Source organism: Leopardus geoffroyi, chromosome D1 (assembly GCF_018350155.1).
Source record: "Leopardus geoffroyi isolate Oge1 chromosome D1, O.geoffroyi_Oge1_pat1.0, whole genome shotgun sequence".
NCBI lineage: Eukaryota > Metazoa > Chordata > Mammalia > Carnivora > Felidae > Leopardus > Leopardus geoffroyi.
Genome location: NC_059329.1, coordinates 77,920,436 through 77,972,961, shown reverse-complemented (window position 1 = coordinate 77,972,961; position 52,526 = coordinate 77,920,436). Strand labels below are relative to the sequence as shown.

At 38.0% G+C, this 52,526-nt stretch overlaps 1 protein-coding gene across 2 annotated transcripts; it reads right to left on the bottom strand.

Moving 5' to 3' along the window:
- Nucleotides 1-8,966: 8,966 nt before the first annotated feature.
- Nucleotides 8,967-50,924, bottom strand: SLC17A6 (solute carrier family 17 member 6). 2 transcript variants are annotated; one of them, XM_045484790.1, is made up of 12 exons: nucleotides 49,714-50,924; nucleotides 46,647-46,899; nucleotides 45,000-45,118; nucleotides 28,180-28,294; nucleotides 27,145-27,232; nucleotides 26,515-26,601; nucleotides 23,396-23,538; nucleotides 19,601-19,750; nucleotides 12,907-13,039; nucleotides 12,393-12,503; nucleotides 11,754-11,881; nucleotides 8,967-11,029 (listed from the first exon to the last, which is right to left on the bottom strand). In XM_045484790.1, the coding sequence occupies exons 1-12, from the start codon at nucleotides 49,797-49,799 to the stop codon at nucleotides 10,694-10,696; spliced, it is 1,749 nt and encodes a 582-aa protein (XP_045340746.1). In that variant the 5' UTR covers nucleotides 49,800-50,924; the 3' UTR covers nucleotides 8,967-10,693. The 2 variants fall into 2 exon arrangements, with proteins under 2 accessions (XP_045340746.1, XP_045340747.1); XM_045484791.1 differs by lacking the exon at nucleotides 49,714-50,924 and adding an exon at nucleotides 47,298-47,405.
- Nucleotides 50,925-52,526: the final 1,602 nt, after the last annotated feature.

The following is a 52,526-nucleotide window of genomic DNA, read 5'->3' as shown; positions in this document are numbered from 1 at the left end:
AATAATAATAAAGGTTACCTGAAAATAAAAGTAACTTGTCAGTGAGCAAAACAAAACATGGCATACCAGCCTTCCTTTCCTTTTCTATGCCCCTTTCTCCTCATCCCACACAGGATCTTCATGGGGTCACGTGGCTGCTCCTGCCCACCCCCATCCAAGAATGTCCCTATTGAACCTACTCTGCCTAGAGAGCAGCGCTTCCCAGGATTCACTTTACTTGGGCCTATCCCACCCAGAAACGGGTGCCATGATATATCTGACTTAGTACTAGTCCTGGGTTCTAGCCCAACATTCAACAAATCAAAGACTACCTCTGAGTCTTAATTTTTTGTTATTTGAAAAACATGAAAAAAATGACCCTTCTCCTAGCACTGGAGTGAGAATCAAATTTAGGGAGAATGACTAAAGGTATTTAAAAAAAATTTTTTTTAATGTTTATTTATTATTGAGAAACAGAGACAGAGCATGAGTAGGGGAGGGGCAGAGAGAAGGGGAGACACAGAATCTGAAGCAGGCTCCAGGCTCTGAACTGTCAGCACAAAGCCTGATGCAGGGCTTGAACTCACAAACCACGAGATCATGACCTGAGCTGAAGTCAGATACTTAACCGACTGAGCCACACAGGTGCCCCAACTAAAGGCATTTTGAAAACCTATAATATATCATAAAATATTCAGAGTTGCTAATATGTTTACATGCAGTTAAATACTTCCCTTTTACTGTGAGCCTTTTGCATAGCTGCCACCTTCCCTGAAATGGAGAAACTTGAAATCCTTTAATTTGCTTAGCACTTTATTAAGATTTACAAACTCCACAAATCAAATCATCTGATTAAATTTATGCCACAATTTGGGGTGCCTGATTGGCTCAGTTGGTTGACTGTCAGACCTTTGGTTTCAACTCAGGGCATGATCTCACGGTTCATGGGTTTGAGCCCCACATTGGGCTCTGTGCTATTAGCACGGAGTCTGCTTGTGATTCTCTGTCTCCCTCTCTCCCTGTCCCTGACATACTTATGCTCTCTCTCTCTCTCTCTCTTTCTCTCTCTGTCTCTCTCAAAAATAAATAAATAAACATTTTAAAATATTACCACAATTTAGTGAGCTCTGCATTTTTATGCCCATTTTGAAGATAAGGATACTGAGCTCAGAGAAACGAAATGGTTTTCTCCTAAGTGGTTGGAGGTGTGGTGTGAAGCCAACTCCAGCATTGCTTTTGGCAACTCCTAGTAAGGGTGATATTTTGGATCACCCATTCCTTTCTATGTTTTCAAAAATAAATTCTTAAGGCAGGCAACTATAATGTCCACGATTACTGATGAAGAACTAGGATTTTGACCTTAAAAGCCCTCTGGTTACACTTCCAGTTTTTATTTATGTTTCCAGACATATCATAAAATAACCATGCTCTATCAAGAAAAAAAATTAAGGAATACAATGATAAAAACGCACCAAAAATGATGGAGTATGGTCAAAGATTAACTAGAATCTACCATTTGGATGAGCCTGTTGCTCCTTGAGTTGAGTGCATTCATTTCCTTGAAAAAAGAGACCAACTTGGGGTTACTTCTGAAACAAATATGCTCCTAGATATGAGAGAGAAGACAAAGTAAAATTGGAGACACTTTGTCTTGTCCTTGTGTATAACCTTGAGATCCAGACAGGATTTTTAAAGGGAAGAAAGAAAAAGAGAGAAGTATTATTTCATAAATAATGTGCCTGGTTCTTTCTGTCTAGAGTTGTGAAAGCCAGGGACAAGTGGATCACTCTGCCTTGGACTCATTATGCAAGGTGCGGAAAGCATGAATCATGTATTTGTCGATATATTTTGATTATCCACATCCTGTTCTTGGGTTGTGAGTGGGTGTATATGCAATGAAGGAAACAAGCTTTTATCTTAACATCTGGAAAGACACTACAATCCCCAGAGTACATCATCTTCCCCCACACCATGTCTGCCTTGGCACCCTTGTACTAGCCCCTCCTCTCTCCCATGCAACATCCTGTAAGACAGAAATGCTCATCTCAGGCTCCACTAAAAATTCTTTCAAATATAAAATAGCATCTGAACAATATAGTCTAGCACCAAAGACACTGCACAACCAGCCTAATCATCCTATCTAGTCTCATATCTCTTCCTAAGCACACTTGATATTATATTCTCACCACCTTCTGGCTCTTTCAAACACACCACAGTAGTAACACCTGCCAGTGATGGGTCCTCTGCTGCTATGCCTTTCCTCCACTTAGAACATGGGCAAACATCTATTCTGCTTTCAAAGTCTAGTTCAATATCTTCTCTCTGTCTCAGACTTCCCTTCTGAAAAGAAGAATTGATTTAATGAGGAGGATAATATTCTGCTTGCATTTCAACTATGACCATGCATTCTCCCATTGATTATTTGTTGAGTTCCTAATGTGTATGTTAGGCCTTGGATATAGTATGGAGAGCAAAAGATATGCCTCATAGCATTCACAGTTTAGTGGGAAAAATATGTTAATGTTATAGTTATAAACAAACAAATAAATGCTTAATTACAAATTGTGATAAATCATATGTAGAAGTGAAATTATACAGTGGTGTACCTATGTCAGGAATGATCGTGAATATTGACTGATATGCAGAATTTTCTACCCAAATGCGAGAGGTTCTACATACACAAAGTTCTTTCTTTTTTCTTTTTTCTTTTTTTTTTGCTCTGATAACATTCTTTCTACAGTTATTTCTATTTCTATTTGTCTTCTCTTCTAAACCATGAGCTTCTCAAGAGCAGACAATATGCCTAATTCATTTTTCTGTCTCCATAGTTTAGTAATAGGTCTGCACATAGCTTAATAGACGTTGAATGAAGTAATGAATGAGCATACTGTAACTCTTGAAAAAATGTTTTAGTATGATAGATTTAAGCTTAGCTGATTAATATTTCTTCTTTTTAAACGTTTAGTTAATTATTTTGAGAGAGAGAGAGAAAGAGAGAGAGCACACACACAAGCAGGGGAGGGGCAGAGAGATAGGAAAAGAGAGGATCCCAAGCAAATTCCACGCTGCCAGCACAGAGCCCAATGTGGGGCTCAAACCCATGAACCGTGAGATCAGGACCTGAGCTGAAGTCAAGAAGAGCTGGACATTTAACTGACTGAGCCATCCAGGTGCCCCACATTTCTATATATTAAATACATCTAACTTGTTCTGTGTGTATACTCACCGACATTTAGGAAGTTTGAGAAAATTTTCTTCCACCCATAGACTAGGTCAAGTCCTCCATTTGAACTTCTCAAAGCACCTATCCATCTCTTTCATAATATCTATCACAACCATAATTGATTTTTCTGTTCATTTCTTTATTATCTGTCACCTCCATGTATTAAGAGTTCCATGAAGGCAGGATCCTTTCAGCTATTTTCCCCACATATTTCTAGTACCTGCCACATAATACATTCTCAATAAATATTTATTGCTTGACACACTGCCTAACTTCCTGAGTGAAAGAGTCGTTCTTAATTAGCTCAAAAGCTCTGTTGTGAATGAATCCTAAGATGCAGGCTAACATTACCTTCTGTTAATGACTAGCTTAAATTAAATCCTAAGTTTTGTAAGAGTCAGGAAGAGAGTAGCATCACAGAAAGAAGCCCACCAGTATGAAGGGAACCTCCAGTAACCATCAGGATTTTAAAAATGTCAGATAAGAATATAGACAGAAAGAGAAACTTTAGTCTTACATGTAATGGGGTTCTGAGAACAATTACGCTTCTTTAAGTTGACTTGAGGAACTCAGCTATATGTCAGTGAGAATAAAGTCAGAAAACTTCAGAGCTTCAGAGCCAGGAGGATCTTTAGAAACCATCAAGGCTAACCAATTCCTTTATTTTGGCAGATTTAGGAGTTCAATCCAGATAATTCTCATTTTTATACTATCCCATTGCAACTGGAATTGAGAATTAATATTCCTTTAGATTAACGGTGATATACTAATTTCTACTCTGCATTCAAGGAGATAGGTACACCCCCCAAAGCCCTTTTTTAATCTTTGAGAAGCAGTCCAATAGACTCTGAGGAGATCTGTTAGAAAGAAGGCTTTCATCTGTGACATTTATTCTCATGCACACTTTTGTTGGCTTTGTACCCAAGAACTTCATTTGGATTCATAAACCTATTCACAAATGTGTATAATTCTACCTTTATCTTGACTTTATAAAATAAAATCATTCCCCGAAAGCTGTTGCATTAAATGCTATTTTGAAAGCTGTCAAATGCTCTGGAATATTATGACAATATCTTCACTGGCATCCCAGAGATTTAAAAACAAACAAACAAACAAACAAAAACCTGGAGAGAAATAAGACTTGTGTTCTCTTGGGAAAATATCTTTTCTGGTTTGCTTATTTTGTATTTTACAATGCAGAAAATTGTCTGAAAAATATAATAAAAAGTCATATATAAATTCCCAGAATAAACAAATATTGGAATTTTATTATATTCACTTCAGATCATCTTTCCAAGTTAAAAAATGACAATTTGAAATTTCTCTTATGTTTTTCCCAAATCTATTCTCCTCCTTCCTTTCCAGGTGTAACCACGATGAATACTTTTATGTGCTTCCTTTCTGTCCAAGTCTTTATCCTCTTACTACACAGTATATCATCTGATAACTGTATATTATAATTTACATAAATAGCATCCTACAGTGCCTATTATCTGCACTTGTTTTCTGTCACATAAAATCTATAAGCTAAAAATAGAAAAATAATTTAGGTAATCACCCTGAGCCATTTCGTTTTGGTAAAGATAAAAATATCTGAAGATAGTTTCCAAACTGAGGTCATACTTGAAGAATTAACACCTTGCATTTCCTTAGCACAGTGGAGAAAGGTGCAAACAAAATGACCCTTGTTAAAAACTAGAGTGCAAGATGCTGTGCTACACGCTTTATATGGTATTTTATGTCATCACAATCCCAGTTACAAGTTAGGGATTAGAGTGTCATATTATTGGTGAAAAAACAACAACAACTGAGCCTCAGAGAAATTAAGTCACTTCCCCAAATCATACAGCTATTTAGAAGCAATCAACTGTAACGATCATGAGTACAGGATCTAGAGCCAGATGGCTTGCTCTCATGTTGTTAACTTTGCTCCATTAGTTGTATGACCTTGGATAAGTTACTTCACTTCTCTGTGCCTACATCCTCTCATTTGCAAAACAGAGTTGACAACAATATCTACCACAAAGGGTTGTTTGGAAGATTAAATGAGTTATGTATGCATATATGAAACCCCAAGATAGTGTCTGGAATTTTATAAGCCCCATATAAATGATTCCTAGTATTAATACCATCATCATCATCATCATCATCATCAAATCCCTTACTCACATCCTCCTCTAAAATGTAATCAAAGGTAATAACACCTAAACAAACAAACAATGAAAAACAGAAACTAAATGAAAAGGAGGAATGAAGATAAAAACAGCACTGAGTCGAACAGCATGTCTCTCAGCTTCTGGAGAAGGAGACAAAGAAAAGGAGACATGGTGGAGCTCCATGTCTTTTCATTTCTAGTTGCCCACAGTGCACTAACGCATAGGGAAAGCATTCCTCAAACTCTTGGAAATGCAAGGATCTTCATCTAATGCATATTGAGCAAAGTAATAAAACGTGTCCTCCAATGTGATTTAACAAAACTGGAGGGGTTTCTTCATTTTGTTTGCTCTTGGTGAAATCTGAGGGTTTCATTCAACAAAAGTGGCTGACTTTGGACAAGGGACAGGGTAATAAGTCCAGATTATGCAGCTTTTAGCTGCCTGGCTATATTCATGGGAGAAGCTTGGAGAAGCTTGAGCATTCTAAGGGACTATATTGCAGAGAGCCACCTTCACAAATAAAGTGTTTCTGACAGCAGCTGAATGAAAACTCAGGTTTGAGGTCTTGCATGAGGACGGAGAGCAAAGGATAAAAAAACAACCCTGCTCATTATATCACCACAGTAAGAATGAAATCTCAATCGTCATTATTTGTCATTAGGACTGACAAGGCAGTATGTGGATGCAGGGGGAACAAATGGAAAGAGAAAATGTACAGGTCATTAGAAACCCAAGGGAGGAAAACAAAGAGAAAGAAATGTGAAGGAGAACAGGAAAATGAGCGTAAGAAGTTCAGCCCATCTGTCTCTTCTCCTGCAGAGACTCAGACCCTGGAGATGGTTGATGTGGATCTTCCTGCACAGCCTGGACCCCATGCAGCATGGAGATCTCTAAGGCTGAGAATAGCTTCCTCACCTGAAACTTAAAAAAAAAATTGACATGGTGCCAGGGTTGGTGGCTCAGTTGGTTAAGCGTCCAACTTTGGCTCAGGTCATGATCTCAGGGTTCACGGGTTCGAGCCCCATGTCAGACTCTGTGCAGACAGTTTAGAGCCTGGAGCCTGCTGCAGATTCTGTGTCTCCCCCTTGCGCTGCCCCTCCCCTGCTCTCATTCTCTCTCTCTCTCTGTCTCTCTCTCTGTCTCTCTCTCTCAAAAATAAATAAACATTTTTTAAAATGTTTAAAAAAATCGTCATCGGGAGTACCTTGAAGGCAGTCCACCTTTGGGAACTTGGGGGATTAAGAAAAATATTTTCTCAGCAAAGTCCTGATGTGCAAAAGCCTTTCCTCTCACCTCTGTGTGGCCTGTCTGGGCACCCGGGCGTGCTGCGGATACTTCAGTGAGGAGATTGGACTTATGGATCCATGAGAGCAGGGGCTGATTTCTCACCACGCTATGGACAGTGACTTGCACAGTGTAGGTGCTAATAAACCTTTGTTAAATGAATACGTAAATTAGTAAATGAGCCACAGAAAAGCCAATTGTCAGGAGCACTGTCTGTAAACAAGCACGGGAATAATAAGCTACAGATAGTAATTTAAATATCCATCACGGTTATAGAGGTTATAAGTGTGTATATGTGACTTTGCATTTCCCCAAATCATCCACACAAGCAGAAAGATAAAGGGAAAAAAAGATGCAAAATTAAAATTTTCATAAATAAGATACTAGTTATGTAGATTAAATATGGCTCATGTTATGTAACAGAATATTAGACTCTAGAACTCTGTTGTTCAAATAGGAGACTATGCATGCAATATTGTTCAGTGGAAAAATTGGTTTGCAACGATAGATCGAGTATGACTTCAAATTCGAAAATTGCAAAACCTTTTTGTCCATTTTTCTTATAAAGATTCCAGAAATGTTAACAGTGCTTATCTCTGGATAGTGAGATTATCAGTTATCTTCACTTTCATTGTTTTCAATACTGTCCTTTACCTAATGAAGCTCCCTTCCCTTATACTACATTTATAATCAGAAGATTAATAAAGTGATTTAAAGATAAAAATAAATCACTCTTTTGCTGTGGCCAAATAGTCTGTATCTCGTTCTAGGGAATCTTTAGGAAGTTAATTATGCTGTCTTACACCTGGTTCCCCTACTTGGAAAATACAAATACTAACACTGATATGTGGCCTTTCAATTTTACAAGGCAGATAGATGTGTGGATGAAATGGGGTAACACATAAGAAAGCATTTTGCAAATTACAACATACCTGAAACATATAACACTCCACATGGGGATAGCCATTGGGATGAGGAGGAAAAGGGGAGAATGAAGAGAAAGGGAAGATGAGGTAAAAGCACATGAGGGTGGCCCGTGGTAATATCTGGAGACAATAGAACACTTCTCTTACAGAACTGTAAACTTTTGTATTACAGAATTGGGGAAATTATAGGTCCAAGACACTTTCATTCTTGACAAAGATGTGCAAAGATGGCATGTCAGGCTCCATAAAAATTAGTCTGGGTGTCTGGGTGTCTGGCTGTTGTTTCTTTGTGCAGAGGATTTCAGGAAGAGACAATACATTCCTTCACTTCCCCCCCCCCCCACACACACACACACACTGAGCTTATGTAAGTCGTGGATATGTGGTAGTGGTTGAACTGATAAATATTCTCCAATTAATTTCTTAAATTAAGTCCTGGCTAAAAAAGAAGATAAAAATAAAAACAAAGCACAGCTTACTGTGCTACTTCTTTCCACATCCACAACATGCTCTGTGTCCCTTGATCCAGTCAGTTTCATGTATTGACCCTCAGTGTCATCATTAGTTAAACAAGGAGTGTTAACTAAATCATCCCAGAAGTCCTGTTGAGTAGTAAAGTTCTATGACTCTAAGATCCCAGTGCTATATAATTATGGTCTTCCCCTTCCACACATCTGTAACATTGGGAATCAGAGCAAAATGATCACTTTTCCAGTAACACAGACATTCCACTGGCCGCTACCTTGATAAATCTCTCTCACCGCTTGCTGGTTTGGCTGACACATTATACCCTATGATGCTGTTACTCTGTTTTACCTTGGGAAACTTATTTAACCTTTACTAGCTTCAGTTTCTTCCTTTGTAATCTGGGAATAAAAAGAGTAACTACTGGGGGTCATTGTGGAGTTTTGTGAGATACTTTAAATAGAATGGTTAGGACAGTGTCCAGCACAACCAACAAATGCAATCCAAATTGTATAGTATCCTTGACATGACAACTTTTGAATTTTTTCCTAAAAATTTTTAAGCTTAGCACAAATGTTATGAGAAGTCCATCACTGAAAGATAGAGTTTGACTCAGAGACCTATTCCTTGATGTAAAACTCTGTCTAGGGAACCACATCCCATACAATCTAAAGAATGCCATGTTTTTCCATTAAATCTCAAGTAGCTAAAAAGATTATTATTCTTGAGCCTAGATTTGGCCTCATTGGAGCACACAAAAGTTAAATTTGCATTAATGTTACAAACTAAATAAAATAAACCCAAATTAATGTATTGTATTTTTACAAAAGGATAAATAGAGCATTTTATTAACTTTTTTTTTTTTTTTTGCAGCAACAAAATGATAGTCCATATCTTTTCATTCAACACAACAAAAGCCATGATCACATTACATCACTTTGAGACACAAAGCAAAGGATGTTTTTATTTTCTCAAGGTTCAGGGATGGTTTGCATCTTTAAAACAAATGTTATGTTTTCTATTTGCAGTAGCGGGATTTCCAGTCACTAGCACAGTACAATGAACCAATGAACAGATCAAATATCCAGAGTAGACAATTAAATACACCAATCATATTTTGCATTGAATTGGGAAATGTGTTATTATCATTTAGAACATTATAAAGAGGTCTGATGTCAACTTTTTGAAAGAAAAAAAATCATTCCAACCACCCAGACAGCTACCACAAGCAAAATGAAGATAATATACAGACAGGAAATTGTATGCATTGCACTTATTGCTTGGAACACAAATGTTGCAATTCCTGTTGAGTTATATTAAGAAATGACAAGCAAAATGCCTCTGCCCCCATCTAAAATTCTATGACTCTATGAAAGTAGAAATTGCAGTCCCCTAACCCAACATGAGGTGTATGCTATTTTTGGTCTTTTGTGAAGATTGTTTATTATGTTTTTGTGTGTGGATATGTATAAGATATACAGATATATATATAGATATAATTTTTAATATAATTTATTGTCCTATATATTTAAGACAAAGATCTTTTAAATGGGACTTTAAATAATAAAATTGTCTACTTACAGTATCTCTATTAAGTTTATCTTTTCATATTATATATAGCTCTGTGGCACAAGGTTAATATAGTATTTCATTATTAAGGAAGAAGAATATCTAAACAATTTTCTATTTCTTTTGTTGTTAATATTGCATTTTAAGGGATATATCTCCATAGTAAATTTCTTATTAGATTCTTTATGGCATGTGTATCTTTTTTTTTTCTAATGCAAGTTACAACCAGTACAAAGTTGTAATAAAAAATACATTAAAGTCTATTTACTTTTTATATTTTTTTGCAAAAAAGTTATGTGATATGCTACATGAAACGTCAGATTTTGTTGAAGTGTGAAGTGTTTTATACTGTTAGGTAAATGAATGGAAGAACATGAAGCATACCCCCCACTTTACAAGTTCTCTTTCACAGATATAAGTATATGCGCACAAGCATTTCATATAAAACACTGCAAGATATTTCTTTTCAGAACCAACAAAATATTCCACATTATGTAATAACAATAATTATTTAGTACACCTTGCTAGTTGCTAGCCCACAATATTCTTCTCTAATTGAGAGATATATCAACTCTATAATTTATATTCAATAAATGTTGCCAACACCTGATGCAGCCAACATGACATCTTTAGTTTTCTTAACAGGACTTCTGCATGATACCTTGCAATACAGTGTAACAAATATATAAGTGCATTTTGCATGATCAAGTAGCTTTGGCTCCTAACCTTTGTAGGATGGGATGTGCCAACTGTTTTAGTTGTGCTTTATTAAATGGTGATGAGTTTTAGCTCACATGAATCCAAAGAGTAACTACTTGCTTCTACAATTTTGACCAGTCAACCATTAAATCACAGACGCAAAAATGGATGACCTGAATGGAAGTGATGGCATTTCACAACTTCTACAGATTGCACTTGATGGAAACTTCATGAGTTTTTTTCTTTGTTTGTTTGTTTTTTTGATTCGTTTTTATAGCAAGAGTTGCCTGGTTGATATGTTTATGTGTTTACATCACTTTTTTTTTTAATTTTTGTGCAATCACAATTAATTTAATCACAAACACTAAAAATAAATCCAGCAATTAGCTTTGTTATGAATAATCATCTCGGTCCTTATAGGTGTATGAGTCTTGTACTTCTTCTTGTACGAATTCCTCTTTCTTTTCCCAACCATTTGGCCAACCTCCATTGGCCTGTGTTGTGGCACCATAAGACTTGGTGGTACCATAATTTATATAATTTTGAGTAATGTCCCCTGTCTCTTCATCAAGCTCATCTTCATGGATAAATCCACATTTTTCTTCACTTGTTTCTTCAGGGTCTGCCCAGGGTTGCTTCTCTCCTGAGGCAAATATTGCGTAAAATATAACTCCGCCATAGTGGACCAGGGCAGCAATCAGGAAAACATACTGCCACTCTTCACGTGACTGTAGTGACAAAAATTGGCATTGTGAGAACAAACTCCCTGTGTTTAAAAAAGCATAACATCTTCTTTGAATGCACCACCATCAAGCTTTTCATACAATGCTATCTTTAGGGGAAACCCCTCTTCTGAGTATATAAAGCAAATACTGTGATAGAAATTTTCCATAATCCTATGACTTTTCATTAATTAACATTTTTTTGTAAATCTCAGGATCTGAAATAAAACTCCAAATATATCTGTGATCTACTAATTTTTAAAATACCCATAATCTCTCTTTTAATTTCCATTCATGTACTTATATTTTTTTCCTCCTATTTCTTTTGTTTATTTCTTTTTGGTGAACCATAATTTTGAAGCTCTACATATAAGGACAAATACCTGATAATAATATTCTCCATTGATACCTGTGGATTCTGAATTGACATTTCCAAATAAAGCTCAGAAGACTTCTATTTTCATGTTCTAATAAGCTAAGAGAAAAAAGTTTTTTTGTTGTTTCGCCAAACCAGAAATATAAGAAATATTAAAAGGTGTTGGAAACCATATTGTTTATTGGTTGGGAAAGAAACCTTCCTCAGAGTTCCTCGAGAGAGATTTTCTTCTGAGCCTCATTTATCTCCCTTACTCAGAGGTCTGGTGACAGGACCACAAAGAGAATGTCAAACAGAACACAGGAACTTTTTTTTACAAGAGAGAATCTTCTAAAACTAACACTTCCATCTTACCTTATTCTTTGTCATTGCACCAACAATGATAGGGCAAACCATTCCTGACAATGTGCCAACACCATTTGAAATGCCCATTAAGATACTTGCATATCTCGGAGCAATATCCAAGTGGTTAACATTGAAACCTGAAACATACACACAAGCTTAAACTCAGAGAATCCTAACCCTCTTAGAAGTGGGTGACTGTAGAATATTCTCTACCACACTCATCGCCCTCTTTAGAAGATACTAGGTATACAGCCTGTGCTCAATAAGTATTTTTTGATAATCTAGCTCAGGGATATAATGGGAGTATGAGGTATGATTTCTTACACAATACTTAAAATGTGATGCTCACACTACAGAGAGATTTTCTCTGAAGGAGAAGAAGGAGAAGGAGAAGGAGAAGAAGAAGGACAAGAAGAAGGAGAGGAAGAAGGAGGAGGAGGAGGGTAAGCAGGAGAGAAATTAGTAGTAACAAATCCAAGTAATTATTTCTAAATGTTTATTCTTTTTATTTTCTAGTGGAAATATTATAAGTAACTTTTCAACAGTCAGAATATTAAAGAGGAAAGGAAAGTGTGTGTGTGTGTGTGTGTGTGTATTAACAGCAAAAATCAGGGTGTTACATTTATAAATTTAAAAAACATATCTTACCAGAAATAGCAAATCCACTGAATCCCACTGCAAGTACCAAGAATGAGATAGCTACACCTCTAGTATGAGAATAGCCAACAACCAGAAGCAGTGTTGCTTCCATGCCAAAACCTTCAGAAACAAACACATAGAAACACTTCACAAATTTGTGTAAATTTTTCCAATGAGCTAAAACTGCTAAAAACGTTCATGCCTATCTGACATAGCAAACCATTTCAGGAAGTCAATTTTAAAAATAATAAGAACAGTATATGCACAGGGATTACTGAAGCCTTTCATTTTAATAAAAACATTGAAGACAATCTTCAGTTTCAGTGGTGGGCAGGGAAAGTTGGTTATGTGGTTACTTAAAACTAGAAATTATGAAAATTTGAAGATAGAGAAATGATTATAAATGAACAACGAAGACACAAATTGTGCTGCATATTTGATACGCACAGAAAAATTTACTCACTCCTGTAGATCAGCAGTTTGTGAGCCAAAATCATGTCCTTAACATCACTTATGTACTTACCACCACAATTCATGATCTTTCTTACTGTAGTTGTTGAAAGAATTTGCTTGCTTCTTAGAAAATCTGCAATCTGCCCTCCAATGGGTACAATAATTGTCATTACCAAGTGTGGCACAGCAGATAGCATGCCAACCTGAAGGGGAAAAAAAAGAAGAGACATACATGTGACCATAAGTAATATGGGCAACTTAATGGTCTTGGTTTTCTGAATCCATCATAAACTCTTTATGGAAAAAGAAAGGAAATAAAATACTGTCTCCAAATGACCACTTAGTCCTAGAATAAGCAATAACTTCCACAGAATAAATGAGAAAAGCTAAGTAAATTTACTTTTTGTCTTTTGGAAGAGAATGCTTTTTTTCTGTGTGATGAATCAGTAAAATTTGAGTTTATGAATAAATGATCTTGAATCTTATCAGAGACTGATTCACATTTATGTGCCCATATTATACTCTTTTTTAAATTTTTTTTAACGTTTTATTTATTTTTGAGACAGAGAGAGACAGAGCATGAACGGGGGAGAGGCAGAGAGAGACGGAGACACAGAATCGGAAGCAGGCTCCAGGCTCTGAGCCATCAGCCCAGAGCCCGACGGGGGGCTCAAACTCACGGACTGCGAGATCGTGACCTGAGCTGAAGTCGGATGCTTAACCGACTGAGCCACCCAGGCACCCCATTATATTCTTAAATGTGTTTGGAAAACTTCATCATTAGTGGGTGAGAGAGAGATAGAGACAGAGACAGACTCAGAGGCACAAGAAACATATTGGATAAGGCTGGAAAAGGCTACATTTAAATTTTTTTTTAATTCTTAATAAGGCTAAAAACTTTAAGTGCAATTTAAATGTGTATCTCTTATGAGTTTCATAGTTAGTTTCTAAGCTAAATTTAGCCCGGAAAATGAAAATAAGTTCTTTAATTTTAGGTATTTTCTATGTCAAATGTCAATCTTTTGGTCACATTGTCCTGCAGTGGTATATAGTTTCTGTATTAATTTCATACGAAATAGCTCGTATCTAACCTAGAAGCATCAATTCAACACACATTTTTTGGCCAGTAATTATGTGCAAGGTACTCTTCTCTAGGCATCATGAAGGCAGGAAGTATGAGGAAAACGCATTTTAATTGTATACATGGACTTAGTAAATTTTGAATATAAACATATAAGGAAGTGTTTTCCCTAAGTATACTTTGAAGCACAGTTCTTGGCAAATTATAAGTACTGGGAAAAAGCCTATTATTTGTGTATAAAAACGTCTTCCATGTTAGATCATTGAAAGTTCAAGACAAAGATTGCTGTATTTTACAATGGCATAAGTATAGTACCACAAACACAGAGTCAGGCTGTTACAATAATTAATTGAGATAGTAAATAACTCCTAAATAGCTTAAATATATGAGTTATTTAATTCTATCTCTTTTATCCAGATGAAAGTTTATTATATTCTCTCGTATTGATGAAGAGAGTGTAATTTAAAAGGGCTAAGTGATTTCCAGAACCAAATATTGAGCCATTTTCACCTGAGTCAAAAAACTGGGCTTTTAACAATTTATGGTTAGTACTATTAATCATCTGAGAAAGAAAAATCAAATAAAACCAGTTAACATGTGTGAATACGTTTAGTTCAGTTCAAAACCTGGCATTTAGGATAGCCAACAGGCACATGAAAAGATGCTCCGCGTCACTCCTCATCCGGGAAACACAAATAAAAACCACACTGAGATATCACCTCATGCCAGTCAGAGTGGCTAAAATGAACAAATCAGGAGCCTATAGATGCTGGAGAGGATGTGGAGAAACGGGAACCCTCTTGCACTGTTGGGAATGCAAACTGGTGCAGACACTCTGGAAAACAGTACGGAGGTTCCTCAAAAAATTAAAAATAGATCTACCCTATAACCCAGCAACAGCACTGCTAGGAATTTACCCAAGGGATGCAAGAGTGCTGATGCATACGGGCACTTGGTACCCCAATGTTTATAGCAGCACTTTCAACAATAGCCAAATTATGGAAATAGCCTAAATGTCCATCAACTGATGAATGGATAAAGAAGTTGTGGTTTATATATACAATGGAATACTACTTGGCAATGAGAAAGAATGAAATATGGCCTTTTGTAGCAATGTGGGTGGAACAGGACAATGTTATGCTAAGTGAAATAAGTCATACAGAGAAAGACAGGTACCTTATGTTTTCACTCTTATGTGGATCCTGAGAAATGTAAGAGAAGACCAGGGGGAGGGGAAGGGGGAAAAAAAGTTACAGAGAGGGAAGGAGGTAAACCACAAGTGACTCTTAAAAACTGAGAATAAACTGAGGGTTGATGGGGGGTGGGAGGGAGAGGAAAGTGGGTGATGGGCATTGAGGAGGGCACCTGTTGGGATGAGCACTGGGTGTTGTATGGAAACCAATTTGACAATAAATTTCATATTTAAAAAAAACTGGCATTTTTTTTTTTTTTTAATTTTTTTTTTCAACGTTTATTTATTTTTGGGACAGAGAGAGACAGAGCATGAACGGGGGAGGGGCAGAGAGAGAGGGAGACACAGAATCGGAAACAGGCTCCAGGCTCTGAGCCATCAGCCCAGAGCCTGACGCGGGGCTCGAACTCCCGGACCGCGAGATCGTGACCTGGCTGAAGTCGGACGCTTAACCGTCTGTGCCACCCAGGCGCCCCAAAAAAAAACTGGCATTTAGTAGAGGCTCCACAAATGTGAACGAAGTAAAAGTATAAGCTAAATTGACATTAAAGCAAACATTGCTTTTCAGAACAGCACCTTGAAAAAAGCAGAGTGTTCTTTATTCTTAACTACAGTAGATATATTTAAAGCAACCACTGTGTAGAGAGAAACCATCAGACAAGAAAACATTCTGAAATACACCATGCTGGATTTGTGTAGAGTTGTATGTCGTGTGTCTGATATTCAGAGGCAGACAAAGCCTAAGAGTGACTGCATTTCTGAAGTCCACACAACTGGCCTGCATCTTGACCAGTGTGTGAGACATCTGAAAAGTTCTCAAATTGAACACCCTTTGCTATTTACTATCTACTCAATAAACATTTTATTCCTTTGGATAAACAAAGAATAAAGCTATGATTATTACTTATTCTTTCAGGAAAACACTGTGGGAAGTACAAGAAGCTAACAATCTCAAGGTTAATGAGACAGAAGTTGAGAATATTTTAGCACGCTGACTTAATATTTGAAGGTACTGAATCTCCCAGTTCCTTAGACAATGTTTATATATTCTGTATGCGACCTCATCAGGGCCAAGTTGCAGAACTTTGAGTAACTTATTCAACTATCTTCTCAGCTTTTGGTGACTTATCATAATTAATCATTTGCGATCACATGTTATCAGAATGATCAAGACTTTTTGGGAGTATCATTATTTATGATAAACACACAGTACTTTGCTCATTATTTCAAGGCTAAATGTTTTTACATCTAAATATAATTAGATATATATACTTAGATAGATAGATAGATAGAGTTTAGATAGCTATATCTATATATATAGATATAGTTTTTTATCAGTATATATAGACTATAACTGATTGGTTCTTCATAGAAACTCCAGGTCATTAGAATTTGTGCACCCTCCTCTTTGTGCTTCTCCTCTTTGTGCTTCACAGTATGGATTTCCTCTCTCCCGACCTGTGTCACAGTCCTTGTAGAAATTGGCAGGTTACCACGCAACAAAGAGCAGCCACTCAACACTTCTTCTCTGCCCCTAAATGTGAAACTCAAAAGGAAATCAATGTCTCCTGTCACTTGTTATCTCTTGTAACCTGACCTCTCAAAGGACTGGTTAATCCAAGCACTGGCCTTCCCTTGATATACCATTTTCAACATACATATGTGCATATATGTGTGTGTGTCTGTGTGTGTGTGTGTGTGTGTGTGTATGTTTCTGCTTTACCTGAGTCAGTCTACCTGAATATTAAGCTATTATACTTGTCATTGAGTCTGCAAGATACTCAATTTAACTAAGGTTGTAGAAAACTATCCTCCTTTTAAATATATTTTAATGTTTATTTATTTATTTATTTTGAGAGAGAGAGAGAGAGAGAGAGAGAGAGAGAATACCAATCAGGCTCTATGCTGTGAGCACAGAGTCTGACACGGGGTTTGATCTCCCCAACCATGAGATTACAACCTGAGCCGAAATCAAAAGCCAGAGCATAACCAACTGCGCCCTCTCCATTTAAATATTTTAGTTTGCTTACATTTCGCTGAGTTCTGAAAGAGGATATTAATGGAACTATTTGTACAAGAGAAAATTGGGGCTGGCAAGCATTCAAACATCAGCACTAGGTTATGTATTGTTTATTGTACAGCTTGGATTCAGAGTCATGCCAGCCTGGATCCAAAACCCATGTTCTATTTATTTTACTACTTCCTTTACACATTTTTCAAGGAAGTCTGTGACTTATTTTAAGCCAGTATAATGAAAATTTTCAAGCCAATCTGTGTGTGTAGAATTTACCTACAATTTTAGTTAAAAATATAGTAAGTGAATCAAATCAACTCATTTGGTTATTGTATTTAGGTTTTGCAAAATATCATGCTTTTACTCAAGCATTTTCAATTAAGTGGAGCTACAGGGCCAGAATGACCACACAGTTTCATTAACATCAGTTGGCTCCTTCAATTTTTCCCCATGAGACCTGACTTTATTAATAGCGTCTCAGTGTCATATTTGTCCTAGATTATGAAAATGGACTCACACCTCCAGCAGCCTTTGTTGAGAAGTATAACACCTCTCAGAGCTTCCAAAGGCTACCCTGCAATGTTTGATCAGCTCTAGAGAGAAGAGGCCTATCTAAAGCAGCCATTCTTCTCAGGAATGGAGGAAACAGTTTCCTTAGAAACAGGGATTACAAAAGAGCTCTTAGAATAGCTTCTCCTAAACTCAGGTTTTCTTCAATTCCAGGCCTCTGATAGTCTTTCAAGTAGAGACATAATATGAATAGCGAGCCCAGCTGGACATATGTAATGACATGAAGAGAAATGGCAAGTCCATTGCCAGCACAGACAAGTGTATTCAGTACTCAGCAAAGGGCTTGGCAGAGATGGTATTCAACAGATACTTTGCTAAGTGCTTAAATGAACATAGGGTCTACCTGAATTTGAATAGCATAGTAAAGGGAAATGAAACATAAATTAAAGGATCAGGGCTTCAACTCGATCCTGGCATATATTATCAGCTTGGCCATAGGCAATTTAAATACCTTCCCTAGTTTGTTTCCTCATCAATAGAAATGATGATAGTTATCCAGCTGGTCAACCAAACAAGGTTGTTTATGAATATGAAAGGACCTTGTAAATTTCAAATCCTTCTATAAATATGAAGTTGTATTTTCATTTTCATTTTATCTTTATGGAATATCTCAAAATGATTACATTTTCACAGCTACGAACGAATGTCTGTAGCATTTAGCATACTGTGCTGTAACTGGTAACTAATTGCTTTCGTCTATACCACCAAGCTGTGAACTCTTGCGGACAGGAACCATGTTTTTATTTCTGAATCCTACACATCTCATATTCAACAAAAGCTTGTAAAATGAATAAATAAATGGCACATAAGATTGTTTTCAGCTTTTTTTTTTTTTTTTTTGCTATCTCAAATCTTTTAGCCAGAGAGATTTTTTTAAGTTTATAGGAATTTTTTTAAATTTTTTTCTTTTACTTGAGTGTAGTTAACACACAATGTTACATTAATTTCAGGTGTATGACAAAGTGCTTCCACAAGTCTATATATTTTGCTACACTCACCACAAGTGTGGCTACCATCTGTCACCACACAATGGCATTACAATATCATTGACTGTGTTCCTTATGTTGCGTCATTTAATCCAATGACTTATTTATTCCATAACTGGAAGCCTGTATCTCCTGCTCCCCTTCACTCATTGTGCCCATCCCTTATTCCCCACCCTTCTGGTAATCCCCAATTTGTTCTCTGTATTTACACATCTGATTCTGCTGTTTGTTTGTTTCTTCATTTCGTTTTTTTTAGATTACACATATGAGTGAGATCATAAGGTATTTGTCTTTCTCAAAGTCTGACTTATTTCATCTCATATAATACCCCCTAGGTCCATCTATGTTGTCACAAATGGCACAATCTCATCCTTTTTGTGGCCACATAATATTCCACTGTGTGTGCACGTGTGCACGTATGCGTGTGTGTTATGTATGACATCTTCATTATCCATTTGTCTATCAATAAGGACCAAATCAAAATAAACTTTTACATGGAAAAGAGAGCCAGACAGATTTTTGAAAGCATTGAAGAAGAGATTGGTAATTGTATAAATACAATTCCATTTTTTGTTCACTGTAACACTATCTCTGATCTGAGACTTAAAGAAAGTTATGTTTCTTTACAGGGGAAAGGCTCCAGAGCTACACACCCCAACTGAGATATAAGCTCCATGAGGGCAGAGACCAGGCTGATTTTGCCTGTATTTCCATCAACAAAGAGCAGTTTCTAGCAGACAGCTGAATGAAGCAGACATTCAAACACCTTACTCAGTCTCTTTCCCAGAAGTTATTTGTTAGATAGATGACACATAAATGAGTAACTTATAAAATTTAGAAGATAGAATGTTGGCAAAGAAACTTAATATTCAGCTGAACACAAAAATAATGCACTAGTTAAACAGGATAATTTTTACATACCTTGCTGATTTCAAATCCAAAGACTTCCTCAAAATATGCCGGCTGACTAATAAGCAATAAGTAAAAAGTCCAGCTTCTGCAGAAGTTTGCAACAATTATTGCATAGACAGGCATAGATGTAAAAAATTTCCTCCATGGAGTCTTGAATTTCTGAAATCCCAAACAGAGAGCCATTCTGACCATTTAAAATATGTTCTAACTTAAATGGGAATAATAAGTGCTTTGCATTTTCAGGATGTATATGTTGGGGCATGAGTAGGAGGTAATGAACAGTTCATTGCAAGTCTAATTAATCTTTGCTGCATGAATAATCATTGGAATAAAAAAAAAGATATCAGCCTCTTCTGATTAGATAGTTCACATTTTAGGAATATGTAAGATCCTATGTTATAGAAAACAATTCCAAAAGCACAGATCCTAGTTGCTAAGACGTTTTTTTGCAATGACAGATCATGACTTAGCTAAAGATCATTGCCATATCAGTGACCTTGTTAGTATCCAAAATATCTCATCTAAAACATTGAAAATCCAATATAGTTAGAAGAAAAATAAGAAAAAATAAGAGTGCAATATTCTAGACCCTATCTAAAGTCAATAATATGACTACAGATCTATAAATTCTCTTGAAAGACAATGGATTTCAATATAAATTCTGTGATGCTAAAGTGCAAGGTTCTGTAAAACTCATATAGTATACAGCTGGATTAAAGTGGCCACCCATCACACCATGGGCACATGATAATTAGTTATTTGTGATATTGAAAACATTTCAAAATTAACAACCTAAACATGATTGGTTTTGCTTATGATAACCATTAAAAAATTATACCTAATATTCCTAAAGATCCTCTATATGCCCAAACATAAAGCAATTTTCTTCTCCCCCTCAAGACTAATATTTTCAGACCTGAAAATGTCTCTCCTATTCTCAAGCACTTTCTCAATGACCTTATTTTGAATGTCAAAATAGAGTTTGGTGAAGAAACAATAGCCTAAAATAACTCTGTTTAACGCGAGGTTGGGATCCTTGAACCGACCAAATTAGTAAAAGAAGAGACAACCATTTTTTGCACAGATTTGGTAATTATTCCTGGATATAGAACCTTAGAATTGCTAGTCTTGATTGTGACTCTAACCAAACCTTTCAAGATCACTTTAAAAGTAATATAGTAAGAAATTATATTTTGTGATCACAAATATATATAAGACAAAAAAGAAAAACAAACAAAAACAAAAACACAGCCTAATAACATATAATGAGTGCTGTGGCTTTGAATAAAAATATCCAGTGACAACATCATAAATGAATTTCTTAAAATTCAATATGCTCTGGGAAAACAATGCCAAATAAATATGCTTATTTCACAGGTAATAAAAATTGTCAAATACAGGGATGTCAGCATTGTATTATTATGTTTGTATGAGAAATAACTTCAGAATATTATTAAAAGTAAATAACTTTTTCCTGCTGGGAAAGTGTTTCTATTTTTCAGACCTGGAACATCTCTGCTAAGAACTTTTTTCTTCAGGTTGTAAAATATTTCATCAAATGTAAGATATATCTAATTTTATACCTTAAAAATTGTTAGGGGTCGTAGGAGGGCTTATACCATTTTGATAACAGTGTACTTACTGACCTGGCTGTTTGCTTCATAAGTGTGTTTACAAAAATTAAGCAAGTTGTTTGCTTAAGATTTATGCATTTTTCTGTATGCATGTTATATTTAATTTTTTAAGGAAAAAAAAGATTTAAAAGACAATACAGTCAGCTGCAATGTGTGATCCTTAATTGGATGCAGATTCCAAAGAAATAGCTGCACAGGGCATATGAATATAGACCAGGTGTTCATATTGGGACTGGGTATTAGAAATTTGAATACAATCTAGGTATTAGGCACTATCAGGGAATTATTTTTAATTGTTTTAGGTATAATAATAGCCCTTAAATTGTGAAAGAGGATTTTTATTTTTTTAGAGAGGCATATGAAGTATTTGTGGGTCAAGTGTTTTAATACCTCATTTACTTTGAAATCATTCAGAAATAAGAAAAGTGAAATAGATAAGGCAAGATGTTAACAACTGTAGCATCTATGCCGTGGAGACATGGATGTTTCTGTTACTGTTCTTTCTGCTTTGCTATATATTAAATTTGTTCACAATAAAAAGCTAAAAATAACTAAAGTCCAAGTACCATAACTGGAATATAATCTCATTTTTAATTTTCTTTTGGATTTCAAGAAAGTATAAAACATCAGTAAGAAGTAAATACTATGTTCAGAAAAGCAGTAAGGTAAGGAAATTGGGAGTTTGAGATTATCTATGCTGTTTTATCAAGCTACCAGCTGCTCTTTTTAATGTCATTTCCAGAAATTGGTTTTCACTTAGACTAAATTTTTAACTGTTTAAAAGCATATGTCTGATTTAGACACACAATCTCTCAAGAACTGGTAAGTAAAAGAGGTATATTAAACAATGAAAATATAGGCCGATCAGATCATTTTTGGGCTAGAAATTGAGGGTAAATTCTGAACTCACCATGGATCAGCCTATATTTAGCTTCTGTGCACAGCGACCACTGCTGGTGGGCACCAGAGTGCACTGCCAACACCCACGCCATCCCCACATCACCACTTGTTCCCTAAGTAGCCACCATTAGAAACCATCAGGCCATTTACAGAAGGAAACAGGAAGGGGAAAGTTCTAATGCCAGTCTGTCCCATTCATGGGACTACCATAAGAATACTGTTTTTAAGTACTGAAGTTTCACTTCTGTATGATATCCAATATGGGATTTTTCCTAGTCATTAAAGGCCTCAACACTAGTGGCTGATAGACCTTTGAACCTAGGATGAGGTGTAAAAGACAGGCCTTCTCTAACAAATGAAGTAGAGAATCTGCTGGAATAAAATACAATTCGAATGAGGAGAGGAGCCTTTAAAAGAAAGAGAAGCATAATGTTAAGAGACACTGGTTCTTCAGCCATGCATGGTGCCTTCTATCTCTCAGCATAAGGAAATTGAGTTTCTGTTCAGGTGCTGAATTATTGCACCTATCTAAATACGTGAGTTTTGTTCCCCAGTTTTTAATAGTACCAGATGGCTATTTACCAATTAATATTTATGATATATTAATGTCAGGGGGACTAAAATATTTGCATTATTGACACAGAATGCATTTCTGTCTCCATAGATTCCATTCAAGAAAGCAAATCAGAATAAGGAAAGGGGTTCATGTTATATGAATACTTTATCTTCATAACAATAATCCTGAAAATTGTAAGATTTTATCAATAACAAGATTGTATTATGCTAAGAATATTTTCATGTCAGCTATTATTGACATTCTAATGATTTAAGATTTCTTAAACCACATGTAGCATAAATAGATATGTGTAAAACCTACATTTAGACAATTCAATACACTAATAATAGTCCTTTTCATGATTGTGTTAGCTGATCCGGCATTTCCTGTGATCTGAAATTAACAAATATTTGTTGAATTTGTTTAAATTATGGATCATATTGAACTGTTTATAAAAGCTTATTTAGGTTTATAGTCCTAGCTATAGCCAAGGGAAAATTTGATGATTGAGAAAAGATAAAGAAAAAAAGAAGTTACAGATAAAGAAAGTAGTGACCATTCCTAACTCAGAAAATATGGATGGAGGAAAGAAAACAATCATGATTGACACCAAATTGGTTTCGTTGAATTGGGACTCAGAAAGTAGTTTGGTTGGTCAAAGGGAGGTGAGATGAAGAATAAGAACAGGAATATACACCATAATAAAATTCTTACTTCCATTGCACCTAAAAGATTTGCACTCTCTCCAATGCTTTCTTCAATGTACCTACGTTCTTCATCTGTAATGGTAGGATGCTTTGCAGGACTCTCATAAGACACCAAAAGCCAAAACATGTACCAGATCATTCCAAAGCTTCCTGCAAGCAAAAGTTCAAAAGAAAAAAGGCAAAAATCTATCATAAATGTCCTTAGTTAACCATCATTTGCTGGAATAAAATGATAGGAATCTCATGACAGACACATTCTATAGAATGTGATTTGGAGTTTATGCTTCTCCAACTGACTTCAGCCATCTATGCTTGTGTTATGTCACTAGACTTCAACCTTCCTGAAGGCTGGTTCTGTAGTTTTATCCCTTTATTAAATAACAGTGATACACGGGAAACTCACAATGAACAATTATTGAATGGCATGGTTTGGAAGATGTTCATACATCCAACAAACATTTACTGAGCACTTACTATTCCAGGCACTCTGCTAAGTGAGAGGTATTTGGTGCACAAGACAAAATTCCTGTCTTCAAAGAGGTTGAGTTCTTTTCTTATTTGCCTTCCATATGAATATGTGAGTGTATTTCCACACACAAAAAAATACTCCTTTCACTCTCCTACTAGCACCTCCAGATCTAGTAAACAGACTATTAAATAAAATCTAGATTATTTTAGCCTAAGTGGCTATTTTTCATTTAAAAAATTCTCTAATTAATGTAGTAACATTTAACACTTTATATGACTATATACCATGTCATTTTCAGTACCACACTGCTGCCTATGGATCACTCTTTGGGCAGATGAAAGTTAAATACAATAAACTGTTTGCAAGTTCTTCTCCATCCCTTTCTGTAGCACTTTCACTACTAAATCATGCCCTTATTGTGCAATGTAAACCTAAAGAATTAATAAAAGAAAAAATTTCAAGTGGTTTATTCTGGTTTCCCAGAGGATGGTCATTTATTTTTGCCTCTTACCGTTCTTTATCCCTTGGGTAACAATCTAAATACTCCTGATCTCTCTAATACTTTTTTCCTGCTTGTTCAATCTCTAAGAATTGTTTCTTAATACCAGAGATTTTGATATGCCGTGCTTTTTTTTTTCATTACCAAACATGACAGCAAACACAACTGGGGGTTAGATAGTATGTGAACATTTGGTAGAGTGTAGTCGTTGTGGCATATGGGTCTCCCAGATTCAAATCCTGGCTATGTCACTCATTAGATATATGCTCTAATCAATGATGAAATCTCCGTAAACCTCCACTATAAAATGAGATGACTCTTTTTTTTTTTTTTATAAGACTGTGGCAAAGAAGGGTTAAAGGAGATAATGCAACTAGTAACTAGCACAGTGGATGGCACAAAAAAAGCACTCAATAAATGAAAGCTCGTGTAATTCAGTAGTAATTATCATTACCACTAACTGAATGCATCTGCAGTGCCAGACATTTAGCTAATTGCTATATATGCATTATCTGTTTTAATGTAAGCCACTATTCAGTTCATATCTTATTAATTTTTAAATTATTAATAGTGAATGTGTGGCTGGCTCAAAGACCTAATTTTTGTTACACACAGTAGGCAAGTGCTATAATGTGATATTTTCAGAGTATCTAATATCTAAATTTTGTACCATTCAGTGATAAATATTAAATGAGATACAACTTACATAATGGGATTGATTTTCATGAGTGCTTTGTGGAAATTAATATTCTTCCTTTACTGTCACATCATATTCTCAATTAAGTAATGGGTTAAATGAAGGCACAAATCAGAGGATTTAATGGCTGGCCATCCTAACTTGTACTACATTTGCTTTAAACTATACACATGTGCTTTAAATTTCTTAGAATTATGGACTCTTGAAAATCTAATGAAAGATATGGATTAAAATCTGATAAAAATATCTCCCCAGGAAAAAATGTACAAATGCATGTATGGCTGATAATTTTGGGCATTCATGAATCTAAAACCCATCCATGGCTTTTGAACCAGAATAAGAGCTCCTGCTATATAAAGCATATTAAATAATATTCTGCAAATATAAGAATTTGCTCTGATGAGAACATTCTGAAGTGGAAATGGATCATGCCAAATTTGGAAGCAGCCAGATACTGTCCGGTTCTACCTCATGACTTCATTAATATTTCACAGTCTCGGCCCGCATCCAAAGATGGCATTAATCAGTGACATCAGTTGGAATCCAGCTCTCTTATATTTCTCTTTTTCTGATTGTTACAAAAAAAAAAAAAAAAAAGAATCTAGAGAGAGACATTAGGGGTACTTTCAAGGGGTAAGCTTTCTGGTTCTGGTTAGAAAGTGAACAGAAAGGGACTTCAGACTTAGAGTTTCGGGTCCTTTTTTATTTCCATTTGAAGGTTTCATCGCATTTAATTCTGGAATAATGAAGACGAAAATGTCTGTTGCTGCAGCTGACAGTTAATATTTCATCACAAAACTGCACTGCTGCATTAACCCCACTATTGTTTTCCAGCTTTCTACCCCTATTCAGCCTTGATAAGGCAGGGTCAGGGGAATAACTAAGAAAGCAGTAGCAAAGAAAGAAAAGTGGGTGCTGCCTAGCTCTTTCCTCTTAATTGGCTATGAATCAAGAGCTAACTTTTTTTCATATTCAAGGACAATATATGTCATACCATGTCAACGTTGCCACCAGCAATGTAATTTTTTTTCTTTTTTTTTTTTTTAATTTTTTTTTCAACGTTTATTTATTTTTGGGACAGAGAGAGACAGAGCATGAACGGGGGAGGGGCAGAGAGAGAGGGAGACACAGAATCGGAAACAGGCTCCAGGCTCTGAGCCATCAGCCCAGAGCCTGACGCGGGGCTCGAACTCACGGACCACGAGATCGTGACCTGGCTGAAGTCGGACGCTTAACCGACTGCGCCACCCAGGCGCCCCTGTAATTGTTTTTAAAAACAATAAATACCAAGGTAGGGAGAATCATAAAGATAAGACATTTTCCTTGATCTTCCCAAAATATGAAAAAAGGATTATTAATGGGGAAAATGTGAGTAAATGCAGGAGTCTATTCAGTGATCTATCACTTTGTTTTAGTTCACATACATTTCTTTTAACTTTATTGTAGAGAAATGCAACATACCATAGACATAGAATACTGAGGACCAACCAGTATACTGTACGAGAATGCCAGCTAAAGGCATTGCAATCACAGCTCCAGCATATGAACCTAAAGTAGAAGGGAGAATGGGAGGAAGGTAAGTGAAATAAATACAAATTCTGACTTCATCTCACATTTATTGGTTGGCTCCCACTAACCCATAGTTGCACACTTAGGTACATGCACACTTGTACCCCTGTACCTACAAATACATATATATGTCTACATACACAGCCAGTGATACAGGACTACACGAGTGTATCTGACCTACTTCCCTAAGACACAAAAGAGGTATAAAAATAATAAGACTATAATAAAAAATAAAGTAAAAAGACTATGATAAAATTATTTATGAATATATTTGAAAACTTAGATGAAATGGATCATCAACTCCTAGAAAAATAAAAAACGCAGAAGAAATAGAGGATTTAAGGAGACCAGTAAGAATTAAAGAAATTGAACTGGTGGTCAAAAACCTTGCCTCATGTACACACACACACACACACACACACCCCAAATGGTTTTAGAGATGTGCTTTATCGACTTTCGGTTCTTATCCAAGTTGTTCCTAAACTTTTACCTACCATAATTCCATCTGCATGTGGTACTCACCACAAAAGGAGGTGGTTGCCAATCTACTCCTCTCTAGAGGAGGAGCCCATTTACTCCATATCCCATGACATGCTGGGTAGGTGACGCCCTGTGATGGGGGAAGATATATATATCACCATTTAGGATGCAGGGTAACTGAAAAATAAGCTCATTCCCTTCTCTGAGGCTATCTCCTTCAAATGGGCCCAAGGTATTAGAGAAAGCTGCTACTCGTAGCTCTTTGATAATTCCCTGAAATTTCACCTTAAAAACTTTCAGCCCAGATCAAGTAAGACATGGCTTTTTAGTGACCTGTCCAAATTCTCCCCAACCCTCAAGTATTACTCCATTCATCTGCAACTCTGAACAGCTTGAGAAATGTGGGAGGCCTTTTCATGAGGCATTAAATACAGTGATTCCCAAATATAAGGAATCCATACAGAAGAAGGTAAAGCTTAGATCCTTGAAGCTCACACTTCCTAAAAGTAGTATCTAGAACTTAAGACCTTTAAAATAATTATCCATTTTGTGTTATTTTGATCCTATCAAGTTTTTCTTTCTTTTTTGGAGAGAAGGGCTTTAATACTTATCTGATTTACCTACTCTCACTATACTTCAGGAGAATTCTGAATTCCCAAAGAATATAGTCAATGAAACATTTTAGTGAAAACTCAAATCATGATTCGAGTCCAACGGGGACTTGGTATAAAACTCCCAAAAGGTATTAATTCAGGTTATCGCCAGGAAAGGACGGACTCAAAAATTCTTATCATAGCACATTAACAAAAGTGTTTGTCCTTTTTATTTTTTTAAGTTAAATAGTCATTAAACATTTCTTTAATACCACTCAATTCTCGAGAAGAGGAGACGAGCAGTCACAGTTGTACTTTAGTATTATTTAAACACAAAATATCTGATTGCCCAATTTTCCAATTTTTAAGCATACTGTGTAGACACAACCTTATAAAGTGTTTATTTGTAGATCAAGACAAAGATAGCCTGCTGGTTCTGATTAACATGCCAATCTTAAGATGATGTCATCCTGCGGTTCCATACCTCAACAAGTCCCTGCAATATCCTCACAAAGATGACACACCCATAATGCACTCTGGCTGCTGATGGGATTAGCATATTCAGAGTAGAGGTAAGAAGTATGGCAGCTCCAAAAACCCTGAAAAAGAAAAGGAGTTAGCAGATCTAAATATCTCAGGTCAAGTTAATTAAAAGCAATTTTAAGGTACATTGCTTTTTCCAAAAGAATAAAATGTGTTCTGGACTTGATTGACTAGCCACTACAAATAAAAACCTTGACCATCTTGAAATGTTGTATTATTAAAGCACAAGAAATAAAAGAAAGACTCAAGAAATCCAGTTATATTTACTTGTATTTATTTTCTTCATAGATCTAAGCACAAATTGCAAATATTTGACAAATCATTGTACATGTTTTTGGTTTATATCTCAGTCTACGATGTAAGCTGCTTACGGGCAAGAGGATTTTTTTTTCCAGGTATACTGTTATATCCCCAATACAGCACAGTGCCTGACACATAGTAGATATTCACTGAAAAGTTGTCAAAAAAATCATAAATGCCTAAATGGGCTTATGTCTCACATTATACAACTATTTTCAACTTTCTTAAAAGCTGCATATACATAAAAATGTTATGAATGGAATTATATTTTAAACACCCCAAGAAATCTCATGATCGGATCCAGCAACACATGTATTTATAGTGAAAGTAACTATTACTTAATACGTATTTTTTTCTTTCTTTTTTGTGTGAGTGGGGATAGTGTCTGAGGCACACCTCTAGCTGTGTGCATACACACAATACGTCAGAAAAGAATTGCTTTAGCTATGGTACTCACACCTTCATCTATCTATAAGCAAAAATCCCACTTTGTTTTCAAAATATCTTCCACAATGTTCATACTAAGTAAGAAGGATATTCCCTTAACTGGGTAGCTTTAGAAATATTCTCTTGCAGAGAAGTATGGGAACACACTATCTCTAATGAGCTAATTTGTGCATCCTGTGCAAGTTTTCTCAAGTCGACCACTGAGCCTTGAATTCAGTGAAGATTGTTGCCTCATAGAAGCTCTGATTCTTCCATGGGGCACATTTAAGTGTAAGAGTTAAAGCCTGGAGTTTCTGAAAGGGACCTTGGTCATTATTAATCAGCTACTGAAATTTGAGAAATGACTTTATGAAAGGCTAAAGTGGATCAGCTGTTTTTCTATGAATCATAGATCAGGTCAAATACTTTTGTTTACTTCATGTAACCTAATATCTGCCTGTCCTCAGCGGCTTCTCAGGAGGTAAATATCCTGTTCCATTCCTCCTCTCTGCTGTTTGCTGAATAGGTATCTTTAGGTTTGAGTCAAAGAATGACTTATTTCCTAAATGTCTGTCACAAAAGAGGAACTTTCTATTTCTAAAAATGATTACCCTTATTAAAATGCCACCCATCCAGTGACATTAAACTTCTGCCAAACATGGATTTATTTTTTCAGAAAAGAAATGCAAAATCCCAATGACCTGCCTTTATAAAATAAGAGTCCAAAATTGGTACAAAGATTGATTTAAAATGTATTGTCATTGATTATTACCTTCCAGCTGAAAGAATTTCAACCCCTCTTAAAAATGCAATCCGAACATGGCTGTGTGCAAACCCCAGGACATTTTGGAGGCTTCCTTTAAGGCTGATAGGAAGCAAGAGAAAAGGTATAGGGCATGTTTCCTGGACCTAGTGGTAAATGGTGCCTGTTTCCAAAGGCCAGAGTGATGCACATGTTTCTACTGCTCTGGAAGTATGAATGTTTTAGCTGTGTAACAGGATGAAGGCAGGAAGGGCAAAAGACACTGAAGTTTTGGTCATGTGGGTAGGCTGTCTAGGTCCTGCCAAACTCACTCTGCTGTATCCTGTAGCTGTATCTCACTTTGCTTATTATCCTCCATACTAAAGAGACTGACCCTGCTGCAGGCTTTAAGGATAATGAGAACCAGAGCTACATAATGCGACGGCACTTTTGAAGGTGTTTGTATGAGTTATGCATCTACCCCATTCAGCCCCTCAAAAGAATCCCTTCAAACTGTTGTCCATGAACCAGCTGCAGATTTAAAAATGCAGATTATTAAAATGCTTATTAAAAATGCAGATTTTTCACACCAGAGTTTCCAAATCAGACTATGCTGGGAGTGAAGCCTGAAAATCTGTGTTTTAATAAGAAATCCAGGTGATAATTTTGCATGCTAAGGTTTGCCAAAAAACCAACCAACCAACCAACCAACAAACAAACAAAAACCACCGTAAGGTGTATATCCAGGCTTATCTAATATGTGTGTCTTCTTTTCCAATAATTTTTTTGAAAGTATGATGCATGAAGTTTACTTTTTATGAATATAACTTTCAACCATCACTTTCTCCCCATTTGAAGTGTTTTTTTTTTTTTCCACATTTATTTATTTTTGAAAGACAGAGTGAGACAGAATGCAAGCGGGGGAGGGACAGAGAGAGAAGGAGACACAGAATCTGAAGCAGCCTCCAGGCTTTAAGCAAGCAGTCAGCACAGAGCCTGACACAGGGCTCGAACCCACAAACCATGAGATCATGGCCTGAGCTGAAGTTGGACGCTCAACCAACCGAGCCACTCAGGAGCCCCATGAAGTGTTTTAAAATATGGCTGTCTCTAGAAATGTCAGGAGAGATGACTTTTACCCATTCTATAGCTCAGGATTTCTCAACCTCCACACTATTGATATTTCAGGACGGATGCTTCTTTGTTGTGGGACACTGTCTGTGCATTGTATCATGTTTAGCAGCACCCATGGCCTTTATGCACTAGGTGCAGTAGCATTTGTCCCCAAGTTGTAGCAACCAAAAATGTCTACAAAAATTGCAAAATATCCCTTGGGGGACAAAATCACCCACTAGTAGAACTGAATCAATTATGAACTGTTCATTAAGCATCCATTATAGTTAGACCTAAATCTAATAAATGCTTCTTCACCTTGCTAAACCCCAGGCTAACACTTCACGTGCCATAAAATCCATAGCCAGTTAACAACCCAATGACATGGATATTATTAACATACCCATGTTATAGATGACGAAACTAAGCCTCAGATAAGTGAGATCATTTGCACAAGTCACTAATCAGTTCCAAGTAGAAGAACCCTGGTTCAAATCTAGTCTGTCTGATTCCAAAGCCAGTAGATTTTACCACTAGGGTTTTCATCTCATTATGCATACATGTAGTCAGTAATGTGTTTCAGGATTCTAACTGTAAATTTAAGTAGTAATCTTCACAAACCTACTTGAACTCACACTACTATTCCTGAAATAAAACACCAATAGATCATTTTCAAAGTTTACTTCTCACTCTCACCCTGAAGAGTGTTTGTAATAATATAATCATGTGGCATGTTTAAATGCTTCCCACTTGCAAGTTCCCAGATTCTTTTAACTATCCCTTTTTCATTATAGTTGCTATTGGATCATGAAAACACATTGACTTTTTTTTCTATTTAAAAGTGAAATCCATCAGACTTTTCAGAACCTCATCTTCTTTTTAAATTTTTATATAGTTGTTATCCAAATCAATATCCAAGTACTTACAAATCTATCAAAATTCTTGCCCAGTATGAGAAGCTTTCACACCTTCTCTTCCTGTGCTACACACAGCCAAAATTAAAGCAGCCACTTCACTCAACATTCATTTATGCATTCACACTCCAATTCTTTGTGAGACTGTATTTAGAGTAGGGTACTGTGGTGAGGAGGAAAAGGAAGCTAAACCTTACGGAACAATTACTATACTCTCCACCTACATTAATTCATGTAATCCTTACCTCTCTGAGTCACACTTTCTTCTCATTTTACAAATAGGAAAATGGAGACCAGAATTGTGTAAGATAAAAGCAAGCAGTAGAGTGGAGATTGGAATCTAAGGCTCTCTGACATGAAAAGCAATGCTCTTTCACCAATATGATGCTACTACGCACTCAGGAGAAAACATAAGAATGGCCCTTGGTGTAGTAAGAGAAAGAACGAGACAAGTAGCAAGAGACAGCTTAAGCCAAAGTTCATAACAGGTGTACAAATGAAAAGCAAAAGAGGGAAAATACCATTCCAGCTGGGGTGACCAAGAAGCAAGCCCTTCGTAGGGATACTCTCAGGTTGGGCCTTGGAAGATGAATTGTTGAAGGAAGAAGGAAGAAGGAAAAAGGAAGAAGGGAGAAAGGACAAGGAAAAGGAGAAGGAGAGGAAGAAGAAGAGAAAGAAGGTGGAGGAAGAGGGAGAAATTCCAAAAAGAGGAAATGGATCAGCAAAGGTTCAAAAACATGGAAGAGATTTCATTATATATCAGAAACTAGAAACTATTTAAAATGGCTGGACATGGTGGTACCCTATAGCCTGAGTAAGAGAAGTAAGAACATCAAGGGTGAGATTATGAACAAGGAATTAGTACAGAGGGTGTGAGGAAATGCAGATTGAACAAGGAGGGGAAGAGCAGAGTCTGTAAGTCCATGACATCTTGGACATAATGTAGCTTAGAGTGATTAGAGAAGATAACTGATGATCAAGCCCTTAAAGTGAAGTAAACACAAAAGCTGATCAGAATTAAGGGGCAAGGGATTGTTAAGGCCAGGGAGACATAAAGTGATCAGGATCCATGTAAATTTAGGCAAGATGATGGATTGCAGAGGAGCAAGGTGCCAAAGTCACTAATGGTGATAGGAGAAATAGTGACATAAACATGGTATAGAAATTTTTATAAGACTCCAGCTTTGTCATTTAATAACTATGTAACTGGAAAGTTATGTAACTTCTCTGGGTGTCTGATTCCTTGTCTATAAAAAAGGGCAGAGCTGTGTAATGGTCAAGAGCACAGATTCTAAGGCCTGGGTTTGAAGTTTATTTCTGTCATTTATTACTTGAGTGATCTTGAGCTGTTTACTTAACTGACTATGCTTCATTCCTGGTTTACAAAATGGGGACATTAACAGAACCTATGTATTATTACAAGTAAAGCACCCAGAAGAATGTCTGGCATACTATAAGCATTTAGGGGGTGTTAAGATCTGTACAAAGAACTATTAATAAATTACATGTCATAGGACTGCTGTCAGACTAAAAATAATGCATTTAAAAGGCTTAGGCTGGTGCCTGGCACATAGTAATAAATCCATAAATGTGAGTCAGTCAAGTAGAAATAATAATAAATAGCCAATGGTTATTGAATTGTTAGTGTGTCAGTCACTGTTCTAGATTCTCATTTTAAGCTAACAATAATATCAGAAAGCTGCCATCGCTATCCTTATTTCACAATAGAATGACTACATGCAAGTGAGTTTAAATAACTTGCTACAGTCACATAGATATAAGCGGAGAATTATGGTTTATATTTACTCAGTCTGGTTGTAGATCCTAGATACTTAACTGCTAAGTTCTACGTACTCTAACAGCAGCATAACTAATACTTACACTGTTCTGGCAGCACCAGATAAAATAACAACAACTTTGAAGGACAAAAACTTGCTGAATAACGGATGATAGCAGCAGTGAGGAGGAAAAAAGGATTCTACTCCTGTCCTATTTTCCAAAGTCATTAAATTGAGAAGCTTATTTAGAGAGGATTTTGTCTTCCTATGAGCAAAGTCTAGGTTTTAACAGAGAAATGGAAGAAATAGAAGTAAGTATGGAATACAAGTTCCAGAGTATAAAATAGTGATTTTCAGATTTTATCATTCATGATCATCACCTTAGATGGCTTGTTAAAACACAGATTTCTGGGTGCCACAGATTCTGGTTCAGTAGGTATATGCGGGTCCTGAGAATTTGCATTTCTAACTAGTTCCCAGGTGATGCTGATGTTACTTTTCCTGTCTTGAGAATCTTTGGTTTAGCAGGTCTATGCTAGCTATTCCCCGAAGACATCACAAAAAGGACACATCTGGGGCAGAGGTGGGGGGACAGGCCTAAAATGGACAGAGGTAGATATAGGTAGAAAAGGGGGGGGTTGCCTTTGACGATAGAGGGGAGTGGCAAGAATGGAATGGAAACACCTGCTGATAGAAATGATATCACTTACAAAATATAAATTGTAATTTGATGGTGGGATCAAGACCAAAAGTGAGGTTCTCTGGCCTAATTTTGACTGCCCTCACTGACCAAATTGACTGAGCAGCTGCCATATTTTTCTTGGGGACATAAAAACAGCACAACATAATACTAAGAATAAAAGCTGCAGTTACAGTGTGTGATTTCAAATTCCAACTCTAATTTCTTTCTAGTTATAACTTTGGACAAGTTATTACTTAAATTCTCTAAGCCTTACTTTTTCCATTTGTAAAATGGAAATAATAAGTTTTCACACTTCAAAGGGCTATCATGGAGATTAGATAAGTCAATTATGAAAGAGGACAGTGCCTGGTTCATAGCATGTGTATGGTTTATAAATATCATCTATCATTACACAGGAATTTCCCAACATTCAATAGAGTTTCCAGAGAATTGTTATTCTTTGCCTTTTTTTTTCCAGAATGTTTTTGCCCTAGTTAAATAGTATTATTTCTATAACAACAGACCCAGAGTTGTTCCGTGTCATCTTGAAATTCTAGCAGCTTAAAGAGTATGAAGACATATACTGAAAATTCCCTCTCCCCTTCTGAAGACATACAGAATTGATTGAACTGCATCAGCCTCTCAGTTTGTGCCTCAGTAGACCATCTAAAATATCTGTCAGGAAACAAAACATATTTTTAATGTACAGCATTGTCTAAATGAATTATACCTGTCTTAGTATCCCTCCACCCTATCCCTAGTAACCACCCAACACACACACACACACACACACACACACACACACCTCTTTTTTCAGCTAATCTCCTCTCAGATATTTCTCAAGCACTGTAGATTGCTTTTATAAGACTTAACTCAAGAGATCACATGTTCCCTTACCCCCTGCATTATTTGTGTCTCTTGGGGAACACAGTCAGGGTCCTTATCTCACTTCTTCAACCCCTATGATGCTAGCAGAATGCTTTGTAGATGACATGCTCTTAAGAAATAACCATTCAGTTACTTTTGTAGAAAGACTGTAAAGAGAAGGCAATGATAACTTCCCTTCCTGAGATGTGTGTGATAACAGATTCTTCTCTGAACCTTTGTTATCCCAATATCCTTTTCAATCAATTGACCATTTGTATGTTCTTGAGCTTTTAGTAGGAATGAACTGCTGTTCTTGGTATCTTAATAATCCTAGGAAGCTGAGTTACTCTCACAGAATAACTGTAGGATGGCAGCTATGGACTAGAATTTAGAGTATTCCTGTGGATAAATCCTCACTTGAGATAGTTGCTGAGTTCAAGTATGTGGCCCAGCCTGGCCTCATCCTTAAGTCTTCTAAACAACACTGTAGAATCTCCTGAAACCAACTGCCATTATACTTTGTTTATTACAGCATCCTCATCAGCCTTTGAAACCACTCTTTCTAAAGCTCTGCTTTCATAACTAAATTAGATGGTGATGTTTCAGAGATGACATATTGTCCTCTTGAAGAATCCTACCATTTTTCAATATTTAATATAGTCGTGTATATTGTATGGTGCTTGATAATCATTGGTTTGTTTGGCTTGATGTTCCAAGAACAAACACAAGCATTGAATATATTTTTGGTATCTCAACAGAAGGAAATCTATACACGTAATATTCATGTGAGTTTCATGATCTCTAGCACTGGTTTCAACTTTGACACATAATTGCATTTCATAGTACTGCTGCCCTGAAAGCAGTTTCCACCATAATAGGCTTTCCAGATTTACCCTCTGATTAGAAGACTTGTGTAAAAACCAAACTCATGTAAAAAAAAAAAAAAAAAGCTTTAAATTATTCCACAGCCATGTTCTTTCCTATGGACCTAGCCCAGCACTAAGTAATACAGTGAAATTTTTTAAGACACTGTTAAAAAAAATGTTTTAAGGAACACACGGCAAAGGTATTTAACAGGAGAAATGTGTTTAGAAAAGAAGCACATCCTTTGAAATTAGACATACTGGGGTTGATACCCCAGCTCTTCCTCTTACCAGCTAGTAATATTTGAGGAAATAATAGCTATTCTGTATTCAGTTCTCTCACCAGTAAAACAAGTGTTAAGAATGTCTGCCTTCCAGAGTCTCTATGAGGAAGAAAGATCATGTATATAAAAAGTTTAGTGACACATGTATTTAGTATTCTATTCAATTTCAATTTCATCTGCCTCCTGAAATGGGGAACTAAGGCAATTACAGAAACAATTAATAACTCATATCCTCTCTCTTCCTACCCCAATACAAATGTACTATTTAGGGAGAGGTTGAAACTTTATCCCTGAATGATCTACTTCACATTGATGGAAAAGCTTTTCTGATATTCACTCAGGCCTGTCCATTGTACATTGTTAGAGTGTCTCTTCCATATTTCCATTCAGTTGGGCTGGTTTTATTTTTCCCCACATTAATCTAAAAGCTAGATTTCTAGACTCTCTTTACAGGGAAAGAGAAGGCTGTCCTCTACTCCATCATATAAATTAAGCAATCGTGTTACTGCTTGACCTCAGTAGGCCTATGCTGCTTTCCAGGTTCATTTTTACAAATTTTTTTGTCTTTTGAAATTTCATTGTGGGTTTTTTCAGGGACATTTTCAATATTTCTCAATAGGTTAAGTGCTAAATTTAATGACATCAAATAGTAACGTAGTTTATTTGAGAATGTTTTAACGAATGGCGATTATAGAATAGAAATGTAAGACTCTATTCAATATAGGTAACCAATTACACATTTGTAAAAGTAAGCTGACTTCTGATTTATATTGTCAGGTTTGTTTTGTTTTGTTGTTTGCTTTATAATCCATGTCAGTCAAGAAATTCACTTAAGGTCTGATGCACCACTTATTCCAAGTAAAGGTGAATAATGTATAGGCAAATAAATATTATACTTCACATCAAAAAAACAATTTATAGAAATAAATTTCCCCAAATAGACATTTTCCATGTTTAATATATTATTTTACTTTCTGAATTATAAATCTAGGTTCTATAGAATATCACGTAGTATCTATATCAATATATGTAATCTCAGGCAATATATTCATGTCAGTACTACACCTAAAAACTAAATCATCATTGAAAATTCTGGCAAATTACATAAAAATTTTCTGCAATAAACTAAACCATTTATTTCACTTAACAAATAATCAAGCCATAGAGTTATTAAGTAGATAAGTATTGCCGAACTTTAAATTCCAAACAGGAGGCTGAATCTCAACTAGCATATTTCATTTTGCCTAAAGTCCTTCTCCTTATAATGGACAGTTAAAGTCCTACCTGAAAAATCCACTCAAGTGTGAATGTAAGTCAGAGATGGGCGTCAGTAACTGCGCCAAAAAAAAAAAAAGGCAAAGAAATGAAAAATCTGAACATTTCAATGCCTTAAGAACAGGATTAGAAACTGATGGGTGCTCTCCATTTCTCACAGAACATCTTTATAACCTCTGTGAAATAAAATAAGGGCCATTTGCTAATTAAGATTGTTTTTAGGGGCGTCTGGGTGGCTCAGTCGGTTGAGCGTCCAGCTTCGGCTCAGGTCATGATCTCATGGTTTGTGAGTTGGAGCCCCGCATTGGGCTCTGTGCTGACAGCTCAGAGCCTGGAGCCTGTTTGGCATTCTGTGTCTCCCTCTCTCTCCGCTCCTCCCCCACTTGTGCTTTGCCTCTCTCTCTGTCTCTCTCTTTCAAAAATAAATAAACATTAAAAAAAAAGATTGCTTTTAAAAATGATAAACTACTTGAAAGCTACTTAAAATTGTTGTTTTCCTCACGATTTCCCCTGCAGCAAATGACACACTAAAATGAATTTAATTTGCCTATTTTCAAGTTAAAACCTAATTTCTACTTGTTTTTCCTCTACTTGTTACAACACACACACACACACACACACATTTCTTTGTCTTCCAGTGTGAAATGATCATATTCTCTTACACAGAATAATTTTAAGAACACTGGTGTGTGTGCATACATGTGTGTGCACCTGTGAGCACATACATGTGTGTATGTATGTGTGGTAGGAGGCTCTGCATTACTAAACAGATTCCCCAAATTGAAAAGCATATAGTACCCCGATACAGAAATGTTTGGAAAAGCAAATGCATTTGCTGAAAATGTGCATCACCCGCTGTCTGATGATTAACATTCAGTGTGGTCCAGAGTGAGTTAGCTGTGAAATCCTCAGTCATATTATTCTCTCTGCCCCCCAGCCACAAACACCCTCACCTGCCAAGCCCACCCCACAAGGATTTTCCTGGAAGAGATGACAGGAACACTGGTGACCTGTCACTCCTACAGATGCTATCCATTTTCCTGGAATCAATCAATCCATTTCCATTTGGGCAGTGGCTTGTCCCTTAACAGGGAACTAGTGTTCCTCACCCCAGGTGTGGCACTAATCCTTTCCTAGAGGGTCTGTAAGAATAGACTGATTCAGGCTGTTTAATCTATTTAATATAATCAAATCAGGGCTCAGGCGCCTCCCTTTGTCACATCTGATGCCCCGGTCCCATATTTAAAAAGGAATACACAAGCACAAGCCAGCCCTCTGGGTCCCTTGGTACATCATTAAGTTGTAAAAATGACTTCATCACTCATGACAGAGAAATGAGACAGCCCCAACAGTGGCATATGGCAGCGGGAGAATCATTCTACCAGCTGCCCACCTGACTCTCTCCTCCCTCAAAATCACGTCCCTCCCCTCTAGAGGCTGCCTCTGCACTGCAGTAGGTTGCATGTGGCAGCCGCAGGGGAAGCCAGAGCTAGAAAGGGTGAGAGGAGAGAATAGAAGGAAAGAGAAGCTCAAGCCAGCAAACCACGTGCAAGCCCTTAGGGACCCCTCCCCCTCTCAATCCGTCTATTTGTCTTGTACAAAGGGTATTTTCTTTTGTCAGAAAAAGGAAAGTCTCTTCCACGTTGTCCCAGACACATAACCTAGAGAACCCACAATAGGAAGGTGGCGAGATGCTTGATAGGCTGCTAAATGCGTGAAATAGAGTCACCTCTGGCCCTAAAAGACTGGATGATGATAAACCATTTCCACCGCAGTAGGATGGTGGTTTCTTGCAGCAGCTTTATGTTCATAGTCTGAATTATTTTCTTACACAAAAGGAATTTGCAAATGTTTCTCACTGGAAGGGTTCATGAACCCCTGCTTGCAATAGAGGTAGCAATGGACAGGTAAGTAGAGAAGAAAAAATGGTGATGGATGATAGGTAGACAGAGAACGTTTGTATATGTGCTTGGTAATGATGCTTAAGAATTCATTTCCAATGCTTATTCCAGTAAATAAAATACATGTTCAGTGTTTTATTTCTGTGAAAGAAAAAGAATAACACCTGTAAATTGTTCCTTTCTGGGCTTAAAACATGAAGATGTTGAGTTTAAAATATCTTCACTCCTCTTTTCCTGAAAATCCCTCCCACGTGAGAATTTTTCAGAATCAGGCCAGTCAGAATATTTACCTAAAGTATACCAGATTTCGTTTTTATAATTGCAAATTCAACATTAGGTAACAGTTTTAAAATCCATGCATTTGAATTTGTAGATTTTTTCAGTATAAACCACTCTCTCTTTTGGTATGAATTCAGTATAAACCACTCTCTCTTTTGGTATGAATTCAGTATAAACCACTCTCTCTTTTGGTATGAATTCAGGATAAACCACTCTCTCTTTTGGTATGAATTCCTTGGTCAAAATCCCAAGGAAAAATCCCTTCTTTTTTGCAGACAAAAGGTCTAAAGTACCCCACCTCTCCCCCCACCCCCAGTCATGCTCAAACCTCTATAATCTTGCAGGAGCCCACACTGCCAAAGGGCTAGGTAGGGAGAAAAAGTTCTAAATACTGCTTTCTCCTATAGACAATCACAAGTCGTTTGTTTAAGTCGTTACCAAGTTTGGGTTTTGTCTTTTGCAAAGAAAAGAACAGAATCAATCATATGGATTCGGGAATCCGTACACACACACACACACACACACACACACACACACACACACAAATACAGTATGTTTTTCCTACCACCAAAATCTAAGGATCCCTTGGGCTTGCTAAAGACTTCTTCTAATTCTTGGATTTCTGTCCTGGATTTGGGACATTATAGATTGTAGGCACTCACTGAGAGAGCAGATGGCTCAGCTTGCTGCTGAAAGTGAACTTTGTGGTGAAGCACAAGGTTATCAGGCAGAGATGTTAAATTTCAGTGTAAAGATAGACTGAGGTCATGCATTCCTGGACACCTGAGTTTTAGTCCCAAACTCTTGGTGATCTTGTGATCCCTGATTCTCTGTTTCCTTTCCTGGTCTCTAAATGAGAAGATTGGATTAGATGACCCTTATTCCGCTTTACTATGGGCTCTTTCCGTTAGCCGAAGTCCACTGTTCAATCTCTTAATTCAAATAAAGAGCTTTTTTTTTTTCCTTAGCAAAAGTCAGGCTAGAAACCCAGGAAATACCTGAAAAGACAGTGTTGCACCAGAATCAGACACTATTTAGATAAAGGATAGGCGTAGGGGGAAATAAATTGTAACTATCAACAGAGAAGTCTACCCTCAAACTTAAATGGATTTCTCTAAGTGTATTTCTAATGCCTGACTAGAATTCAAAGACTGAATGCGCTGAATTACTAGCACTGTCTATACCATTGGCCGAAAAGCTCTTTTAAGAGAGTCCTTCAAATGAGATGTAAGGCATTTTCAGTGAACAATAATTTTAGCTGTAAATAATGTGTATGGAAAAATAATTTTAAAGGTAGAGCCTAACAGGTGAAAAGATACATTGTATCACAATAGAAATAATCCCTTTGCATTACTAATGCTTAAGACAGATTTAAACATGAGTAATACTGAATGGCCATAAGACATTATTTATTCTTTCATTTTCTTCTGAAGTCAGGACGTTATTAATAATAAATGGTAACAGCCAACAATTACCGCGGGCCAGGCACTTCTAAGAACATTACACGGATTCTCTTACTTAGCGGTCATGATACTCATATCAGGTAAGTAGTTTGATTAATCCCCTTTTACAGAAATATAAGCTGAAGCTCAGAGTTGTTGAATAATGTTTTATGTCATTCAGTTATTAAATAGTACATTCAGGAGTCTAAACCCACATGGTTTGTGCTTAGAACCTGTATCTTAACCACTATACCATACTGCCTTTAAAAAAATTTTTAATCCCAAACACTTTTATTCAACAAGTGTCTGTCATGGGCCAGGCACTCTTGAAATGCTAGGGATATAACAGGAAGAACTACATGGACACAACAGCCTGCTGTCATGGAGCTTACATTTTAATGGAGAAAAAAGATAAGTAAAATACCTGTATGACCGCTGGCAATAAGTGCTCTGTAAAGAACCAAATCAGCATTGGAAGATCAAGAGGACAGGAGCAGGAGAGGGAAAATTTTTAAATAAGTTTAAATAATATTGCCCCTAGACAGAAAGGATAGCCTTTGTGAAGACAATATCAGCCATGAAAAACATAACGTTGACCAAATACCAAACACCAAATATTCTTTGGTAAATCTGGCCATCTTTGGTTATGTCTTTGGTCAAAATTCTGTTGTGTCTCCTGTTAAATACTTGACTAGGTTCCTCACCAGTCCATATGCAAGATAAAAAATAATCCTTAGCAATTCCACATTTGTAATTATCCGAATTACTGCAAGACCATGTCTTGGACTGTTTAAAGGTAAAATGAATTTGTCCCCGATGCATTTTTATCCATGTAGTAAGTATGTTCTCATCTAAAAACACCACAGATTTTGTAAGGATTCCTCCTTGGCTTCCTCACCCCAAAGCCCTCCTTGGAGGTGACTAAATTTTCCTGCCCACAATGTGCAATAGCCCTTTAAGACAAAGACAAAGGAAAACATGATGCAAGAGTCCTTTCTCTCCCCTTGACTCCCCTGGCTTTGTCTCTCAATGAGGAGGAAAACAGGAATACTTGAAATTTGACCAGAAAGGGACCAAGTATCTGTATTCTGACCAAGGGTGTTGCTGCTTTTGTTTAAAGCACAAAATGGAGAGGCAAAATCACTGCTGTGGGTTTTTCATTGAGAAATTTGCCAGGGGGCATAGCCAGAAGCTCTTCTCTCTAGAGGAGCAGTCTCCACACGCCTCAGTTCCTCTACTCTAGTCCTGCCCATGACTGTGATGACAAACACTTTCCAAAGGGAGCTTCTTTTATACCTAGACAGACAGGACTCTATCCCCGTACCCACCCCCCAAGGGAAATCTTGTTCTACTATTAGATGATCTATAGGGAGAGGCTTATTTGAATGGGCACACGATATCTGTAGGTGGAAAACTGGTCTTGCTGGGTTGTTTTTACTGTTTTTGAAAAGGTAACATCATAGGAAATGTACATCTTTCAAAACAATTATAAAAGTCTTTCAGATTTTATGTTTAAAAAAAAAATCTTCCAAAATAAAATTCCATGTAGCATATATAGGACTACGTGGACATTTACCAACATATTAACAATAGGGTCTCGGTGTGATTAAATTATTTATGATTTTTATTACATTTTATTTTTTATATATTTTATTACCTATTTTACAGTAGTTTTCTCATCAGAAAAGAAAATGTTATATATCTTTTAGACCTGTTTTCACAGAAAATTTCCACTGTATTTGTAATGTTTTGTTATATTTTTTAAATGAAGCAAATATGTCAAAATCCTAAGATCTGATAAGGAAGTTACTCTATATTTTCCATATGTTTGTAGTATTTTACAATAAGTTTTAACTTAGTTTTCTCAGTCTTGGAGGACATAAGACATTGAAAATATTAAGTTTCTCTCCCTTGAATATCCATTTCAGATCCAAATAGGACTTCTAAAGTTCACAATTGTTTCCTTTAAGGAAAATCTATCAAGTCAATTAGAACCTGAGTTAGCATTAGTCTTTAATAAACATAACACAAATAATAGCAATGAGCTTGTTGTTTTGTTTTTTGGTGTTTTGTTTTGTTTTGTTTTGTTTTGTTAACCAGAAAAACCTGTTTACTGACCTCCCAGTGTTACAACAGGAGGGAAAGCTGGGGCATCCCTGGTGTTTTCTCCTGGCAGGAAAATGTTAGCATTTTAACAATTGGCAAGCTGAAGGTTTTGACTCTAAAAAAAACTTAAAGGCACAGTCATAATATAGTTTCACTTCACATTACATTGAGTTTGCTGTATCATTTGTGTGTGTGTGTGTGTGTGAATTTTCAGTTGTTTTTCCCCTGAAGTGAAAATACTTATATATGTAGGTTTGAATTATCTTTCTGGGAAGTTTATATTGTTTTAAAAAAAATTTTAGGGGAAAAAAAAAGATTCAAGACATTATACATTAGGGATATTAAAGCCAAAAATGTCACATGCTCATTACTACATTACCAGTACTATTTAATGACATATTTTCTTCAATTTGATTTATCTCATCTATAGAATTGGGTTTTGTAAATAGTTAATGATTTTAATTTTACACTGATCCCTTTTTTAAAAGACTGGTTTGTCTCCTGTTGGGTCTGAGTACTAACCATCGTGGTGTCAAGGTAAAGATGATATTCAAAAGGTACTATTCCTAATCTTTTGCCCTCTTCTTTTGACATTTTGAAAAAATGTTCAAAAATTCTGGTCCAAGGATTGTTAAACCTAAAATAAATTTCCAAGAATTCTTCCCTAGGCTCTGGAGCAGACTGAAAGTCACAGCTGGTGAATGGAATTGGAGGTGACAAAAGCCACTAGAAGAGGCGTGGGAGATTTTACTGAGAAATGAGGAGGGACCAGTTTACAAAAGCAAAGAAGAGATCAAGACTGGAGAGGTGCCCCGTTCAAGATTTCTTCCTCAGAAAATCTGAGTTTGGAGGGGAGGGAGAAAGGTGAAGTCATAGATACAAGATCTGACGAAAGACCGGAAGTCTTTACTTGGAGTCTTCACGAAGCGATACCTGAAAACGTGAGTGCTTGCGTTGTCAGTTTTCCAATTCAGACTTAGGGAGCACTTGGTTTTATTCATCTTAATATACACAAGGAAGCAAATAAAGCTGCCTTTCACCCTCCAGTGGCCAGGCTGTGCTCCTTGGTATCCCAAACCTTATCAGTCCTTATGCCCCATATTTTGGGGTGTCTCTGCAGCTGACCCCGACGGCATCCCAGAGCTGGCGCTAGGAGCTCGACTGCAGCCACCGCTGCATTGCTGGAGGCCGCGGGACTCAGCTGAGCGCCCTCCCCACCCCCGCCCCTATTCGCTGGAGCTCATTAACAGGTGGAATCGCACCCCCGGCGCCTGAAATCCCGCCTGCCTCCATAGAAACAAGTCCTTCAGACCCAGAGCACCATCTGGGCGGGCTCGGTGGCCCGGCGTTCGATGCGCCCTGCCGGGAGGTCAGCACCACAGGGAGCCGGGGCACCCGAGGGACGCCCTGCCGAGAGCGCAGCACGTGACGCCCCCCAACACACTCGCCTTTGTGCACCCAGCCGCTCAGTCCCGGCCCGGCCACACCCCGCCTGGCCTCAGCTCTTACCAGGCCTTAAGGCACGTAGACCATTTGGCGAAAAGCTGGCTCAGCCAGGGCAGAGAGAAAGCGGCAACTAGGGCCCTGCCTGGCGATCCCAAATCCTCTTGGGTGCCTAATTCTGGAACGAGGCACGAACAGTTCCAGCCCGGAGAGATGGGGTGCCAGCGGACCAGAAGACCTCGCCCAAGAGTTCCAATCCCCGCGGGGCTGTGGTCCCTGCCCCCAGCCTCTGATGCCCCTTGTGAGGGTACAAGCCCCATTACCCCCCGCCCTGGGGACGCGTTACCTGTTGGCTGCCAGCCGAGACGCGATGTAGCCGCCCGGAATCTGGGTGATGATGTAGCCCCAAAAGAAGGAACCGTGGATCATCCCCACGGTTTCTGGGTCCCAGTTGAATTTGGCCTTCTATGGGGGGTACAGAGGAAACGGGGTGGAGGGAAAGAGGAGAGTCAGTGTTTGAGCTGCAGACTCACGCTCAGGAGCCCTCAATCCCCGGGGTGCTCCCTGCATTCTGGGGTTGGAGGTGGCTGAATTTTCGTTTTCTAACAAAATTGAATCTATACCTTCTTATAGAGAAGAAATGCTTCTTTTAACTGAAAAACTGCGTTCGTTTGAAATGTATTGCAGTTAATGGCGAAGCTGGACGCCCTGGCTTTGCTCCCCAACTACTGTCAGCCAGATCTGATCACCTCGATGAATGAGGAGTCCTCCGGGCTCCAGTTTTGAAAATTAGAACTCCCCAGGAAGAGATTCCATTTGCTGGCTGGGGACAGAGACCCCTGACCGGGGTCCGTTTAGCCGATGCCAGCCAGTAGTGGGGTCTCTTCCAGAATGAAATCCAACCAGGGAAATTCTGAGGAAGGAAGGTGGGGAATTTGGGATGGAAGGTGAGGAGGTCGGAAGAGCTAGAGGAAAGGATCCTCCAGGCAGAATGGGGATGGGCGTAGGCGGGCAAGATTTGGAGTAGCCTGGGGAATGGGTGGGGGTGGTCAGTGGAGAGGAGGATTTCCTCAGGGGTGGTCAGAAAAGCTGGAGAGGGGTGTTTGTGAAGGTCAAGGCCTAATTCCGCCCTCGCCAGCCTGGGTGAACCTTTAAGTATCTGCATCAGAAAGGCGGAGGAGGGCTTATGCCTCCTGAGGAACTGAGGATCCTTTTCGTCTCTTTGAGTAGTATTTTGAAACTAAATCTGCTTTGCGGGGTCTCTGGGAATACCCGGGGACCAGCGGCGCTCACAGCTTCGCATCCACAGTGAGTTCCCGAATTTCTCTCCCCGCTACCCCGGCTCTGCCTTGTTAATGGTCGCTCAGATCCCTGAACTGGACGTCTAGACCCACAGGTTTCAGTGACTTTGACATTGACCTTCCTCTCCCTACCCATCACCCCAACACACCCTTCAGGAGATTACGGGACTGGATGACCGGTGACCTCAAGGCACTGCTGAGCTTGGCTTTTCTCTCCACCAGTTAAGTGGACAACTCCTAAAGGCCCTTTGGTGGAAACTGCCCATATGCTCACAGTTGATCTGATTTCGGTTTTGTTTCATTTTTATTATTAAGACTGTTTGGCAGGAATTGGAGGAAATCAGGGAGACATTATCACTGATATGCTGCCTTACTCCTTCCTCCGAGTGAAAGAAAAATATTTCGATTTAAATTTAGCGTACATTAGTAAGCACCAACTTCTGGTATGGAGTCACTCTTGACAAGAAGCTAGTGAGCTACATGCTATTTTCCACTTTGCAGGTGAGAAAAGGAAGGCCCAGAGAGCGGAAGCGAAAAGGGAGGCCTTAACGGCTATCGCGGTCTATTCCTATTCTAGAAGCGCACCGCTAGCAGGGGGCTGGCGAGCATTCAGGCCTTCCTCTTTCAGGGGGGAAATGGAGCTCAAACAGGTGAGGCGGCTTTGCGAACCCACACGGCCAGCGGCTGCCCACCTCCTTGATGACCTTGCCCCCTCGGTGGATGGTGCTGTTGTTGACCATGTCCACGATGGCCACGCCCAGGTTGCAGCGGATGCCGAAGGAGATGCAGAAGCCCAGGCCGCTCATGATGGCGATGATGTAGCGGCGCGGCAGGCCGAAGCAAGTGCAATCGCACAGTGGAGCCTTTTTCTCGGGCACCTCCAGGGGCTTCCCATCCTCCGTCAGCTCGATGGTCTCCCCAGTGTCTTGTTTCTTCTCCAGCACCCTGCGTGGCAGAGCGGGGGAAAGGCAAGGACGCGGCGGGTTAGGCACCCCCGACGCCGACCCATCCCAGTTCCCAGGACCCGTCAGGGCTGGAGGCGGGGAGGGGCGCTGCCTCGCTCGACTCCTTCAGGAGTTAGGGTGCTAGGGCGCCACCAGGCTTCGGGACCTCCCCGGCTCTCCAGCCTCCTGCTAGCCCCCCTCCCTGCCGCAGCATCTCTTCAACTTTAATGCCGTCTGGCCCGTGGCACCCAGCCCGCATTCCCTCGGGATCCACCCCGCAGCGGGTTGGATTAACAGACACAGGCAATTGGGGCCTAACTTTCTCCGAGGGTCTGTGGTTTGGGAGGGAGTGGGTTACTGGAGCGGCGCCTCGTCAGCAACAGTGTCGACTTCTCCCACCTGCAGTGCTTTACCCCCGGCGATGGTCGGTTTTATCCAGCCACTAGCTTCCCGAGGGCCGGTGCTCTGCAGGCCAGCCCAGCTCAGACCTGCACCCGCGCTACCCCTTCCTTCCCAGCTAAGTTGAACCTTCTGGGTTAAAGACACGCGATCCTGCCTCCTAGCTGAGCGCGGGGACCCCCAGGGACTAAGGCCGCTCCTGACCGGCGCCCACGCGGAGAAGGTCTTGTGAGCGCTCTCTGAGAGTGTCACGCACGCATTCTATTGCCCATTCCTCCAGTCCCAGGGTGCCTGTTCACCGTTTACTCTCCCGTTACACATCTTACTTTCTTCTCCTTGTCACTCGAGTTTGAAACAAAGGCCTCCGCAGCATATGGCCGACACCTAAGCTTCCTACTGCCAGAACATGAATAATTAATTATTCACAATCTTGCGTCATTACTATCTCGGTTACAAACACCGAAAAATGTCTTGGGCACATTTCCAAAGACGTAAAATGCGACTTCCAGATACACAGACGTGCCCCAAATCAACTCTGGTAAGATGTCCCACACCACAGTAGATCTCAAATTTTTGCTTTGTTTTGTGTTTTTTAATCTGCATAGTATTTCACAAGATTTCACCCTTAAAATTCACTTCCTTTTAGGTTTTCGTCCTTGAGGGGAGGAGGAAGGGAGAAGGGGAATGGGGAGTGATGGTATGGTTTTGCTAAAAGCTCAGGGTGTTATGCTAGTCCACGATATATCTGTGAAATGTCTATTAAAAAGAGAAAGAGAGAATGAATGTGAACAGTACAATTACTGTGGACTCTTGGGATGGATACTTTCGATATTTAAACAAAGAACCTCTCCGTTTACAGTTTGCAGATGTTTTTCAATCCACTGTATAGTTCATTTTTCTGTGTGCCCTTTTAAGTGATATATTCACACACAATTATTTTCATACATGGGAGTAAAGCAAATGAAATTTTAAGATCAATTCCAAGAATGCACAGGTTGGGAGCTGACTGCCAAACAATTTGAGGCTACCAGAAAAAAAAAAAAAATGTCAGACTTCCAAATTTTACAAAATACCACCTGGAGAATAAGTCATAAAGGTTTTTGCAGCTATGTTAATTCGTATTTTTAAAGTTCAATCCCAAAGTCAGAACACATGGCAATTTATTCTGGGAGAAAAAATTCAACTAATGTGATTTCTTTCTTTCTTTCTTTCTTTCTTTCTTTCTTTCTTTCCTTCTTTCTTTCTTTCTTTTCTTTTCAAAAAAATTTTTTTACATTGGCTTCCTAGGCTGTTATATGCAAAGTTGGACTATGCACCTGAACTCCCCACCTGATGGCAATTGAGCTGGGAAAGAAGAGCTTTTTTCCAGGGCAGCTGCGGGACTGCAGGGCCCTTGCGGTATCTATTGCCGCATAGGTGCATGATGGGGTGCCTACATGAAGCCCACCAGATCCAAAGAGATTTGGAAAATCAGGAAGTGCATTGGTCATTTTGTGTACATTTTCTCTACACTTCTAAGGGCTTCATTTTCCCAAATGTGAAAATTAGCGCTTTCTTGGAATCGTTTATCCTTCTGTTTCTGCCCTCTCTTATTGATTTTGCTCATATTATTAAGGAAAGTGTACTCATATAACATTCTTAAAATAATTTAAAGTTGCAAAATTTTCAGCATAATTAGTACATTGACTACAGGGACGATAAAAAATTAAATCATTGCCAGTACTTTCAAAGTCATTATGCTTTTTCTTATAAACACTGACATTTGCCATGCAAGACATAGACTTCTCAGAAAAGTCAAATAATTAAAGCACATATATATTGTTTTGGATTTGGATAGAGGAAATGCTTCAGCTATTAATTATTGATATATTTTGATTCTTCCTCCTTCAGCACAGAAGGAAGATTCCACTGGGAGATTATCTACTTGAGTTGTTTTAAAGCTGAGGTCTAAATTTCTTTCTGCCATTACTCTTTGGAATTTCTTGGTTGATTTCTTTGAGGGTTGTATTTTCTAAATTCATGTGTCTGCATTAAAGGAATTTGTTGTCACTATGAGCACCAAAAGAAAGATTCTTTGAACAGGTGCTGGTCATTTCTCAATTGTAAAGAGGGTAAATCCTGGGTAGGAAAGGATGAGAATCTGCAGGTACCAAAACAAAAACCACACACACACACACACACACACACACACACACACACAGCACACAGGTTCATTTAGTGCAACATTCCTGAATTAATAAGCAGGTTTCCAGAGCAGCCCCGCTTGAGCAATAGCAGCAACCAACAAAAAAAGACTTTCCGATCATATTACAACCTCTCAAAGCAAGCAGGGTTTACGGAAATAGCCCTGCAGATTTTTTCATGCTGAGCCCCAGGCAAATATGGGTTTGCCCAGGCAAATATGGGTTTCTCTTACCTGTAGATCTGGCCAAGGGATTTTCCAGCAAAATTCTTTAGCCCCTCTTTTCCTGGGGTCAAAATCCTTTGTTTTACCGACTCCATTCTTGCAAAGACTGGTGTTGGCTCTTGCCAGATTTGTATAGTGATCGCTATGAAAGGCGAGAGTTGCGCATATTGTCTTAATCGCTTAAGGTAGTTGTGGGCTTTTTCTTCTCAGCAGAACGGTGTTGGTGTGCCTCCAGCAAGAGTGTGGGTGAGAGAGGGGAGGGAGTGAGAAAGAGAATACAACAGAATAGCTGCATGCAACCCACGGGTTTCCTAATAGGAGAGTTGGTAGACACAATCAGAAAGTCTCATTGGAAGGGGAGGATCCGGTGGCAAAGGGCGCACGCAGTGCCATGGTATTTGGGCGGGTGCAGATGAGTCCTTGTCCTGGAAGTCAGTCCACTGAAAAACAATGCAAATTCCCGATTTTGAAAACCTTATTGCTGCCAAATCTTCTGGCTTTTAAACGACAGGCGGAAATACCACAGAACCTTTGTGTAAAAGCAAAGTCAGAAGAATAGTATTTTTTTTTTAATGGTGTCTTTGCTGTAGGGAGCAGAGCACTTCCAAACTCATGGGAGCATCTGAGGTCTCAGGTGAGCAATGCTGATGTTAGTTTTTCCTCCTTGCCTATGATCTCCTCCTATCACGCCGGCGCAACTCTGCTCTGCGGTAGTGTCGAATTAAGATGGAGAAAGCTTGCTGCTCTTTGAGGACGTGAGTAAATAACAAATACACAGTTCTGATTTGGGCAGCGTCAGGGAAGATTTTTTCAGCGCGGCTGACAGCGCTCCTCAGGGCGCGTCTCGGCAGAATTGTTCAGCACCACGGACAGAGTAAGTTTCCGGAAAAGGGAAAGCTGCTTTTGGCTGGCCAGGTTGCCAACTTTCTTGGGGAGCTGGGTGGTCGCCCTGACCAAAGACCATTCTGGGGATCTTCAGGAATGGATGCTATGGAAACCAAGTGGAAATATGTCATCATCTCCAGAGTTTTCAGGGAGAATGGTGCATTTGACTCTTCAAGGGAGGAAGACTTAATTAAAAATTGACAAGTTACTTCTAGTTTCCTACGTTTTGCCCAGCACACTACCACCAGCTCTGACAATGTTGCAGGGAAGGAAGAGTACATGTTTCATTTATGTTTGTGGAATTCTGGGGCATTTGGGCTCCCTTGGATACAAAACATGCACACAGAATGCATAATTACATTGTTCATGTGTTGTGTTTTGTTTTAATTCCTGACAAGAAGGAAAGAAGGAAGGAAAGAAGGAAGGAAGGAAGGAAGGAAGGAAGGAAGGAAGGAAGGAAGGAAGGAAAAGAGAAAGAAAAACAAAGAAAAGAAAGGAAAGAAAAAGAGAGGAGGAAAGCAGAAAGGGAAGGAGGAGGGGAGAGAAAGAAAGAAAAGACAAGCTGCAACCTCATTGCCCTTGGTTAAATAAAATATAGGCAGTTTAATATAAATTCCTTGGAATTTTTTGATTCTTTGCTTAACTAATTTGCAGCACACGATGGAAATATCAATATACTGACAAAATTTGTGGCTGTATCTTGTGCTTGTCAACAAATTATCATTAATATTTTCATGATTTATTTGAAATTGCTTACATTTCTTTAAAATGTGATTTTTTTCCTTGTACCATCTTCCCCTAAAACAGAATTATAGAGAGACATTCATGTAAGACATTTGTTTTCACATACATAGGTACAGCATCAATGAATCTATTTCATTAAGCAAAGCCAAAAAGCTATGCTAGCTTAATGTTAATTATTAATGCATTTAACATGAATCACAAACCTCTTAGATGCAATTCAGCCAAGTGATTACAAAACTGATTGCCCTTGATTCACATTGCCAAGGTCAAAATCCTTGGACTTTATTTAGGCCAACAGGGGGAGTAGATTTTTCCTAGGGATTTTGGGACCAAATCTCAAAAGTATGAATCTAAATAGAGAATCATGTAAGAATGTTCCCTGAATAGGACAAATTATACTATGGATGTGTATACACTGAATGGATAGCCAAAAAAAAAAAAAAAAAAAAGATTATCAAAAGTAGCTAAAACCATCTGTCATTATTAAATTTGATAGTTGTCATATTATATTTCATTATGAATTATAATGATGAAAAGAATATTAGAGGCATCTTTCTCTCATTTTTATAAACATGTATTAAAATATATATCCCTATAAAACAGTGGACCAGATTTTTCTTAAACTCCAGAATGCCTCAAGATAGTATCTATCCCCAAAGATGATCAAGTATAAGAAGGGGGAAAAAAACCGACTAATCTACCTCCTTCCAAATAAAAGATTCAAGTTAATTAGGACCTTACTCATCTAGGGTGCTTTTCAAAATATGTATGTTTTTCAAATCTTTAGTGAACAAGTTCAATAGACCAAATTCATTTAGGGATATCCATGATTTTGAAAGTCTGGGAAGTGATGCAAAAAATAGAAGTTAAATAAATAACTGTGAAGCTAGGAAGGTGATATAAAACTGATTCTCCTCAGCACTCCTGCTTACATTTCACCTCAAATAACTAGAGATCTAAACCACCAATAAACTTAATTGCTAACTCTGCACTATAGATTATCTGTGGGGCACCAAGCAATATAAATCCAACATGAAAACATTGTTTCTAGAGTAAAATAATTACATTCAGCTTATTGAAATTAATGTCATCTGGCTCCTCCATTCTGTTGATAACAGGGCAAGTACTTGAATCAGAATTATTGCTAATATTGATTTGTTCATTCTAAAAATACTCATTTAGTGCCAAGAATT

Coding starts and splice junctions, on each gene's coding strand:
- SLC17A6 (XM_045484790.1), bottom strand. CDS start 49,799: ATGGAGTCGGTAAAACAAAGGATTTTGACCCCAGGAAAAGAGGGGCTA. Junction 46,900..49,713: donor TCCCTTGGCCAGATCTACAG/GTAAGAGAAACC, acceptor TCTGCCACGCAG/GGTGCTGGAGAAGAAACAAG. Junction 11,882..12,392: donor CAGTGGATTTGCTATTTCTG/GTAAGATATGTT, acceptor TGTATGTTTCAG/GTTTCAATGTTAACCACTTG.